The 72089-nt window shown below is 36.6% G+C and overlaps 4 protein-coding genes and 1 long non-coding RNA gene across 6 annotated transcripts; 4 read left to right on the top strand and 1 right to left on the bottom strand.

Moving 5' to 3' along the window:
- Positions 1 to 26034: 26034 nt before the first annotated feature.
- Positions 26035 to 27705, top strand: LOC145597262 (uncharacterized). Its single transcript, XR_014103311.1, has 2 exons — positions 26035 to 26710; positions 27425 to 27705. It is a non-coding gene; the product is annotated as an uncharacterized LOC145597262 (long non-coding RNA).
- A 3454-nt stretch (positions 27706 to 31159) lies between these two features.
- LOC145570395 (uncharacterized) lies at positions 31160 to 31648 on the top strand. Its single transcript, XM_081629463.1, has one exon. It carries the CDS (start codon positions 31160 to 31162, stop codon positions 31646 to 31648), a length of 489 nt encoding a protein of 162 aa, XP_081485589.1.
- A 2521-nt stretch (positions 31649 to 34169) lies between these two features.
- On the bottom strand, positions 34170 to 40770 carry LOC145570389 (uncharacterized). Its single transcript, XM_081629451.1, has 8 exons — positions 40002 to 40770; positions 39009 to 39676; positions 38538 to 38733; positions 38154 to 38450; positions 37444 to 38048; positions 37287 to 37344; positions 36801 to 37193; positions 34170 to 34348 (listed from the first exon to the last, which is right to left on the bottom strand). The coding sequence occupies exons 1-8, from the start codon at positions 40768 to 40770 to the stop codon at positions 34170 to 34172; spliced, it is 3165 nt and encodes a 1054-aa protein (XP_081485577.1).
- A 13160-nt stretch (positions 40771 to 53930) lies between these two features.
- Positions 53931 to 54983, top strand: LOC145570378 (uncharacterized). The gene has a single exon (XM_081629439.1). It carries the CDS (start codon positions 53931 to 53933, stop codon positions 54981 to 54983), a length of 1053 nt encoding a protein of 350 aa, XP_081485565.1.
- A 7416-nt stretch (positions 54984 to 62399) lies between these two features.
- LOC145584349 (cold-responsive protein kinase 1-like) lies at positions 62400 to 64901 on the top strand. 2 transcript variants are annotated; one of them, XR_014100350.1, is made up of 3 exons: positions 62400 to 62507; positions 62611 to 62761; positions 64382 to 64901. XR_014100350.1 is itself a non-coding variant. In XM_081641212.1 (3 exons), the coding sequence occupies exons 1-3, from the start codon at positions 62436 to 62438 to the stop codon at positions 64511 to 64513; spliced, it is 366 nt and encodes a 121-aa protein (XP_081497338.1). In that variant the 5' UTR covers positions 62414 to 62435; the 3' UTR covers positions 64514 to 64901. The 2 variants fall into 2 exon arrangements, 1 of the variants encoding a protein (XP_081497338.1); XM_081641212.1 differs by having other exon boundaries at positions 62414 to 62518.
- The last annotated feature ends 7188 nt before the right edge of the window (positions 64902 to 72089 follow it).

Here is a 72089-nt window from a genome sequence, read left to right as displayed (position 1 = left end):
CTCATCTTATTAACCGTACACCCACACCCTTGCTCTAAAATAAAACTCCTTTAGAAATACTTTTCAATAAACCTCCTTCTTTTGATGCAATTCGTACCTTTGGATGTTTGTGTTTTGCACATAATCAGAAAACTAATGGTTATAAATTTGCAAGTCGGAGTAGAAAATGTGTTTTTGTGGGCTATCCCTTTGGGAAGAAAAGATGGAAAGTGTATGACCTTGAGTCGAAGGTTTTATTTGTTTCTCGTGATGTGAAATTTGTAGAGGGAGTGTTCCCGTTTGATGCCCCGAATGATGTTAATATAGAGTCTACTTCGTATGATAATGGAGAAATACATGAGGATTTTTCAGAGTGTGTGGTTTTTGATGAAGATGTGGTGAATTATAATGATGATGAAGTAGCTTGTGATGATGCTTTGGTGATAGTTGATGATCCGGTGGCTACCGACCATGACCCAGTTGAACCCGTGGCTGCCAAGCCAAGGCAAACCGCAAATGAGCAGCCCGCACCCAGCCTGGCAGACAGCTCCGCAGCCACCCCGCGGCAGCCTGCCATAGATCGCAGAGGGGCTGCAGAGGGGTCTATTTTTCCACCACAAGCAGCCAGCCCCACAGCCACCCCACGGAAGCCTGCCATAGACCGCAGGGGGGCGCGGAGGGGACTGCCTCGTAGTGACAAAATCTCAAAGAGCAGTCCGACACCGACATTGAGGCCTTGGGTAAGGGCCAACGTGAGAAATTTCCATCGATTAAGCTCCGTGATTATGTGACTTACTCCGTTTTTGCTAATAATTCGTCTCCGTCCTCTCCGTCATCCAACTCTCCTTTAGGTACGCCTTATCCTTTAGCACACTATATAAATTGTGACATGTTTTCTGTAAATTATCAAAAATTTCTTGCATCCTTAGTTCAGGGAAAGGACCCAAAATCATTTTAAAAGGCCATGAAATATGAAGGTTGGCGTCGTTCTATGAAGGAAGAAATACGGGCATTGGAAGATAATGGGACTTGGACATTAGAGCATCTTCCTCCCGGAAAGAAGGCTCTAGGTAGTCAATGGGTGTACAAGACGAAGTTTTTGTCTAATGGTGATATTGAACGTCTCAAGTCTCGATTGGTTGTCTTTGGTAATCATCAACAAGAAGGGATTGATGATGGTGAGACTTTTGCTCCGATTGCGAAAATGACTACGGTGCGTGTTTTTCTTGCTATTTCTAAGAATTGAGAACTTCAACAAATGGATGTTCATAATGCCTTTTACATGGAGATTTGGATGAGAAGGTGTACATGAAATTACCTCCTGGTTTTGAGAGCTCGGATCCGAGTTTAGTTTGTCGATTGAGAAAGTCTTTGTATGGATTGAAGCAAGCTCCACGGTGTTGGTTTGCTAAATTAACTGCGGCACTAAAAGGGTATGGTTTTCTACAATCATACTCTGATTACTCTCTTTTTGCATACACTAAAGGCACTATTCAGATTAATGTCTTAGTCTATGTTGATGATCTTATTGTTTCTGGGAACGAATACGCTGCATTGACTGTTTTCAAGGCTTATCTTGGTGATTATTTCAAAATGAAGAACCTTGGTCCTTTGAAATATTTTTTGGGCATTGAGGTTGCTCGTATTAAATCAGGCTTGTTTTTGTGTCAACGAAAATACACCTTGGATATTATTTCTGAAGCAGGGTTATTAGGTGCGAAACCAAGTGGTTTTCCAATTGAGCAAAACCACAAACTTAGCCTTTCTAGTGGAGCATTGCTTGTGAATCCTGAGTCTTATCGCAGATTGGTAGGACGGTTGATTTATCTCTCGGTAACTAGGCCATATTTGGCTTATTCGGTTCACATTCTATCACAGTTTATGCACGAACCTCAGATTGAGCACTCGGAAGCCGCTCTCGGGGTGGTTCGTTATTTGAAGGGTACCCCGGGACAAGGTATTTTGTTGAGTGCAGACAGTGATCTGACTTTGCAGAGATGTTGTGATTCAGATTGGGCGGCGTGTCCTCTTACTCGTCGTTCATTGACCGGTTGGCTCGTGTTTCTTGGTAAATCTCCTATTTCTTGGAAGACCAAGAAACAACCCACAGTTGCTACATCTTCTTCTGAGGCTGAGTATCGTTGTATGTCTTCTACCACACAAGAGTTGAAGTGGTTGAAGGCCTTGCTTTTGAGTATGGGTGTCCAACATCCTAAGGCGATCAAATTGTTTTGTGATAATCAATCTGCTTTACATATTGCTCGAAATCTAGTTTTTCATGAACGTACCAAGCACATTGAGATTGATTGTCATATTGTTCGTGATGCCATTACAGAGGGCTTAATTTCTCCTTCCTATGTCTCTACTAAGGAGCAACTTGCAAATATTTTCACTAAAGCGCTTGGGAAGACTCAATTTGATTATCTTCTTTCCAAGTTGTGCATTTACGATCCGCATGCTCCAACTTGAGGGGGGGTTATTGTGGGATATACTATGAAATATTTTGGGAATATTATAGGATATATTTTGTTACCTAAATCATGCCTAGAATATCTTGTGTATATCTTTTAGGTAGTTTCCTAATTCTATCAAATTAGGGAACAGCTTGTATTATATATTTGCCATGAGAGTAATCAATGAGATCAAGCTTTGATGTTTTATGCAATTTAACAGAGAAAGATATTGTTGTAATGGGACTTATCATTGGTAAACTAGTTTTGCTACTCAGACGACTTTTAAGGGGGTGATAAGGGAATTCTCCAACCCATATAACTATATAAGAACCTAAAACTTGATTTTAAAAATTTGAGGTCATAAGGTGAAATCCTTATAGACACATGTACTGATGTACTAATGTATGTAACTTATAATTGGCCATTAGTTTAGATATATTTTATGGAACATCTTTTATATAAATTTGGGTGCATTCCGCACATAAAGGTAGGTGCATCCAAGTAGAGCTGGAAAAAAGTCGTGTCGTATTTGTGTTCGATCAAGTGTCAATTTCGTATTTTTTACAAAATCTATAAAAAACTATGAATTTGGGATAATTGCATAATTTGACCACTTTATCCAAACGGACCGTGTTCGAGTTCGTTATGTGTCGTGTCGTGCCGTGTTGGCTTTGTTTTTTCTCTCAGTAACTTCGTGTTTGTGTCGTGCTAATTTCGGTCGTGTCGTATCAAAGATTGAATGCCAACTCTACATCAAAGGGTAGGGGTGAAACAAATACAGTTCAAAATCAAAATCAAACCACAAAGCAAACTGCATTATTGATGCAGTTCGGATTTTTATTTTTTTATTTTTAATATGGTTCAGTGCGATTAGGGAAATTTGAAAAATCCGGTTTACCAAACCAAAATTTTGACTTATATACATCTAAATTATAGCTCAATTTTGATTTTCTGTCCTACAAATATAAGACAAAAAAAAAAACCCTAATTTATTCTTCTTCAATTTTATAGGTTTTGAAAAATCAAGCCCAAAAAAATTACAAATCAACGCCGCCCATAACACTAAGATCAAAAATGCAATTTGGTCGCAAATTTTAATGCACCACACATACACTTTTGAACATTTGGTTAAAAAATCTAAACAATTACAATTTTGAACATTTAGTAAAAAAACTGAACATCGCAAATTTTTAACATTTAGCATAAAATTTGAACAATCGCAATGCACCACACCTATACTTTTGAACATTAAGTAAAACAACTGAATAATCACAAGTTTTGAATATTAATAAAAAATTCTGAACGTTGCAAATTTTGAACATTTAGTAAAAAAAATCTGAACAATCGCAAATGCCCCACGCTTATAGTTCTAAACATTTAGAGTGTGTTCTATCCACCTTATTTTTACTGATTTGAACTTATCTGGACTTATTTAAACTAACCTGAACTTATCTAAACTTATTAGACTTTATGTAAACTTATTTTAGTTGTAATTTGTACTTGGATAACCCTTATCAGAACATATAAAACCTGAGCTGAACTTATCAGAACTTAACGGAACTAATTTGAACTTATTAAACCTGAAATAAGTGAAAATAAGATGAACAGAACAAAACCTTTATAAAAAAAAATATGAACAATAGCAAATTTTGAACATGTAGTATATTACGTATAACACTATATAATAAATATCAATTTTTTGAAAGAAACGTCTGACTCATAGTACAATAGTTTTGTAATATAAACTGAACATTTACACAAAAAATGAACATTTCTTTATAAATTATGAACATATAAAATTGCATGTTTACGTTCGGTTTTTGTGACGTGTTCATATTATTATTTTTTTTACTAATGTTCATTATTTGTAAAGTGTACAAAATTTTTTTTACTAAATATTCAAAAATATAGACGTTGCTACACATAATGCCAATTGCAATTTGTTTTTTTTTTTTACTAAATGTTCATGCCGCATATGATGACAATTGCATTTTTTTTTTTTTTTTGACAAAAGATACTATAAAAGAAAAACAGAATTACAACCTAATACTAACTAAAACAAGAACACTTAAAAACCTACACACACTAAGTACCGTTGAAGATCGAAGAGAACCAAACATTGAAAGGGTCTTGCAACAAGCTGCGAAGCCCGGACAACCATAAGAACCGAACCACATCCAAAATATGGACCAAAAGAAGCCAAATGAACCGAAGCAGTCGAGATGGACCAAAAGCGCAGATCACTAACATTGAAGAGAACCCGAGTTGGAACTTAAAGCGAAGGGAACTCGTGATGGAAAATGTTAGGAGACGGAAGAACCCGAAGTATGCACCCTGTAGATAAGGAATGGACTTAAGAAACCATTTCACTCTTAGGGAACGAAAAACATAACTGCATCCTAGGAGTCTGGGAACAAAACCTATATAGTCATGTACCTCAATGACTCTATGAGAAACCGTGCATCCAAATGCAGGTTCTCCTCTTGCAATTTTACCAACGGAGAATGCAAGAAAATGAAAGATTTTGCTTAACCCAAACATTAAAGATGGGTAGCCTCCTTCAAGATATTGATTAAAAGCGATGACTGACCTTGTCATCACCCAAACTAACACAGGGATGATAGCAATTCACTGAATTCTCATATTATCCCACAAACGAGCAACAAAACCTGCAAACCAAACTCCTCCCTTAAAACCACCCTCCTCCTATAAACTCCATATGCAAGGAAACCTATCCAACTGCGCAAATAACTTCCCCCCTGGAGAATTATTTCACTACCAGGATAACACAATCACACCCCGGCAAGACTACTAGTAGGACCACCCACCTAACGTAAAAGGGTTTGCTTAAACTTACAACCCTCTAAACCCACCAACAAGGCTCCAAAGACCACGACAACACTTTGACAACTTCCAAAGCTAGAACTACTTTAAGATACTCTAACTAAAGACTAAATAGAGAAAGAGAATTATTAAGCAACAACAACAACCTAAGCAACAAAACATACATCTTATACAAAAATAACAAAATTAAACTAAAGCAAAGCTAATAACAACTAAAAGAAACAATCAAACAAACTAGCTAAAGAACAGAGGAGAAGCTCGTAAAAGCCTAAAAGACCTCTGATCGGGATTAAATAGGTCGTTGGTACTACTAATCCTAACCAAATTAGAAATTTATAATACCTAAACTACCCTAATACGAGTATAGGGGTAAGTAAAGGGTCGAACCCAAAAGGACTAAGTGTATCAATTTGTACTAACTAGACTACTAGGAAAGCTTGTGAGGTAAAGAAAGGTTCAACTAAACACTACTAAGAGCAAATAACTAAAACTAGGGAAAGTGGAATCCAATTACATCAATGCATTCAACAACATCAAACAATTAGATGAAAATGACCTCAATTAGGACGATTTACACATTTAACTCACTCTCGCGCAATTAAACATGTTAATAATCCTACTAAACTAATTCACTCTCGTGCAACTAGCCTAGAAAAGATATGGAGGAATTTAGGGCTCTCAAACAACTCACTTTCGCACAATTGATTGAAAACACAATTAAAAGCATAGAATCAATTAGCTAGAAAGATTCTAATCCATAAAAGCATCATCCATACACAATAATCAAGAAACAATTTCATACTAACCACAATCAATCATTAAATTAATTAACATAACCTTCATCCATTTCCCTAGAACAAAACCTAAACTAACATGGTGAACAAAAACAAGGAAAACAAGGTAAAATAATAATAAAAGCAAGAATCAACAACTAAACTAATTAATCTACTCAAATAAACAAATAAATAAGCAAAAACAATAATAAATGAAAGCAATAAATGTGAGAGAAAGTTAGGAAGACTCATTGAATTTATGAGAGGAAAAATCCACAAATTTGCTTCTTCAAAATCCCAAAAACTCCATGAAAAATCCAATCTTTCTCTCTCTAAACTACTCCTAAACTAGAGAGAGAAACTCCTAATCTAACCCTAAGAGAGAGAAAATAAAAGAGCTAAACTAATCTAATCTAATCTAGGGTAAATTAATTGTTAAGTGAAAGTTGAGAGAAAATAACCCCAAAAGGGTATTTATATACAAGGCTAAATAAAATAAAATAAATAAAAGAAAACAAAATAAAGAAAATAAAATAAAACAAAAGAAAGAAAAAGGGAAAAAGAAAAAGGGAATAAAAATAAAATGAAATTAAAAGAAAATAAAAAAAACCCCAAAATCCCCAATTCCCTCAGCAACCCGATTTCCTCCTGTTCGAAATTTTGGCTGCTTCAATATTGGGATGCAATCCCCTGCTTCACGCCACACCACACCCCATCATTAATCATCACGCAACCATCATCACCACCATCGCAAGCATCCATTATCATCTAGCATCGAATCGTGGCCCTCCGATTTTCATAAAAATCACGTGAAAAGCTCGTGATTAACCCACAATTGCGCGCCCGCACAAACATCGCACAGAGGTCGCGCAAAGCTTCTGCCTCGACTCTGATTTTGGACTCAATTGTGTGCGCTTTTTGACAGGGTTGCGCGGCCGCGAATTGGGGCTTGAGATGGTATGAGTTGCGCGGCTATGAGGTAAGTAACTTGGTGGTGATTTGGGTGGTTATTGTTGGTTTAATTGGTTGTTGTGGGGGCTGGTTAGAAGTGGTAATTGCTGGCGGTTTGGTGGTGTTGGTTGGGAGGTGACGGTGGTGCAGGGGTGGTTTAATTGGTGCGAATTGGTGAAGTGGTGAATTGGTTGATGATTGTTGTTGTTGCGAGTGAAAACAGGGGAAGGGCGTGGTTCAGGTGGTTGCGGTTTTGAGAGGGCTGAGAGGTGGTGTTGAAGGTGCGATTGGTGGGTTTGGTGAGTGTGTGACGGGGGTTAAAATGGTGGCAGAGGTGGTGGTTGCAGGTGGTTTGCGTGGGTGATGATTAGGGCAGCAGGCTGTTGTTGTTGTTGGTGTTGTTGATGGTTGTTGTCGCTGCTGTTGCTGTTGGTGATGGAGATGGTGTGAGTGGGCAGCTTTGCTGTGAGGGCTGGTGGTGTTGAGGAGCTGGGAGCGGGGGAGTTGTGTGGTGGAGGTTAAGGGATGGTGTGGTGATGGTTAAGCTGGCAGCAGGGGTTGGCTCAAATCATGTGCCTCGGATCTCGGACTTTGAACTCGAACATGACTTTGAAACCCGGAACACCTACAACCAAAAACACGAGGGTGAAATGGAAAATAAAATAAAATAAAATAAATGAAAGAAAAATAAAGTAAAATAAAATAAGATAAATAAAGTAAAATAAAATAAAATAAAATAAAATGCTAAAACTAAAGAAATAATAAAATTAAATGAAATAAAATAAAATAAAATAAAACACGAAAATAAACTAAAAACTATAGAAAATTACAAAAATACTCAAAATAAAGATAAAAGACGAGAATAATAAAATAATAGAAATAAAGGATATAAAAGGTGAAATTATTGGAAAATAAGTCGGAATACGACTCAATAAACACCCTAAAAGTGACATAAAAGTCACTTATCAAACTCCCCCAAGCTTACCTTTTGCTCGTCCTCGAGCAAATTAACATGAAACACGGGAGAAGGAGAATGATTTATTCAAGCAAAGCTAGAACACTAAAGGAGACAAGAATGTACACTAACTCACTTTCGTAGGAATCACGGTCACTTTTAGCAACTAATGACAAGCCCTTTAAACCCCTAGATCGCCCTAGAGGACGAGTGTGCTCTCGTGAGGGTGTCCTAAGAGTTTAACCCACAACTCTAAATAAAAACCAAGGCACGGCAATAAAAAAAAGAAAAGAAAAAGAAACATAAAAAAAAAAAAAAGAAAACACAATTTCATATTTGGACAAGAGATAGGAACAAACACCAATGAATGTGAACCTTTCTAAATAGACAAATGTATGCACGTTCTAAGATGTCAATGGTTGATTGAAACATAACATATGCTAAGCATAGAGAACTAATGAGGACTCAATCCACCCTAGCCCCAACCAATCGGGCCGCGTTCTCTCCACTAGCTTCAAATCAACCCTTAAGCTAGCTTCTCATGATTCCACGAAGGAATCGGAAAAAGATAAAGAAATGAAAAACTTTGAGAAGGTTATCCCGAAATCTCAACTATGCATACTCTCTCCATAGGTTTGAGATCTATCTCCCTCCACCGTTCTTTGACCTAACCCCACTAAAGTCTAAGGGACTTTTATTAGGTTGTAACGTAAGGCTAAGGGTTAAGGCGGGGTAAAATTTTGAAAATTTTGGTGATATTTCCTAAGTGAAGCAAAAGAGTGGCCTACTCTCAAAAACAAACTCAAGAATTCACAAAATATCAAACAAAAATACCAATAATGCCATCTCCCACAAGCTTACTCAACACTAACACACAATATATACAAAAAGAATGAAGGAACGCTCCCCCCCCCCCCCCCCCCAAGCTTGAACGAAGCATTGTCCTCAATGCTTAAACAAGGGAAGAAAACGAAACCAAACTAAAATATATTTGTGTTTTTTGTTTCTTTTTTTTTTTTTTTTATATATATGTGTCCTTGCCTTTTTCTAACCATGGACGGCTTTTTCTTGAAACTTCATTTGATTTTCTTGAATTGCATCTTTCTTCTCGAACTTTTTGCATATTCTTTTCAAGCTCAACTTTCAAATACCGTACTTAAACCAATTCACAAAGTTTTCTTGCTCATGATCAACACTCTCAAAACTCAAACCTCACATGCCTATGCTTCACTAACTAAAAGGGTTGGTAAACATAGGCCATTGGGTTTGTAATGCGGTTTAAACAAGAGCGGGAAACATTAGGCCAAATTGGTTAATAAGTAGGTTGATGCAAAATAGAAAATCAAATTTGTAACAAAATAAAAAGAAGATAAAGAAAAATGAGAAAAGGTGCCCTTTTCCTCCCCTAGAGAGGCCCGGTCACGATCTTGGGAGCTAGAGGTCAAAACAAGGATTAAGACATGCATAGTCAAGGATCCTAAATAGCCGCTCAACAAGGTGATGAAGGCTAGAACAAATGAAGCTCACAAGGGATTATAACCAAACAAATACCAACCAAGGGTTTCAAATCCACTATAGAGAGCAACTCCATCTTACCACATTCCCGTGAACTAAGGCTTCATGGACCCCTAAAAGTTCTTAAACCGGCTACCTTAGCATATAGTATCCTAGAGTCAACCAATGACACTCTCAAACCGTGCATACATTTACCACTTAGGAAGAAAAACATTCAAGAATGCAATTCCAAAACAAAATGTCCAAAATAAGAACAAACAAAACACATTTTGCCAAAATTACCTTGAAAGTAAACAAAAATCTTTTTGGACTTTTCAAAATATAAGAAAAGACATGAAAATGCATATACTCAAGTGCATGGCATAAACGAATCAACATCCCACCAAACATGATAGGATACCCTCCCCCAAGCTTGAATGAGACAATATACTCAAACATAAACCATATAAAACATGGGAGGGGAAAAGAAAGAAATCAACCCAACAAACCAACACATGTCCAACGAGTTACCAACCATTAGAGAAAGAGCTAAGAAAGATGTTACCGGATATTGGTGGGTGTAATTTCCCGCAAATGAACCAATTTAACCTTTCAAAGCCGATTTCCTCTTGAATTGAATCTCGATTTCCATATGCTAGCAAAAATAGGCATCAAACTTCCTTGATTCTTGATCCAAACCAATGCATTAGTGTATATCAAGTCATGTACCTAGCAAAAGGACACACAAACATTTCCATGAGAGAAAATCTAATCTAAAAAGAAAAGAAAATGAAAGCAATAAAAGCCTCGGGTTACTTCCCGAGAAAGGCTTGTTTAACGTCCAAGCGAGACCGCTCTAGTAAATAATATTGCAACGAACGCAAGAGCTTATCAAATGCACTACTACACATCTCATATGATAACAAGTAGGCAAATGACGAGAGGAGGACGTGCAACAAGATTATTGCACGTAAATGAGGAGGAAGATGCAAAAAGAAAGAAGAAAAATCAAAAGAAAAATCAAGAAAATAAGAAGAGGAAGAAGAAGAAAAGTAAGGAAAAGAATAAAAAGGCAAAACCTCCTCAAAATCTTTTTGGGTGGCATAATCACCCATTTCCTCAATGATGGGAGGATGAGAAGGAAAAGTCTCATCAAACAAGAGAGGGTCCTCAATAGGCTCTTTGACAAAAGAAGGGAGGAACATGGGATAGTAGGGGATGTGGTCAAATCTCCTTGAGAAAGGGACATGAGGAAGGGGAGGAGAAACAATGGTCTCACAAAGCCTCACATCATCAACGAGGGCATGAAAATCAATCATAGAATCCTCAAAAGAACACTCATGACTCACATCTCCCTCAAACAAAAACTCTCCAATAGAAACAACCTCATCCTCCTCTCTATCACAACGATGAACAACAACTCCCTCAAGATCCTCAAAGCCTAGAGTCTCTAAACCATGCATGAAAGGATAAAGGTTTCTCTCAAATTCATCCCTTTCCCATGAAGCATTGCCAATGAACTCTTTCAAGAGGCTATGATGATTTGTTACACCTTCAATGAACATACTAGCCATAACCTCAAATGAGTCCAAAGACTCATGGATAGAAGGGTCACAAACATGCAAGGTAGACTCATCAAGATGGGGAAGGGGGTTGGAAACCTCAAAATCGATATTTTCTTCATTCACAACTCTTCCACCATCACTCAAGGGACTTTCAATCTCTCTTGATTGCTCAAACTCATCATCATCATCCTCATGAAATCCCTCATTCAAAATTGAAGATGGCTCACTCACATCCTCACCAAGGGAAGCTCTCAAAGGGGGTAAATAAGGGGAAGGATGGCATTCAAGCTCAAATGGGGAATGAAAAGGATCAAAATCCTCAAAAATCCCCTCATCACAAGAAAATCTCCCCTCAACTTCACGTCCTTGGCCCACATCATTCTCAAAAACACTCTCACACTCCAAATGAGGTGCCTCACATCCATTTACATCAACCAAAGCACTCATCACTTGGGCAAGCCTCACTTCTCTCAATTTTTGTTCCTCTTGAAGCTCTTGGAGTTGTTGGGTGAGATATTGCATTTGAGAAAGAATTTGGGCTTCAATGTTATTGGGTTGAGGTTCATGATCAAAGTCAAATTGCACATCATCAAAATTAGCACAAACCTTATCAAAATGAGCATAAGGGGGAAAGGTGTCAATTTGCATACTTGGATTATCACTAGGCACATAAGAAGTATCAAGAGAATTCATGCAAAAATTAAAAGAATCTTGGCATTGAGAATCAAAGTAAGAAACATGAGATTCTCTATCTAAAGAATCCTTAGCAAGCCATGTGAAGAAATCCCACGCATCATGCATAGACAAATGACAAAATCTACCATTATTCATGTCCTCAACCATTCCCCTAGTATACTCATTCATGCCCCAATAAGCTATACCACAAGCATCATTAAGAGAACACCCATGGTAACTAAGAAAACCATCTAGTCTTTCAAAGTAAGCATAAAAGGGTTCACCATCAAATTGAGGAAAAGATAAGCATGCCATTTTTATACAAATATCAAACAAAGAAAAGCAAACACAAATCAAATTATATACAAGAACCTAGCTAATCTAATCAACACAAACTAATGAACGCCTTAGTCCCCGGCAACGGCGCCAAAATTTGATCGGGATTAAATAGGTCGTTGGTACTACTAACCCTAACCAAATTAGAAATTTATAATACCTAAACTACCCTAATACGAGTATAGGGGTAAGTAAAGGGTCGAAACCAAAAGGACTAAGTGTATCAATTTGTGCTAACTAGACTACTAGGAAAGCTTAAGAGGTAAAGAAAGGTTCAACTAAACACTACTAAGAGCAAATAACTAAAACTAGGGAAAGTGGAATCCAATTACATCAACGCATTCAACAACATCAAACAATTAGATGAAAATGACCTCAATTAGGACGATTTACACATTTAACTCACTCTCGCGCAATTAAACATGTTAATAATCCTACTAAACTAATTCACTCTCGTGCAACTAGCCTAGCAAAGATATGGAGGAATTTAGGGCTCTCAAACAACTCACTTTCGCACAATTGATTGAAAACACAATTAAAAGCATAGAATCAATTAGCTAGAAAGATTCTAATCCATAAAAGCATCATCCATACACAATAATCAAGAAACAATTTCATACTAACCACAATCAATCATTAAATTAATTAACATAACCTTCATCCATTTCCCTAGAACAAAACCTAAACTAACATGGTGAACAAAAACAAGGAAAACAAGGTAAAATAATAATAAAAGCAAGAATCAACAACTAAACTAATTAATCTACTCAAATAAACAAATAAATAAGCAAAAACAATAATAAATGAAAGCAATAAATGTGAGAGAAAGTTAGGAAGACTCATTGAATTTATGAGAGGAAAAATCCACAAATTTGCTTCTTCAAAATCCCAAAAACTCCATGAAAAATCCAATCTTTCTCTCTCTAAACTACTCCTAAACTAGAGAGAGAAACTCCTAATCTAACCCTAAGAGAGAGAAAATAAAAGAGCTAAACTAATCTAATCTAATCTAGGGTAAATTAATTGTTAAGTGAAAGTTGAGAGAAAATAACCCCAAAAGGGTATTTATATACAAGGCTAAATAAAATAAAATAAATAAAAGAAAACAAAATAAAGAAAATAAAATAAAACAAAAGAAAGAAAAAGGGAAAAAGAAAAAGGGAATAAAAATAAAATGAAATTAAAAGAAAATAAAAAAAAACCCCAAAATCCCCAATTCCCTCAGCAACCCGATTTCCTCCTGTTCAAAATTTTGGCTGCTTCAATATTGGGATGCAATCCCCTGCTTCACGCCACACCACACCCCATCATCAATCATCACGCAACCATCATCACCACCATCGCAAGCATCCATTATCATCTAGCATCGAATCGTGGCCCTCCGATTTTCATAAAAATCACGTGAAAAGCTCGTGATTAACCCACAATTGCGCGCCCGCACAGACATTGCACAGAGGTCGTGCAAATCTTCTGCCTCGACTCTGATTTTGGACTCAATTGTGTGCGCTTTCTGACAGGGCTGCGCGGCCGCGAATTGGGGCTTGAGATGGTATGAGTTGCGCGGCTATGAGGTAAGTAACTTGGTGGTGATTTGGGTGGTTATTGTTGGTTTAATTGGTTGTTGTGGGGGCTGGTTAGAAGTGGTAATTGCTGGCGGTTTGGTGGTGTTGGTTGGGAGTTGACGGTGGTGCAGGGGTGGTTTAATTGGTGCGAATTGGTGAAGTGGTGAATTGGTTGATGATTGTTGTTGTTGCGAGTGAAAACAGGGGAAGGGCGTGGTTCAGGTGGTTGCGGTTTTGAGAGGGCTGAGAGGTGGTGTTGAAGGTGCGATTGGTGGTGGTTTGGTGAGTGTGTGACGGGGGTTAAAATGGTGGCAGAGGTGGTGGTTGCAGGTGGTTTGCGTGGGTGATGATTAGGGCAGCAGGCTGCTGTTGCTGTTGGTGTTGTTGATGGTTGTTGTCGCTGTTGTTGCTGTTGGTGATGGAGATGGTGTGAGTGGGCAGCTTTGCTGTGAGGGCTGGTGGTGTTGAGGAGCTGGGAGCAGGGGAGTTGTGTGGTGGAGGTTAAGGGATGGTGTGGTGATGGTTAAGCTGGCAGCAGGGGTTGGCTCAAATCATGTGCCTCAGATCTCGGACTTTGAACTCGAACATGACTTTGAAACCCGGAACACCTACAACCAAAAACACGAGGGTGAAATGGAAAATAAAATAAAATAAATAAAATAAAGAAAAATAAAGTAAAATAAAATAAGATAAATAAAGTAAAATAAAATAAAATGCTAAAACTAAAGAAATAATAAAATTAAATGAAATAAAATAAAATAAAATAAAACACGAAAATAAACTAAAAACTATAGAAAATTACAAAAATACTCAAAATAAAGATAAAAGACGAGAATAATAAAATAATAGAAATAAAGGATATAAAAGGTGAAATTATTCGAAAATAAGTCGGAATACGACTCAATAAACACCCTAAAAGTGACATAAAAGTCACTTATCAACCTCAACGGCAGCAACCCCACCCAACACCACGAACAACCGTCCACAGCAACACAAGAACCCTCACTAAACCGAACATTTGATACGCGAGGAAACCCTAACCTTAACTTCACCTTTATCGTCGGGAATTAATTAATGAAATTTCTTTCGACGGCGGCGTTAAAGCTAGCCTTTGGCTCTTTATTTATGGAAGCAAGCCGCAAAACACTAAAACGCAACCACGACCGACAGAAGAGGACCCCTGATTATACACCAAACGACCCAAATAAAACGAAAATTAAAAGTAAGAACGGAAAAATTAAAGCTGAAAGTGAAAGACACGGCAGGACTAGGCTAGGCGGAGTGCGCCAATTGCCGGCGAGCAAGGGCTGAGAAATAGGAGGGCGGTGGAGGCGGTGGAAGATAAGAATGAGGGTTAGAGAGAGAAAGGGTCGATAGTTTTTTTTTTTTTTGTATGCCGAATTAAAAACGGTGTGGTCTGGTTTTGACTGAATAGTAATATATATAGTGTGGTGCCGTTTGAAAAATCTCAAACCGTATCAATATGATTTGGTTTCGGTTTAGGCTATAAACCATACCATAAATCGAAATAAGGTTGTTTTTTAATTTTTTCATTTGATATATTGTTTATTATTCACTTCAAGATTATAAAATGAACAAAAAAGTATTAAATGAGCAAAAAATGCCCTTAGGTGCACACCTTGCACTCGGGTGTATACTTTTTTTTATATTCTATCACGATTGGACGATTTACCAATTGGTACCACTTTTTCTTTTAAACGTGTGGAAGGATTTTAGTAATATCATTCATTGGTGAATCTTTAACATACATCCGTTAAAACTTAATTATGTGAAACTTTTACAAAAAATGAATGCTAAAATTTATGTGAACATACATCCGTTAAAACTTAATTATGTGAAACTTTTACAAAAAATGAATGCTAAAAATTATGTGCAACTTTCCAAATTATTAACTATGTTTCTTAAAGTTCGACTGACTTACTATGCATGTGGGCAAAATAAAATAACTTTGATCACATTTTATGATTTATACAATAGAAATAAATTAGCATGTGAAATCTTGTTAGATTCACCTTATTATAAATTTTCCAAATAACAACGTTTAATAATTTTTACTTATACATAGCCGAAAATATTCATGGTTAAAGATGTTCCTTAAAGACTGTGCAAATGCAAAGTGAGCCAAACTTTCAAGAATAGATGGTGTATATAAGATTACTAATTACATTATAGTAAAGCAAATATTCAAAGTATCGACCCAAGACATTATCTGGGCCAAATACTAGTTCATCCCTTAAAACAATATATATGCCAAAACCATCTTTGGAAGGAGTATCATTTTTTGTTTTATACCGAGTTAAAAAATGTCTGGTTTGACTTGGACTGAATAGTAACTTTTTTTTTTTTTTTGGAAGTAAAATAAATTGGGGAGCTTAGGTACGTCTTCTCACAAGACCGTGACCTAAACTATCTAGGAGCAAAAAATAAGAAAATTTACTATCCAAAAAAGGATCTATATCCTGATGAGTCGGAGTAGAGTAGCCGAGAGAGGCAACATAGTCTGCTGCCCGATTGCCTTCCCGATAGATATGTCTTGCCTGAAAATTCATAAAAGAATCCAAAATAGCCTTGACATCTGCCATAAGAAGCTGAAGTTTCCAAGGGCAGCTGAAATGACCCTGCAAAATATTAACAATAAGATTATCGCCTTCAATAAAAATATCAGAAATATGAAATTCCTTAGCAAGAAAGAGGCCATTTCGAAGCGCAATGGCTTCGGCAAGGAAGGCCGGACAAGCACCTAAATTTTAAGTTCGACTAGTAATATGATTTCCTAAGTGATCCCGAATGACCACACCTGCAGTTGCAGAATTCTAGTCGGAAGAACCATCAAAATTAAGTTTACAAAAACCGACAGGAGGTGGAGACCATGAGACAATAGGTGGAGTGGGAGGAGGAGGAGGCGGCGGAGGTGACGACCAAATAGTAATATGGTGCGGTACAATTTCAAAATCTCAAACTGAATTAATATGATTAATTTTGGTTTAGACTATAAACCACACCGCAAATTGAACTAAGTTTGTTTTTTTATTTATTCATTTGATAAGCTACATATTTTTTGTTTATTCATTTTAAAATTATAAAATGAAAATTTGTCAAAAATAAGACAACCTTTCAATTAACTCAAAATAAGCCGACATTTATTAGATATCTTCTCAAAATGAGTCAAAACCGGTTAGATTAGAAGGTAACTCGTAGTTAAGGTAAAGAATTACATGTGTCATTATGTCATTGGTCATTCTTTTAAAAAAATAATTAAGATTAATTTTTTTATTAATTATTTTAAAATAAATTCAATTTACAATGAAATAAAAAGAAATTAAAAATTAAAAATCCCACCCTCACCTTTCCGGCGGCCGACGGCCGGCGATGGAAGCTCCCTCCCCCGTCGGCGGTGACTCTGTCCCCTCCCTTCCCCATTTCCGTTCCTAAACCTAACCCTCGAAACCACCCCAATAAACGACACCCAACTCGTTTAGGGTGAGTTCGGGGGTCGGGTTTATGGTTTTGGGGTGGCGTTTCTTGCTCGGTAAGGGTGAGGGGGGTTGATTCATGTGGGGGATGGGGGGGACGGGGCGATAGGGGGAAATAGGGAAATTGGTGGTGTCGGGGTAGAGGAAGCGGGAATGAAAACTGTTAAACTAAAGCAGGATTGGGTGGGGGAAAGGAAGGGGAGTGGGGTCGCCGGCTCCGAGGGATGGAGGTGGTCGAGCGGCGCCGGGATGGTGTGGTCACCGACACTAGGGGATGGTGGTGGTCAGCAGCAGCGGCCACTGACAGTGGTAGGGGGAATGAGGTGGCTGTTTTTTTTTAAAAAAAAAATTCCTAATTTATTTTTTATTTAATGTTTATAATTTTTTTTTTTAATATAATTACAGAAATATAATTATAGTTTAGCTGTTTAACGCTTAATTAAATTTAATGAAGCATTTTTAATTGAAAATTGACTTGTTTTGTAGGTTGTAAGTCACTTGGCCTAAAAGAAAATACTTACTCCCTCCGTGTTTTTTAAGTGTTACACTTCCTTTTTTTTTTTGGCAAAAAGCTACATTAAAATATTATATCTTTTTCATCTCATGGTCCCCACCTAAACCTACTACAACTTTTTTATTTTATATTTCCTTTCACATTCATTACTTTTTAATAAATTATTAACTCCACTATCTTTCTTTTACAATTTTTTAATACTTCAACTATCCCACTTACCTCTTATTTTATTTAAGTCAATTAAATTAACTAAAACTATGTGCCGGTCAAACTGTAACACTTTAAAAAAACACGGAGGGAGTATTAAAGTTTTAAAGATCGACTTATTTTGAGTAAATTGAAAAGTTGACTTATTTTGAGCTAATCACGCAACAAAAACTTTTGTATAAATCCGGTTTACACTAATATTAGTGTACATCGAGCAGTATAGGGGTAACTTTAAGCCAATTTAGGGTAACTTTTTGCCTTTTTTTAGGTAACTTTGAACATAATATGATTTTTTTTTATAAATCGAACAAGTTTTATAAGGGTGATAAAATTACTTTCAATCACTAATAATTGAATTTTAGTCATTTAAAATGTGATTCTTTACCAATAAAACATAGATTATTTTTATTTGTATTGGGTTACTTTCATACATATTAGGGTAACTTTTATTCATTTTAGGGGTAACTTTTAATCACTTTAAGAGAGATTTAAAATGGATGTACAATAATTATTGTACACCCGATTTTTTTAAAAGTTTGTGATCACGCAAAGGTTGACTTATTCTTGACAAATTTTTCATTATAAAATAGGCAAAAAGTATCAAATGAGCAAAAACTTTCTAAAACAGATGGATTATATAAAGTTGTTGTCAACATTATAGTAAAACAAATATTCAAAGTATCAACCAAAGACATTATCTGAGTCAAACACTAGTTCATCGCTTGAAACAATATGCCAAAATCATCTTTGGATGAAGTATCATTCTGATAATGAAGCGTTACATAGGATATTGAAGGACTTGAATACCACTAATTTATGGCAAACAGTTTATATTATGTTCTTTATTGATCTACCGACCTATGGTATCTATAGACGTGGAACCAAATAATTTGCCAGAGAATCGCAAGACAAGTGGTGTCTAATTTAAACATTAATTAAAGGGAAGAATGATACTTCTTGGATGGTTGTAAATTGGTCGTGCATCGCTAGGAAAGGCAAAGAGGATCCACAACTTTTAACATTGATATTTTTGCATTATTATATTCCTATTAACCTCACCTCTTCCTTCCCATACACTCTCTTCAACCACGGTCATGTCACGTCGACATTGCTATTGTAGATTTGTAGTATTATTGTACCATAGTCAATAGTGTGTGCATTGCCAGGTTAGGTTATCTCTTATCCGTTAGTAATTTTGGATGGAAAGTTTATACTACCTCCGTTAAATGTTATGTGTAATTTTGGGGTATTATTTGTGAGATATAAAATATCAGGGTCGTCCCAAGAAACATATACGTAGTAGTATAGTTGTATTGCCAATATGTCAAATTCTATGCAGTTTAATATATTTGCAACAAAATAGTCTAATTCAAGGGTTTGGGGCCTTATCAGGTTTTGGGCCCTAAGCAACAACTCACCCTGCACACCATAAGGGTCGGCTATGTAAAATATTCCAAAGTTGCACATAACATTTAACGAAGGTATTATGATTTTTGAAAGATTATGAGTTTACATACATTAAATTAGTTTTTTATTTATATAATTTAAGTATGTAATTGCGGTTATAAAGTTTTAAGTAAAGGGTATTTTGGTCAATTTGTTGAAAAAGGTTTTACATATGAAAAATAATTTGTTGTACATAATGTTAGCATTCATTTATAGTATACTAGGTTAATCCCGTACGATGCACGGTTTAAATAATTAAAAACTTACCTATATGTGTGTAATATAAATATTTTAAGCAATACATAACAAATTGTGATCGATCCCATTAGTTAGAAAAATTAAGCTAAAAAAATATTCTAATTAACTTCATAGTTATAATAAATTTTTTACAAGGTTAGCAATCGTTTTTGATTCATTATAGAAAATTTGAAGAATTAATAAAAAAGGGAAAAATAATCCAAACTCTACTATCACTAATAAATTGTGTAATTAGTCATTTTAGCCATAAAAGTTAAGAGAATGATGTCACAAATAGTTTAGGAGGGAAAAAATTTTATAAGATGGTGACACATGTACAGTGGTGATGTCAGCGGTAATTACTTTAGTATTAGTAGTTATAGATTTTGAAATAGTAGTTAACGGAGAAAGTAATTTAACATGTTTAGCGCTAGCTTTTGAGTAACTTTTAAATACTCCCTCCGTCCCTAATTTTTTGCCCCATTTGACGTTTCGCTGTCACCAACAAGCGTTTTAAAACGGTTATATCTTTATTTTCACATGTGTAAAAATTATAGGGAAATTATCACTAATACACTCCAACTTCTGGCTTTTATCTTTGGTACACCTCATTAAATTTTCATTATCAGCGGTAGACCCATAATTAACAACTAATTACTACAGTAACTACACCGTTAATCAAACGTTAATTAAAGGTTAATTTTAGGTTAATCTAATTAAAATGAAATGACTAATTTGCCCCCCTACCCCAATCGCTCCCTCCAAACTCCAACTACCTAAATAGAAACACCCTAACTCAGAAGATCGTTCATCTTCTTCTTCCTTCTCAATCTCTCCCCTGTTTATGCTGCTGTGAGGTTCCATAATTGACGGGCGATTTTGAACAAAATTCTAGCATATTTTGCACTTCATTGTTGATCGCTTAAGGTAAGTGTTCATCTGAGCCTTTGATTTTCTGAATTTCGTTTAGTTTTGGTGGTATATGAATTTTTTGTTTAAATGGTTGAATTATGGTTTCCATGTACAATTGTTAGAGAATTATGGTTTAAATAATGCACAATATGCCTGTGATTATTATTTGCTGCTTTATTGTTGTATTTTTTTGTACAAATAATTCGAATTGGGTGTGTTTGAGTAGGTATATGTATGTTTGTGTGTGATAGGTAACCCTAGGTCAGATTATTTGTTATGTATTGTTGCATGACATGTTAAATTGATACTGGGATTGAAATGTGGTGTTTTGACCTAATTTTGCAGAATGGATGACAAGGTTTTGTTTAGATTTAAGTATAAGGTTCATATTATTGATATTAAATTTGATACTGATCTTTGCAATCTCATGGATTTAAGAATTGAGTTTGAAGATAGGCTAAAGAAAAAAGTTGTAGTAATAGTGAACGCTATCTTTGCATATGCATATAGAGGGAAGCATTGTCCAATTGATGATGGTGGTAGTGTACAGAGGATGTTTAGGACATTTCCTGGGGCTAAAATATTTGAAATTTTAGTTGGAACTAATCCTTTGAAATCTAGTTACATAAATGACCTAGAGTCTGAGTTTAAGAGAAGAAATATAGTTGGTGAACTAGCTAATAATCAAGCACCTCATTTGGATGAACCAGAAATACCTCCACCTGTGAATGAACCAGACTCACCTCCACTAATCATTCAACACATAATTCGACCTAGCAATGAAGAACCTCTGAATGAACCAGAGCCTGACCAGCCTCTGAATGAACCACATCCTCACCAACCTTCGAATGCACCAATGACCAAACTCAAATCTAAGAGGAGATTGATAAAGAAATATCAGTCCACCAATGATGCTGATGCTACTGACCCATCTTTAAATGACATTGCTACTGACCCTTTAGTAGATGAGATGGTCCCTACATAGTTTAACTATGATCCAGATGTTACTACTACAGATTTGCAAAATGAACTTGAGGATATTGGTGTAGACATGTCTAGTAAGGAATATACTAAGGGTAGGAAGGCATTTGAGAAGGCAGAGGAAAAAAGTGCAGCAGGTAAGAGAAAGGGCAAGGGTAGGGGGAAGGGTGAAACTTCAGCTATAGGTACGGGAAAGAGTGAGGAAAAAGGTAAGGGCAAGGGTAAGGGCAAGGGAAAATCCAAAGAGTCAGTATCAGTTGGGCATGGGAGTGACAAGTTACCACCTAGATTCTCCAATTTCACCACACACTTTGTTCAAAGAGTTACCTTTGAGAAGAAGTCCTAGATTTTCACCTGCCCAAATCACAACTAAGCATATCACTCCCCTACCTAGATCAAGTCTAAACAACCAACCATCACATATAATCACTGACCCTACCCTATTTGCTAGAAAAATTCCTAAAACTACTCAATTTAGGAAGGGTATATATGGAGTGGTCAGAAAGGAACAGTGCCTAAATAGGGTACAAAAGTTAGGGGAGAGTAGTGCACCTAGTGCTAAAAGGAATGTTTCTTTTGGTTTGGGTGGTGTTGGTGGTGATCCAGATGGTTTTGGTGATGATTCTAAACATGAATAAGGATATGATGATTCTATTGATGAGGATTATGTTGTTAGTGAGGATTCTGGTGATTCTGTAGACTTAGATGGAGAAATATTACCTGATGGTGATGTCCTTGAAGATGAGTTGATTGAATTAAACAGTGTTCCCCCCATAGAAGACAACTGAGAACCTAACTTTTAGTCAGCTTTTATTGATGACTCTATGATGATAATTACCTAGACAAGCTTTATAAGCATGGAGAGATGTATGAAGAAGTCAAATTTGGGAAGATAGTGCTTAGACCTTGGATGATATTCATTAACAAGGATCATTTGAGAGAGACCTTGAAAGACTATGCAGTTCAAGAAGGATTTGCAATAGCTGTGGTTGATGTAGACAATAAGAGGTACACTGTCACATGCTTGGCACAATGCTATGAATGGAGGATGCATGCTAGTAAGCTGTCTGAGGGAAAGGCTTGGGCTATTAAGAAGATTGGGCCAAATGTGCATAACTGTAGGGGGTTAGAAATGTATAATCCAATCTGTACAATAAGATGCGCTTCTCCTAAAGTGAAAGAAGACATAAGGGAAAATCTAGATATTTCAGGGAAGGCTCTTAATGAGCTTCTTTTTTAGAGGTTTGGCATTTACTTGAAGCAAGCAACTTTGTATAGGTTGAAGAGATATGTTGCTCATGAGATATTTAGAGGAAATGATGAGTACGTCATATAGACACTTGCCTAGATATGCTGAAGTTGTTATGAGCACCAACTTAGAATCTAAAGCTTTTGTGGCATGGCATCAAAGTGAGAGCATTCCAAGGGTTAACTTGTTCACAAGCATATTCATATCCTTTGCTGGACAGTGGCTAGGCTTCCTAGCAGGCTGTAGGCCATTGATTGGAGTTGATGGTTCTCATCTAAAGGGAAATTACGGTGGAATTTTGTTGTCTGCTGTAGCATTAGATCTAAATAATAAGATCTATCCACTTACATATGCAATTGTGAGCAGTGAAGACAAAGAGAGTTGGAGTTATTTTTTTTCGCACATTCACAACATAGTGAAAGATTCGGATAGAAAAGATTGGACAATAATATCTCACAGGCAGAAGGTGAGATTACGTACTTTTCCTTTTTCATGTTTGTTTTCCTAACTTTAATTGCATTTTATGGCACACATTGATAAAGTTGTATGTTTTAGGGGGTTGATGTGGCATTGAAAGATGTTTGGCCTGAAGCTAAGAGAAGGTACTGTTGTAGACATCTATCTAGAAAATACAAGAAAGCTTTCCCAAGTCCACTAATGTATATACTTTTCTGGAGAGCTTACAATGCAACAAACAAATTTACATTCAAAAAGGCAATGGAAAGACTTCAAAAGGATGGAGGGGTAGATGTTATGACATGGTTTGCAGATCTAGGAAACTAATCAAAGTGGAGTAAGCACAAGTTTGATCCCAATGTGTGCAACGACTCCAACACTTCAAACTTTGTTGAGAGTTTTAACTCAACACTTGGAGCTGACAGATGCAGGCCAGTACTGACCTTACTAGAAGGTAATGACCTCCACCTTATGACTTGCTTTTTAGACATCAGTAAAGCCACTACAACATGTAGAGCTTTTCAGTCTAGCCCAGGAGAATATGAGATTCATAAGGGCAAATCACAGTTCCCACTCAGCCTTAACACTAAGATTTTCTCATGTGGAGCGTGCTAGTTGTCTAGCATACCTTGCAGACATGCTATAAAGGCAATGACTCATGCAAAAGTTGACCCTCACAAGTATGTAAGTTCCTGGTATTCTGCACAGACCTACAAAAAGGTGTATAGCCATTGCATTGCTCCTATACCAGACCTTAGTTAGTGGCCTGAATCTGCTACTGAGAACCCTGTTGATGTTCATCCACCAAAGATGAAAAGGGGGGTTGGTAGACCTACAGAAGCATGAAAAGGGAAGCAGGAGAAGAGCAACCAAGCAAAAGGGCAAGGACTGTGAGATGCTCAAGCTGTGGTTGTTTTAGACATAACAAAGCCACTTACAAAGGAGAGCTTACTGAAAAAGTGTTAAGGGCCGGAGAAGCACTTGTGATCCAAAACCCAAGGGTTAGAGATCAGACAAATGCTGTAAAAGAAGCCAGAGCAAAGTCAAAGGGTGAAGGGTCAGGTTCAACTGAGCTCACAAGTTCACAACACTCAAGTCAGCCACGGGACTTGTCAAAATCCCAGTTTTGAGTATGATGCTCACAAGTTCTATTGTAGTTGCTTTTTTGTCTAATTTAAGTATGTACTTGGAAGTTTACTGATGTTTTGAATAGAATTTGGATAGGTTTTTTTTTGGTGAAAAAAGTCTAGTTATTTTTGAACAAAAATTGGATATTTTTACATTAAGTGTAGGAATTACTTTTGATGTTTGAAACAATATGTTTGGGTTGTAGTCCTGTTGCTATAACAGTTAATATATATATGACTTCTGTCTATGTTACTTCTTTTACCCTTATTGTACTACCATCTTTCTGTTATTAAGCATTAACTGTTAATAATTAAAGAAACAACGGAAATAACTTAAAGCAAACACCTTTATTTATCAATCCAAATTACATATCATAACTAAGTTCTCATTGCAACTCAAACTGCTACTACTTTAAAACAACTAATAAGACTAAATACATAACAATAGCAATTTATACAACCATATGAACAAAATTAGCAAAGTCATCTGTCTTGTTCATTAACTCATTAAATTCTACCCTAAGTAGTTGAATACATGATGCTTCTGACATGTCACCAAGTCTGCCACCAACATCCCTCACAATGTGTGCATCACTAACACACAAGAAAAAGTCACAGAGCCTACAATTGTAATAGGGACTCCCAGCATTTGCAATTGAGTTTGAGAACCTGATGTCAGCAGCTATTAGAGGATCATAGTTGCAGGTAATGCTTTTAACCCACAAGCCTCTAATGTTTCTGTTGCTTGAAATGTATCTTGTCGCAGAAGAGGAAGCCATTGAAGAAAAACTGAGCAAGCAAAAATAAAAAAAACAAAATTAAAATAAAAAAAAAATAAAAAAAAAAACAGGAAAGAGAAAGAGGTTGCAAAATAAAGTTTGAAGAAAAGACCTTGTATTTATAAGAGCAAATGTGGTGGAAGTTTTATTATTTATTTATTTATTTATTTTTTAAATAAGGAGGAAAAGGTTGGAAGGCTTTGAGGTCTTTTCCTCTTTTTATCAATAGAAACGTGTTGATCAAGAGTACTTAACGTTTGATTAAAGATGTAGTTACTGTAGTAACTAGTTGTTAATTATGAGTGTATCGTTGATAATGAAAATTTAATGAGGTGTATCAAAGATAAAAGCCAAAAGTTAGAGTGTACTAGTGATAACTTCCCAAAATTATAAAACTAAATATCAATAAAATGTACAATGAGACGCATCCAACAAGATCTCACATGACTATATTATCACTTATAGATTAAGAGTACTTTATGGTTAAAGTTTATAAAAGTTGACCAAATTTTTGCTATGGGGCAAAAATTTAAGGAAAGAGGGAGTAGCTTTTAATACAACATAAAATTGGTTATTAAGTAAAGAGAAACTTTAAATAGCTATAATTGACAAATTTTCCTTCAAATTAAGTAAAATTGATTATTCAATATTATTAACATTAATTTTATAGCAAGTTGGTGTTAATAATAGTAAGGCCATGTTTGATTCACCTTAATTTTGCTGAATTGAAATTATTTTTACTAAACTGAACTTATGTTTAATGAACTGAACTTAATTTTACTGAACTGAAATTATTTTTACTGAACTGAAATTATTTTTACTGATTTCTATTATAATTCTTCTTTAAGAAAACTAAATTTTACTGAACTGAACTTAATTTTACTGAACTGAAATTAATTTTGCGGAACTGAACTTATTTTTACTGAAATGAAATTATTTATACTTAATATTATTTTTTTAAGGTGAAGAGAATAGGGCCTAAAACAACATATAATTGGTGCTAATGAGAGTAATTTTTTGACAGGATTTGCGCAAGGGTGAAAAGTAGAGTACGCGGCATACACGTAGCCCATGTGAAGTAAATTACGATATCAACGCGGATAATCTATCTAACATTATCTATTTACACATCTCGTACTAAAATAATTATTATATCATCCTATCCAAAGTTTACAAGTTGCATAAGAATAAAAAGATATTAAAATTTATTAATATAATAAATGAAAAGAGATATTATTTTCAACTAAAAAAAAGAAAGAGAATTCGTTTTATGAGCCTATAAATACTTACCACCCCAAGATGTAATAATTCATTCATATAAACCATATAATACATACATCATCAAACATCATCCAAATCACAAAGAAAAAATGGCAGGTTTCATTGAAAAGATAGGAGAGAAACTTCATATGGGAGGTGACAAGAAAGATGAGCATCATAAGAAAGATGATGGTCATCATAGCAAAGATGGTGAACATAAAGAAGGAGGAATGATGTCTAAGATCCTTGGTCATGGTGATGATCATAAGAAACATGATGGTGATCATCATAAAGATCATGATAAACATGATGGTAAGGATCATAAAAAAGATGATGGTCATGGTGAGAAGAAGAAAAAGTAGGATAAGAAGAAGAAGGAACATGGTCATGATCATGATGGTAGCAGCAGCAGCGGCAGCGACAGCGATTAGATCATCGCCATCATCATCCGCTCGTCTAAGGTAGTTTTTTATTTATTTATTTTATTAAATCTAAGGTGTTATAATCTGAAGATAGAACTTAAAAGTAATTTTTATGTCCGTGTTAGTTGACTTTTAATTATGGGCATAATATATTTGATAATTAATTTGTAATTAAGCATGGATTTGTCTGTTGAAAAAAAAAATGACTATTTACTCGTAACGGAGAGAGTATTATATATTACTCGCAACAAAAAAGTATTATTTATTAGACATAAAATATTCCTTTGTTGCGAGTAATATGTAATGAAGGGAGTATTTATTTTTAAAGGTATTTCGTAATTGTTTTGTTATCACACCAATAGATCTAATCAAATACATATGAATTAAATATATATGGAGCAGAGATTCGGAGTAGTTGACATTTGTAATTTAAAGCACTTTGTTATAAGTCCATACTACTCCAGGCCATCCAGCTATCCAATCTCATTTGATACTACCTCCGTTTCAATGTAATGGTTGAACTTTAAATTTCTCATTTTGACGATTGTTTGTGATCCATGAAAAAATTTAGTTAGCTAAGTGAGATCTTGTTATATTAGACTCAATTTGCATATTTAGTTATCAAATAATATTATATCTTCTACTAGTACATACTAATAAGTGAATAATTTTTTACATTGACAAGTATAAAATTAAAAGCGTAACTATATGAACATATGGTATTAATTCTAATAAAATCTCAATGTTTTGCAGATCCTAAGTATGAGAGAATAAATGAAAGGAGCTAGTAGAAGCCGTAATTACATTGTTTACACAGAAATGGAGAAATTACTTACGAGTTACCTCGTTTTAGCTATCCATTTCTTAACATTGTTTGTAGGAAACTTCTTTTTTTTTTTTTTTTTTTTTTTTAAATTGTGGATTTTATCCATGAATATGTGTAAAAGCTCTTTCTTTTTAAAAGAAAAGGGTTTGTTCTTGTAATCTCTTATCTATTATTATAATGATATAAATATAATCTCATGTTTGCTTTATTTGAGATTGGTTCGTGAATTTACCGACGATTTCTTTGTTTAGATTATGCAAAAAAATTAATATATCGCACCGACTATATCGCACATCGCGGAGATCACAAATTAAATTGCTTGGGTTTTTCTGGGGACGGGAGGGTAAGGGTTACACATACAATTGTTGTATGTGGTCTCTACATACAACTCTAATTTATCATATTTTTATTGATTAAAATAATAGGCACAAGTTCCATTAAATTCAATTTATATTTGACTCCTTATTTTCTCCCATTTTATGTTGATGTGTCAAATTTCTAATAGTGTTGTATGTAGGGACACATACAATAGTTGTATGTGTATCAACTCTCGAGAAGGGAGGGAGGGAGTCGCCACAATTGATTATCCCATTGACTTAATAATATTATACAACCTGAATGATCTATCTGGACTTGATTACTAATTCCTTATCCCAATGACTTAATAATATGATACTCCGTACAACCTAAACCAATCTATCTTAACTTGATTATTAATTTCTTATCCCAATGACTTAATAATACTCCCTCTGTTTCACAATGATGTTCTTGTTTAAAATTTTTAACGTTTTTAAAAAAAGAGATAATATTCTAAATTTCTCTTAAATTTATAATATTAAAAATAGTCATGTGGAATCTAGTTTGATTCGTCTTGGTGAGTAGATTAAAGATATTTACGGTCGAAGATGGGTAAAAATTTGCATCAATTTACAAAACAGTAATATCATTGTGAAACAAAGGGAGCATTCATACAACCTGAACCGACCTATCTCGACTTGATTAATAATTCCATGGACGTGAACTTTTTCTTACTTTGGTTTTTTAAAGTGTTACAATTAATGAACATATAATTTTTGGAGGTTTAGGCGTTCAACTCATATTTAATCATCTGATCTAATTCGATTATTTGATCCGAACTATATATCAAATCAAATATTTCAAATCTTTATTCATAATTGTACATTTATAATTTTTATAGTTTATGAAATACTCCCTCCGTTTTTAAATACTTGCTCCATTTCTCTTGGACACGCACGCCGATGCTAATTTTTGATCATTAATATCTTTAATTATCCATTAGTATAAATTCTAACAATTGAAAATTAATAATCTATTCATTGAGATGATTCCAACAAGTACCCACAAAACTATATTTTTTCTTATGTATAAATCACAAACATTAGTCAAAGTAGGACAAATAAATAGTACTCCCTCCGTCCCAGAAAGAACGACCCATTTGGGTTGATTACGCGGGTATTAAGGAAGTTAAGTAAAAAGAAGTAAAAGTATATTGGAAAGATAAATTTACATGGGGTTTGTAAAAAATAGAGAGAGAAAGTAATAAAATAACATGGAAAATCTAATTTTTATATGGGGAAGCTAATTTTGCACAAATATTGTAGCAAATTGGTGAGTGTTTTAATGCAAATGGGTCATTCTTTTTGGGACAAAGTTTTGGCCAAATGGGTCGTTCTTTTTGGGACGGAGGGAGTACAAAAAATAGAAATGGAGCAAGTATTTAAAATTAAAGGGAGTATATTTAACGATTAATAAACACAAATAAAAAGATATGACATAATCTGATTTATTCTATTCAGCAAATGCTCAGAATAATTAATGCATTGCTCTTCTTTTGATCATTTCAAAATAATACACACTATTAGAAACCACCATTATTAAATAACCTTATCATAGTTATCATGTCCCACTACTTTTCCTCACTTACAAAAATCTGTTTTTTATCATTTCAAAATAATACACACTATTAGAAACCACCATTATTAAATAACCTTATCATAGTTATCATGTCCCACTACTTTTCCTCACTTACAAAAATCTGTTTTTTTTTTTTTTTTTTTTTTATCTGTTTTTTTTTTTTTTTTTTTTTTTTCATGTCCCACTACTTTTCCTCACTTACAAAATTTTTTTTTTTTTTTTTTATTATTTTTTTTTTTTTTCAAATGTTTTGATCAGTTCATATACATTTATCAATACAAAATTTTAACAAATCATATTTTTATTTTACAATAAGTATAAATTAAATTATAAACATTGATATTTAGGAATTTACACATTGAGATGATTGTAACAATTACTCACATGACTATGCTTAATCTTATACAAAGTCAATATTTCATACGGCAACAATATTTCCTTCCCTGCTATAGTGCTATTACTCTCTGTGGGGGGGGGGGGGGGGGGGGGCGGGGATACCGATATCTTGTACAGTGCCAATATTTACTCGTTTGCAGCCTAAGCGGGTTTGGATTTATAGTGATAAAACCCATATCGGTAACGTCACATAACGACATTGATATCGGCACCTCTTAAAACTGAGCACGTGGCGTTGGTTAATCAACACTGGGGTAAAGTGGTTTGCATGACATTAAAACCACATGGCAGTTGAATCTGTATAAATAGGTAGGATTCTCCAAATCAAAAGGTAGCATTTATTACACACACACACACACTCTCTCTCTCTCTCCCTCTCTCTCTCTCTCTCTCTTCGTATCGTCTCTTCTTTTCTCTCAAACACTTTCTAACTCTATCATTGGAGTGGTTAAACCCGGATTCACCTTGGGGCTAGTTAGCTAATCCTCTCTTCCTATGTAGGTGCTTAGCCAGACGATAGGGTCTTCACGGATCTCGTATATATACGGGTAATCGGATGTGTACAAGAACATTTGGCGCTAGAAGGAGGGGACAGTGATTACTTCTATCGCCTAAGGACGTTACCTAGAGAAACCATGGCCGGTAACAAAAAAACACCTGGAAGTAACGATGGGGCAAGCAGGATAATTAATCCTGGGATTGGAGTGCAACTAGAGGTTGAGATAGAGGATGAAACTCGCACCTTGGAAGGAAATCATTTTAATATGTCGAAAACCCAAAACGGCATGTTGGTGCAGTGGCAGATCCCATGACCGAGTTTACCCCGGAGGATTTGGAGATAGCGGGCAGGGTGATGTCGGCTTTGAGCAAGAAGAGGAAAGAAGCTGAGGCTGGAACTACCAGGGCTGCAAGAGGGGTACCCATTGTAAATCTTGATAGTCAACTTAACCAAGCGATGAGCTTGCTGAGGCACCCGTATAGAGAAGTGTCGCCGCCAAGGACACATCTAACCGTCTAGGAGACAAAGGCACAATCCTCTAGTTGTGTCGTTAACACTAGAAATTAGCAAGAGAGAAGCTCGCAGAATGTAGGGCTAGGGGTGATCCGAACAACTGTTCAGCTAAGGGCCTCGCCGTTTGCGTAGGAAATCTTAGATTAGCCTATGGAAAAGGTTAAAATTCTGACATGCATATATGATGAAAGAGGTGATCCAAGCAGGTTCATAACATCTTATAAGGGGCACATGATTTTTGTATACCGATTCGGATGCGGTTTGGTGCAAGGTCTTTCCGACCACCCTAACCGGAGCAATAGCAGACTGGTTTAACAACATGGGAAGTGGTACAGTGGATAACTTTGAGAAGCTAATAGAGATGTTTGTGGGGAAATATATCAGTAACAGCGTTCGACAGAGAACTTCCGGGGAGTTAATGGCCATAAGGCAGAATGCAGATAAGTCTCTAAGGGACTATATTAGGAGATTCAATAATGAAGCAAACACAATTACAAAGTTACAACATGAAATAGCCATTATGGCATTAATGAATGGCCTGAATGATTCTGAGTTTAAGCGGCACTTAACAAGAAAAAACTTTCCGACACTAGCAGCAGCTTTTAACAAGGCTCGTCACTACATAAAAAGCGAAGAGCAAATGAAAACAAGCAGCTGGGTCGCTTTAACAGACAGAGTGCAGTATTCGTCTAAGGAAGCGGCCTTAGAAACTGGAAGGCCGAAAAAACCGGCCCCAATGAGGGGAGGAGGAAATCGGCAGGAGGTTAGGGATGCAATACAACACATACACTCCGCTAAATACACCTAGAGCTGCTATATACTCAGTGAACCAGAAGAGGGTGGGATGGGTGAGACCCATGCCCATGAAGGCCAAAGGAAGAGATGCCAAGAAGTATTACATGTTCCATCGAGATGTCGGGCATTATACTAAAGAATGCACGCAGTTGAAAGACAACATTGAGGAGCTGATAGGGAAGGATCATTTGACTCAATACCGGCTGCATACGAGGGGAAATCAACCACCACCGTATCGGCAGTTGGAATGTCAGCATCTAGAGGCAAGGCCTGAAAAGCAGCAAGTACAGATAAGCTGGAAGCAAGGGAGATGGTGGACAACCACCATTGTCAATAGGAAAGAAAATTGATGTGATAACCGGTGAGCCGATTCACGGAGGAACAATAAGCGAAGCACGAAAGCATTTGTCGGAGCACCGCCATATAGTGAATGCACTAGATGCCGACAACCGCCCCCGATTGGCAGAAATACCTGATGTGATGTTTACAAGAGATATTTCTAGGGGAATTGTATTTCCACATGATGATCCCTTAGTGTTGACAACGACAATTAACGAGGCCGACATCACGCGAGTCTTGGTGGACGGAGGCAGTTCGGAAAATGTCATGTTTATGAAGGAATTCAAAGAAATGATGATAGGCAGGCAGTAGCTGACGCATGTGTCTTATCCGGTGATCAGGTTTAATGGATCGAATGTGAGGCCGGAGGGCATCATTGTTTTTCCAGTCAGATTTGGAGATGGCGCGACTACAAGGGATGTAATGGCAGAGTTCTTGGTGGTGGATGCACCGTCGGCATACAATGCAATCCTTGGGAGGCCGATAATACATGATGTGCAGGCAGTGGTGTCAACTTATCATCTCATCATTGCGTATGTATCGAATCCGGGGAAAGTGGAGAAGGTGCATGGGGGTAGGTAATGGCAAAGTCTTGTTATGTGACCACTTTGAAGAATCCGGTGTGAGAAAGGCTAGTTGTGAATAGCCCGAAAAGGGACAGAGAATCATAGGTGCGATATTTTTCAATGGAAAACTTTTATACGAGGTCGGTACCAGTACTAAGGCCGGCACCAGGAGGAGAAACAGTGCAAGTTGAACTTCGGCCAGGTGATCCTAGTCGGACATTGAAAGTAGGTGCCGACATGGATTCGTAAATGAGTTGTAATTTTAGCAACTTGCTGCGGGAGAACATAAATGTGTTTGCTTTTTCGGCAGATGAAATGACGGGAATACACCCCGATGTGATGGAGCACAGGCTGAATGTTGATAGAAAATTCAGGCCTGACAGACAGAAGAAGCGGAACTTCTTAACAGAAAAGATTGAGGCAATACAAGCCGAGATCAGTAAGCTCTGAGCGGCAAGTTTCATAGAGCCATGTACATACCCTGAATGGTTAGCTAATTTTGTAATGGTGAGAAAGCCGATAGGAAAATGGCAAATGTGCGTAGATTTCACAGATCTGTATAAGGCCTGCCCCAAGGATTGTTATCCTTTTCCCCAGATATATAGGCTGGTAGACTCCACGTCAGGCCATGCAATGCTCAATTTCTTAGACACATTTTCAAGATATCATTAGGTCAGTCTTCAAGAATCAAACAGAGCAAAAACGATGTTCATAGCGGATGCCGGGGTTTATTGTTACAAAGCCATGGAGTTTAGGTTAAAGAACGCATGGGCGACTTACTAAAAGTTGGTTGATAAAATCTCTGAGAAGCAGAAAGGGCAAAATGTAGAGTTGTATGTGGTTGATACGGTTGTGAAAAGCAAGGTGAAGGAAGATCACATAGCTGACTTGAAAGAGACCTTTAATACTTTATGTTAGTACCAGATGAAGCTAAACCCGGACAAATGTGTATTCGGAGTCCGGTCAAGAAAGTTCTTGGGGTTTATGGTGAGTGAGAGAGGTATTGATGCAAAACCTGACAAGGTGAATGCAATCCTTGAAATGAAGCAACCAAAAACAATTCGTGATATACAGAGGCTGACAGGCAGAATGGCAGGATTGACTCGGTTTATAAGCAAATTAGCTGACAAAGAACTCCCATTCTTTGTAGTCTTGCGACTGAACAAAACTTTTTAGTGGGGAAAAGACTAAAGTGAAGCTTTGGAGGTGGTAAGAGAGCACCTAAGAAAACTTCCGACAGTTGCTAGGCAGAATGGGGTGAGCAGTTACAATTGTACATATCGGCTTCACCGAAAACAGTGGCTGCAGCGTTGCTGGTAGAAAGGAAGAAGCAGCAGATGCCGATATATTTTGTTAGTCATGTATTAAATGCAGTTGAGCGCATATATCTAGTGGTAGAGAAAATGGCACTTGTTGTAGTGATCGCGACAAGAAAATTGTGCCCTTATTTTGATGCTCATTCGATATAGATACCAACCAACCACCCGCTTGCTGGAGAGGTCATTGTAAAAATTGGATACATCAAGCCGACTGTTAAAATGGGCGGTTGAATTGTCGGAGTATGAGTTACTATAAGTCCAGGGTGTCGATTTAGGCGCAGACCTAATCGGACTTCATTGTGGAGACTTCCTACAATGATGAAGAGGAGCTGTTGGGAACTTGGCAAGTGTCAATAGATGGATCGGCGACATCAACTGGATCAGGGGTCGGTGTAGTGATAACAACACCAGATGGTGGTATATTTGAGTATGCTCTGAAATTCAAATTCAAGGCTACCAACAACGAAGCAGAGTATAAAGCGGCCATAGCTGGAATTCAGTTATCCATAGCAGCAGAAGCTAAGTGACGAGGGGTGGAACTAGGTCGTTGAAACTCTCGGTCAAACTAAATTTATAAACACTTAACCAACCTAAATACTAGTAAAGAGGCAAGTCAAGGATCAAACCCAAAGAAACGGTAATGTTCAAGCGCTCTCAATTATGCGCTTAAGCTAGGTCAAAGTCTAAGGATTAAAGGTAAACACTAACCAACTACCATACAAAGAAACTAAACAAATAAAGCACTAGGAACGGGAATCAACAAGTAATCATGACAATTGTAGAAACTCGGAAATACATGCAAGTCAATGGTTATGAAGACTAATGGTAAGCTCAATCAAAAGAGTCAACAAGCTATCTCCTAGAGGTCAAACTAGCGCCAACTACGAGAGACTCTAACTAGAAGCATCACTAATCAAGCTCAATTGATAATTGCAATTCCTAAATCAATGGTCCGTATCATTAGAAACTACAATGCAATCTAGCATAATTCTCAAGGCCTAATCAAATTACACACATGCAAACTTCCGTTAATCACTTTAATCTCAACAATTAATCAACACAATCCCCAAATTAAGCACAATTAAACAATCATACAAGTTTCACCCAATCCCCAGCCAAACAACTACTCTAACATTATCATCTATCAACAATAAACTAAAGGAATCAAGAATCAACAAAATATGGAGAACAATTACACTAATCAAAGATCAAACATCAAAATCAAATCAAACAAACATGAACTAACTAATCAAAGCAATAAATGAGATAGAATTTAGAAATGCTCATTGATAATAGAGAATATCTCCAACACAATTTTCACCATTCAATCTTCAATCTCTCAATCACCATTGAAATTCCTCACTTTCTCTCTCTAAAATCTACTCCTAAACTAACCCTAAAACTAGAGAGAGAAGCTCTCAACTAAGCTAAAATTATGATCAAAATCTAAAATAAAACTTTTTGCAAAAATTGGGTTCAAAAGGGTATTTATAAGAGGCGCAAAATGAAGATCAGCGAAGCCGGAACCCGTAGAGGAGCGCCCGCGCATCAACGGTGCGCGCCCGCGCTCTTCTGGGTTTCTTCAAATCTTCTCGCGGCTTCGTGCGTTCGCTAAGGTCTTCTAGTGAACGCGCAATATGATGATGATGAACACTAAAGTGGCAGTCCCAAAAAGCACTTGACAGTGGGTTCAACACCCTATCTTCATGAGAGCACGACTTGAGAGCGCAAGAGCTAGAACTTGGAGAATCCACTTCCTTGCCTCTTGAGCTTTCCAATTGCCATGAGCTTGCTCCAAAAGCATCTTCCACCTTAGTAAATCACCAATATCAAGACTCAGACCTCATACAATACCTATAACTACGAAAATAGAGCAAATAAAGGAGAAAAGAGTAGAAAAACCAACAAAATGCACAAAAGCTACAAAATAAGAGAGGAAAGGTAAAACCAAGACCAAATGCATAAAACTAGGCATTTATTGAGCATGAAAGCTATGAAAAGGGAAACAAAACAACCTAAATGTTCATCAAATGAGTGCCATTTATGACACCTATCTCTAGGCGTTTGATTTTGAAAATTGATTCCCAGTTGGTGTCAAGCCAATTCAGTGGAGACTATGAAGCACGAGAGCCGGCAATGATAAAGTATCTTGAAAAGATAAATCAGCTAACGACATAGCTACATCATTTCGAGGTGCAATTGGTCCCGAGAGCACAGAATGCACAAGCTGATGCCTTGGTTGTAATACCCCTCATGATTGCTTTAAAAGGATTTGATATACTACTCATATCAACAAGGTGCATCTTCCTTTTAGGGAGCTCATAATCTATAATACTCCATCGTTAAGCGTGCTTGGCTGGGAGTAGTCTTGGGATGGGTGACCTCCTAGGAAGTTTTCTCGGGGCGAGCGAATTGATTATTTCACAAAATGGATAGAGCTAGAACCAGTTGCAAAGATATCGGCATCTGAAGTGAAGAAGTTCATTTGGAAAAATATCTGATACTGTGGGCAAGCTGAACAACAACCAGAAAGCAACAGGGGAATCCCCTTTCAATTTTTTATTTGGAACAGAAGCTATGGTACCAGCTGAGGTTGGGTTGCCGACATTCAGGATTTAACACTATTTTGAGGAGCAAAATGATTACTCCTAAGGAAGTAACTTGATTTCATACTAGAACTACGAGAAAAGGCTGCAATCACTACAAGAAAATTGTTTATTGGCAACAAGTGTTTGCAACAAGAAAACAATTTGTAGCTAAAAATCAGCTTCCGCTACGTGAAATTTTAGTCCGTGGCTAAAGATTGTTGCAGAAAAAAAAATAATTTCATTTCTCCTCCAAAATTTTCGTGTGGCGGGATTTGGCGAAAAAAAGGAGTTGTTAAGTTTTTGGACACAAGATGTTTTTTTTTTGACAAGACGAGCTAGAAAAAAGAAACAACCAGCCAAAAAGGACCAAAACAAAAACTGACGACGTCGACCTTGCACAGCCAACCAATGTGCCGGAGAAACCCACTTTCGAGGAACCTTATGGATGTCACATGTTGAAAATCTGAGAATGAAATCTTTGATATCTTGAATCAACCAAAGGCATGAAATATCCCGGCCCCCTTTATTATGAAGGAGAGAAAACAGTGTCGAACAGTCTGTGTAAATCACCAGACGCCTAAAACCACGACGATCAGCAGCCTTTAGGGCCCAAAGACAAGCCTGTAATTCCGAATGAAGAGCAGAAGAGAAATGAAAAGCCCTGGAACCACCACCAAGAACAACCTCTGAATTTGGATCCCGAAAAATCCAACCTGCTCCAGCCGAATTATCACTAGCACTATAAGCTCCATAAAAAATTAGACAAATGTTGATAGAAGAGCTGGAAAGACCCTAACCACTGCAGGAATAAGACAAGGACGTAGATCGGGAGCACGCACCAGCAGTTGGAAGAATAAGTGAATCCCTAAAGCCTTGAACTGCACTACTCCGAGAAACCTAGTCTTGCATAATATGAAGAACAAATCCAGGAGAAATAACTGCGTGTCTGAAAACCTTGTGATTACGAGCAATCCAAATGGCCCACATGAAACAAACCAAGTGCATTAACATTCCCCAACACCTAGAGTTCTGTAAAGACAACACCTGCTCAACCAGCCAATCAGCAAAACTCTGAGTGTTATTCATAGTGAAAGTCTGGACCAATGGAGTCGTTAACCTAAGATTGGACACGAAAGAGCAATCACGAAACAAATGATCAACTGTCTCCTGATTTTCAAGACAGAAAACGCAAGTTGAATCCACCGGAATTCCCCGAGCTTGCAAAGTGTCAAATAGAGGTAAAGCATTATGAAGAATCTTCCAGCAAAAGAATTGTAACTTTGGTAAAATAGGCAGATTCCAGAAAACCTTCCACCAAGAAGGAGGAAAGGACAACACACCCCTCAGGGGAGTTAATCTGCAAAGCAGCATAGCATAAGCAGATTTAGTAGTAAAATTTTCATCTCTTGAGTATTTCCAGTAAACAAAGTCATCCATTGGCCTACTTGGACGTTCCATAGCCAAAATTCTAGACGTCACAGATGAATCAAAAAGCCGATGGATAAGAGTCGAATCCCACGCGTGAGAACGCGGATCAATAATAGCAGAAACATGAGACGGATCAGACGTCCCACAATCTTGACGAAAAGAAATAAGTTCCCCTGGAACCCAAGAGTCCTCCAGAATACGAACCTAAGTACCTGAACCCACCTTCCAGGCGATACCCTAAGCCAATACAGACAGCCCCTGCAACAATCCGCGGCAACCCCAGGATGAACCAGGAATTGACCTAGTATGAAAAGAACGAAGAGCAGGATACTTCGAAAATAAAAGCCTGGAAGCAAGGAGCTGTGGATTATGATGAAAACGCCAGCACTGCCGGGCCAAAAGAGCAGAGTTCAATGAATCCAAGCGTCGAATCCCAAGACCTCCCAATCCTTTGGGAAGATGCAAAAGGGACTTCGGACGCAAAGCCAAGCCCTTTGAACGAGAATCAGATTTCCACCAGAAACGAGCCAACAAATTGTGCACTTTAGAACAGATCGAAGAAGGAATCTTGAATACTGAGAGAATGTGATTAAAAGAGGCAATCATAACAGAATTAATAATAACCAGTTTTGCTGCAGAGGAAAGACCGAGAGAAGCTTAACTAGCCAATCGCTGAACCACCTTATCAATAAGATACCCAAAATCCGAAACCTTCCTTCTTCCTAGCTCAACTGGTAAACCTAAATAGGAACCTAGAGAAGGTTTATGCTGAAGTTTTAAAATCCTTGCAAGAAAATCCCGATAATCCACTGGAGTATTGGGGCTGAATTTCACAAAAGATTTCTGAAGATTAATCACCTGTCCAGACATAGAGCAGAAATCTGCTAATAAGGCCATAAGATTATCGCAAGCCTCTGGAGTAACCCGCAGAAACAATAAGGAATCGTCAGCGAAAAACAGGTGAGAAATCGAAGGAGCGCCCCGAGAAATGGTTACACCTTGAAAAAGAGATGCTTGCTCTTCCTTTCTTAACATTGTAGAGAGAAATTCCATGCATAACACAAACAAATAGGAAGATAGAGGATCACCCTGACGAAGGCCGCAGTGAGGCCGAAAAGCCTTGAGAGGATTACCATTAACAAGAACTTGATATGAAACCGTGGTAACGCATTGACGAATAATATGAATCCAGTAAGGGGAAACCCATAAGCTTGAAGCAAGGGAAACAGAAAATCCCAATTTACTCTGTCATAGGCTTTGTTCATATCCAATTTAATAGCTGCATAGAACCTCTTTCGAGCCTTCGTTTTATTCATATAATTCAGGACCTCATGGGCTATTAACGCATTGTCCGAAAGGAGACGACCCGGAACGAAAGCGTTCTGAAAATCGGTGACCAGACTAGGTAAAACTAGTCGAAGCCGACCAGTGATACATTTCGCCACACATTTGTAGATCACGTTACATAAACCTATAGGTCGAAACTGAGAAATCATTTCTGGATCTTCCACCTTAGGAAGCAGAACTAAAAACGTTCGATTCCAATCTTTCAACATATAACCATGAACAAAGAAATACTGAACAACTGCAATCACAGAAGGCCTTATCGTGTCCCAGAACCTTTTGAAAAAAGCAGACGAAAACCCGTCAGGACCAGGAGATTTGCCGTCATCAATACTAAAAATAGCAGTCTTAATGTCCTCAGAAGAAAAAGGCTGCATAAGGAGATTCTGATGATCCGAAGACAGAGAAGGCATATGAAGGTTGTCCCACCATTCTTCATCAAAAGAAGAGGCCTGGCCTGAAACCGAATAAAGATCTTTATAAAAATTATGGGCTAATGAAGCAATCTGATAAGAGTCTCGATGCCAGACCCCTGAGGAATCCCGAAGACCTAAAATTTTGTTTTTCCTTTTTCGAGATTGCACAGGAAAAAAGAAGACGAGAATGAGAATCCCCCAATGCATCCCATTTTAGCTTTGCCCGTTGCTGCCAAAAGGTGTAAGCGGCTTGCGCTTCAGCTACCTTTTCATTTTTGATTGAAATAAACAAGCATCTATCCGCCCGAGAAAGCAGAGACTGAGAAGCCAGATGAACATCATAAACTTACTGCTTCCAATTAATACCCCAAGTTTTCTTATGATAAATGCACCAAGCTAAAAGGCAATCCCGAGAAACCAAAAGTTTACGAGATAACGTAAACATCGGTGAACCAGGAAAAAACTGCGAGAAAATGGACACAATAATACTGTGTACCTCAAGAGCGGACAAACACCAATTCTCGATTCGATAAGGACGTTTAACAAAGTTTGGATCTAGATTATCTATTAAGATAATTGCAGCATGATCCGAGAACAAAATAGGTTGGTAAATAAGATGGGTATCTAGGTAGGTGGTAAACCAAGAGGATGAACCATAAGCTCGATCTAAACGTTCAAAAATGGGATCAGGATCAGACCTATTATTAGTCCAAGTATACTTAGGACCTGTGAAAGGAACATCAATCAAATATAAACCCAATCTCCAATTCATGAAGTAAAATTGGCCTGGAATCGAAAAATTACCACCTAACTTATCCGAATGAAACTCCACTTGATTAAAATCTCCAATAATCACAACATTCGGAATAGACTCCAAAATATTACTAATTAAATGCCAAACCTCTAACCGATTAGCCACATGGGGCGAACCATACACAAACATCACAAATTTTATTTCATCTCCTTGCACCAATTTACAGAGATATACATTTTGAGATTGAAAAACAGGAACTAAGCCTAGAGGAGCAAACCAACATATAAACATACCACCACTAAGGCCTATAGCGTCTATGCCACAACAACCCAAAAAAGGAAAAGACGCTAATTTTTGTACAATATTATCTACAGAAAGCATTGTTTCCAAAAGACACACCAAGTCTAAACCATGAGAGCGGACTAGGGAGGTAATATAAGGAATTTTAGGGGAGTCCGCTTGTCCTAAGCCCATAAAATTCCAAACCGCTACTTTCATCCGGAGTGTGGTGACCCTTCACGGGAGGTCACCGATCCCTCAGAAGAAACATGAGAAGTGGAACCAAAATCTGCCCTGCGTTTTTTATAAGGAAGAAAGCAAGGGAGGCATGTCGAATCCGAAGACTGAAGCTGCTGGTCATCTTGTATAGGAGGCGCCGTAGGTGTGAGCATCCCTCCAGCGCGCTTTCGAGGACCTCTCTGTTTAACCCATTCCCACATCTTTTCACCATTCTTTCTCAATTTCAAAGAAGAGTAGGACTTAAGTTTACTCCCCATCCTGCGCAAGGGAGAACAAGATGGAGTCTTGGTGGAGGAGCAACGATAATGTCCAAAGTCGACGGAGATTGAGGCGGCGAACACTCCATGGGAACCACCGAATCCGAGATAGAGGAATCAAGATCCGGGTTTGCCAAAACAATTTCGGTCGACGCTGGAGCCTCAGGTAATTCTGGAGTTGGAGGAAATTCAAACGCTCTAGAAGAAACATCCGCACCATACCCGAAAAATTCCGAGCTTTCTATCGTGAATGAAGAAGACAGAGATGGCGAAGGTGAAGCAGCCATGGTGGTGCCTTCCTAGTTGCTCGGCCCAGCTCCGAATGGGTCTTCAAACATTGGGCTAGACGGGCCCATGGGCGGAGGAGAAAAAGACGGAATGTTGGACTGAGAAACTAGCACGACTTGATCCGAGTCTAAGCCGTGAATTGAAGCTTGAAAATATGGGTCCTGGGTGAAATTAGGCTAGCCCAAATTCGAACCATCGAGAAGCCTAGTTTGACAAAACCCATTAGCTGAAGGAGAACTTATTTCTGAAGAAACAATTCGTGAACGCAAGGCCCAACCCATGTTATGCTGACCCAAGTTGTTATGACGTGAGGTGGTCTGGGCTGAGCCCAAATTAGGAGAGCTTGATAATCCTTGAACATCAGAAGAGTCCAAGAAGTACTGCCAACCGTCACGTGAGTTTGAGTGATAAGGATCCCCACCGAAATCACCTGATCCCATATGCATTCCCTGATGACAGCACCCTCCATCTAACATTGCATGCGGGACACGTGGTGTCGATGTGTCAACATAATCTTGTGTGACAAGCCGCTCCCTCATGGTGCGGTTGTTCTCCAAATTTTCCCGGTGAACTTCAAACTCGCGGCTGCGAAAAACACCAGGAGTTGACGGAGGGGATAATCCAGGAAAGGAGTCTGCCAACGCATGGTTATGAGTAGTAGATCCAGATCGAGTATCATCCGAGGCTAAAGGAATACCCATACCATCGCTGTCATAATCGGAAGGACGAGAGTCCGCAGAATTTTCCAATGGGTCCTCTTCATCATAACCACCAAAATATAATTCTGTGGTCCAATTTGAACGAACTGGACGAATACCACGAAGAGCATTTGAATATAAATTGGAATCGGTAGGACCATAAAGCACACGAGCGCCGCTTTCGTGGAGGTGACGATAGCGAGCTTCTAGATGGTAGTTAATTGATGATTGTTCCGATGCACAAAATCTCCTACTATGCCCGACAAATCCACACTTTTTGCAGAAACGGAAAATACCCTCATATTTAAATCGAACCCACGTGACTTGATTATTAATAGTAGGAAAATAGCAACCAGGAATCAAGGGCAATGATAAGTCAACTAAAATTTTAACACGAGGGTAAGGAACGGGAAACTGACCATTAGAATCATCCACCATAGTCACCTCGCCAACATGAGAAAGAACGGTAGAAGCTATCTCCGGCGTGGAATACCTTACTGGAAGACCCTCCATCTTGACCCACAAATCAACTAGGTGCAAGTTAAGATTAAGAGGTACTGAATGACCACGGAGTCGTTGTAGCACAAACAAACCACCACGAAAATGAACCCATCCTCTTGAGTCGAGCTCCTCCGCATCCTCTTGCGTACCGCAAAAGAAAATAAAGTCGCTGCCGTAAGGGAATACTCTAACAGGAGCTCTTAAGTGCCAATATCTTGAAACTAAACGTTGAATTAAGACCGGGGTGAAATCAGTTCTATCATCCCAACATCTACCAATTATACTACAATTCCAATCCAGTTTAAGATCATCATCTAGAGGGGGAGGGGGAATAAAATCCTCACCTATATAGTGAGGATAAACAAAGGTTGTAGGGATGAAGTGAGGCATTACTCTAAGGGAAAGATAATTCCTATGAAAGGAAAACTAAGAACACTTCACGAAAAGGAGTTTGTGAAAGAACAGTGAAAAGGGAGTTAACTTTGTGTGAGGGTTTCTCACTCTAAAACTTTCTCTCTCTAGAGTTTTTGAAACGAATTTTTTGCTTGACACAAGATTGTTGTTGTGAAAAAATAAATAAGTTATCACAACAAGTTTGATTGTTGCTTTATATAAAATTAACAATGACTACAAAAGAAGTCATTGTATAAGATATTATTATTTTATTTAAAAAAAAAAATATTAACTCACTTCACGCACTCCAAAGTTCCTCACTTTGACACTTTCTATTAGTTGCTACCCAGCTACCCTCCAACTCAAGAACTCCAGAACACTCTCAAAACAAAACTACTTCCCTACTACTTATCTAAAATCCCCATTTAATAACTCCAGTAAATCAATGGTTTTTATGGTGATATAGGGTTTGGGAAGCGCGCGTCGGCATTAGTTGGTCAGATAAGTGGTGATTTGCTTAATTATTGAATGTTCTCAGCGATATTTTTCAACCAGTACAGTTTAAAATCTTGCAATTTTTATAATTGAACATTGAAGGTACTTTAAATTACATATATATTTTGCTTTCCTGAGATAATTTTTTGATTTCGTGTTAAAATTTTGTATCTAGGGTTTTTTTGCTATGATTTTTGGTAGATCTACTTGGCTACTTGCATGTCGAATGGTTTTATTTCATTTAAATGTAATTGTGTTTGTTCTCTGTACTTTGATTTTGTTTGGGTTAAATAAATTCATTATTGATATATGTTTAATTTGCTTCCCACTTTTCTTACCCGTAATAATAGGGGCAAAAATCAGATTTTTGCTTCTTACTTTTTAATTATCAGGTTATCATAGTGGTCTTGATTCATTCGAGAATTGGTTTAGAGTTGATAGTGTCAAAACTGTCAATAGTTTCATCTAAGCTTCTAAAGAGCCAGAACACATGATTCCTATGGCAGAAGCTATAGTAGCGTCTATTTATGAATAATGTGTAAGCATCATATTCTTGAATTAGTTCTCTATATAATTGTGCATGCAAATAGCATAATTAGACTGAAAAATTAAAAAAGCTAGAAGTATAGGGCTGAAGTCAATAGTATCAATAAACTTATAAACTTATCTAAGCTTCAGAACACATGACTGCAAGTAATAAAACTATAAAAGTCACAAAGACATTGGTTTTAGTTAAATTTCGATGCATAATATCGAGGAATTTTAAAGGGAGGAATGTTAGGCATTTAGAAATGCATAACAAAGGGTATTCATGTAATTATGCATATGTACAAACGAATAAATATTCTGATATCATTGGATGATCAAATGGTACCATTGAATATACAGTGATACTATATGTGCACATAATGGTATTATATATGCATTCAGTTGTACTAAATTTATACGTAAATAGTACCACTGATGATTCAATGGTACTATATAAACTTTCAGTTAAACAATCAGCATGTGGTCCCCCATCACGTGATACAATCCGACCAAAAAATAGGTGTGGTCCACCTACTTGCCTTTCTCTTCCTATCTCTCTCCTCTTTTCTCTCTCTACCATGTGTTTTTATAATATTTTAATCAATGTTATGCATTAGTAAATGCATAACTTTCCTCCATTTCTAGTTCCTCCATAATATCCAAGAAACCAGTTAAATTGTTAGATTTCCAGGCAATCAACAAGCGCAAAAGTGACAATGCATGACTACCTTTTAGAATACCACAAACATATTGAAGCCATGTCTCTCCCTCTCAGATTGTTAGCCTCTCAATCACATCTGAACACACACATACATATATCAGCATCATGGTACCAAAAAGTTAGCAAAGATATGAAGAGGCTCTACGTAATTGAAAGAAATCTTGAAACATATTCTTAAATTTACAGAAAGCGGTTACAATTTGAGAGTTCAATTTACTCAAAAAGATGAAAAGTTAGGCCGAACTTTTTAGGTTACAGGAAAATAAAAATTCAAGCGAAATGTCAAATTAAACAAAAAAAAAATCCAATAAGGAAGTATGAGATTAAAACCTATAAATTAATGACAAAGAAATTAAAGAAGTAGAACAAGATAGATTAAAAATGAACACAAATTTCAATTGAAATTATTGTAATAGGAGAGAAAAAAGTTTCAGTCGGGCACCATTAGGAAGGTGGACAAGCAAAATCAAAACAATCCTAAATTGATTATACTAACAAGTACGTGAACAATTAAATTAACGATAAACCCAGATTGTGAAATTGATATTCAATTATACTCCGTAACAAATTCAAAATTAAAAAATATCTCACCCCATAAACTACTTCAATGGAGAAGAGAAAGCTCGATAGGTTCTTCAACGGATAACTAATAGTTTGCTTCAATTGAGGATAGAGGTAGAGGGGAAGGAGAAAAGGGCGCAATTATGAGTTATGACTTATGAGGAAGACAGAGGAAAAGCATTACTGAATCACATTAGGGAAAACGAATAAAGAGATAAACTGACAAAAGATTAATAGGGGTACATAGGTAAATAAACATTTTTGGGGTTATATATGTCCTAACACTGTTCATAAGAGTATTTTCCCACTTTTTATAAGGTAGGGATTATGATTAATTTAATTTGTAACTATATTTCTAATCTGGTTTAAAAAGAATCAGGGAGTTTTTACCCTTGACTAGCATATTTTGAGGAATTTATACATAATTAGATGCATTTTGGTGTTATGAGTGGATAGTTGTGAATTTAGATGAGTAATATTAATATTGGATGGAAGTATAATGCTTGTCAAGTCCTAAGTTGTTGGCAGAATGCATGCATTTTGTTAAAAATTTAGATGGCTAAGCTAGTAGACTATTGGAAGGTCGGGATTGGAGTAAAGGTTTATTGTATTTGTATTGCTTTTTGATCTCTAGACTTTCTCTCTCTAGGATTTTAAGCCATCGGGGACTAACTCGATCACTCTAGTGATTAGAGCCCCGGGAGCTTGCTCTTGGTGGTGAGCAAGTCTGCTGCTTTATGTTCTTACATTAGTTTGGAACATATTGTGTCTTTTGATTTATACTTTGCTTAGTTTTTTCCTTGCTAAAGTGTTTCTGTTCTTGCCTTCTCAATGTTGAATGAAGTCCCTTCGGGGTATTCATCAGTATATGAATTTTACTTCTCTCAACATTGATGCTATGGAGGAGGATAGTCTGGTATGTGAAGCACAAGTAGAAGATGGTGTTAACTCGAAGGTTGCAAGAAATTCTGACAACATGGAGGTGGAAAACCAAGATGAAAACTTTATGCACAAAGAGAAGGTGGTTTCTCATGTCCAAACTAAGCCTAATGGAACTTTTAGGGAGGCTGTGGTAAGATCGTCCCAATGGTTCACCGAGGCTAGGAAAATAGTCATGAACTCCCAGGAATGGGAGGAAGAGGAAGACTGCAGCCCGGACAATGCACTAGTTGTTAAATTTCCTACAGAAAAATTACATGAGCTAATAAAACCCTGGTCGCTCACACTTATGGGGAAATGTCTTGGGCTGAAGATAAGAGTTGAGTTTATGGCTCAACAAGTACAAAGAATGTGGAACCCAAAGGGCAGGGTTAGAGACCATTAAAATGGAAAATGGAGCCTTTCTGTTCAGATTTACTTTGAAAGATGACTTAGAGAAAGCACTCTTTGGTGGACCATGGTTCATATTAGATCATTACCTTATGTTATCTAACTGGAAGCCGAATTTTCGACCCTCGACGAATCCTTTTCAATATATCTCTGTCTGGATGAGATTCCCAGAGCTTCCGGTCGAATATTATGAAAAGGAGGCCCTCTACAGCATAGCACAAGTGGCCGGGAAGCCAATTAGGGTGGATTACTCTACAGATAAAATGAATAGATGTCAATATGCAAGGGTTTGCATAGAGATTAATCTAGATAAACCCTTAATCTCAAAAGTTTGGGTGGGAGATTCATGGCAACGTATAGAGTATGAAAAAATTCATAGCTTGTGCTTTGCGTGTGGTAGGATAGGCCATGCAAAAGAAAACTGTAGGGAAGGAGTAGCCTTACAGAAAGCAGAAGCTAGTAAGGAGCATCCTGCTAGCACATCTGAAACAAGCCATGCAACAAAAGATATTCAGAATAAGATAGTAGGCCTACAAGAGCAACAACAAAATCTTAATGCAGCGAAGGGGCAAAAGGAGAAAAAGGACAAGGCAGGGGAATTAAAATATATGGAGGAATATGGGCCTTGGATTATTGCTACAGGCAGAAAGAAAATCATTAAAAAATTGGAGGGTAAGCAGAATATTAGAAGGAGAGAGGTCCACCAAAAAATAAAGCTGAAAAGAAAGGAACGCCTAGGGAACAAGCTAGCTGCCAACAACAGAATAAAAACACACAATGGAATTTATTGCCATTGGTGGGGGAAGAGAGTGAAAATAATAAAGAGAAAAACATTCCTAGAAATAAAACACTGCAGAATAAATTTAGACAGGGAGATAATACCTATAGCAGCATTAATATGTTGGGAATGAAGGCTATTACAAATCTTGTAGTCCCGAGGTCGAATTCCCAGGATAAAAAGAGCAAGGCAATGGCCTCTCTACATGCAATTCATTTTGATCATCCAGCTACCTCTCCTTCTTCTCCTACTTTAAGTAATCCCCTTCCGTCCAATCATGGAATCTTGCAGCAACCCAATCAACAATCCATCGCCGAGATCTGTCAACAGCAAGCTCCGACAGGAAATTGCAGATCTTCAATTATCCCATGTTCAGAGATCGAGGGCTTCGGAACTTCTTCCCCAAAACCCGATTGCTCCAACAATTCACCCATCACAACTTCGACCTCTCCTAATCAGACCCCTATCTCCGTCGCCGCTGAGCATTCCTCATCTCCAATTACCACAAAATTCTCCTACCCACCACCCATTCCCTACTTTTCCTACCCCCCGATGGCCAGTGTTAGCGGAAAGGCCAGTTCCCTTGGAGGAATTAGCCCGACTAAATCTAGCTCTGAAAATTCTGATGGCCTCCCATGTCTTCCAGCCTCAACTAGAGTCCGAAAAAATGCCGCTTCGCTTTCAAATCCCCCTGGAAAACCCCACTCTTTACCCCTAAAATTAGAAAGAATAAGAGTAAATCTTTCATTAGTTCAAAACTTGCTAATAGTATTTGTATTGAAGAAGGAAATGATAGGGTTAAATTTATTTCTGGATTACATTCCGACAGGAAATTTGATCCCGGAAATCAGCCTCATGATGTCACCTGTACTACTGAACGAAGTAGAGACAATGGAGAAGAAAGAAATATGGAAGGAATGGGAACAATTTGTGGAGCCGATGTTTAACTCTATTCCGATTCCCTTGAGTCATTTTCCCATTCCTCCCTTTCCAATTAATAATATGAAGATAATTGTGTGGAACGTTCGAGGAACAACTTGTAAGGAATTTCTTTCTCATGCGTTGACTATTGTTCAAATTCATCAGCTTTTGATTTTATTTTACTAGAAACAAAGGCCAAAGATAGTAGGGCTCAGGAAGTGTGCAAAAAGTTGGGCTTTAATAGTAGTACAACTATTGGAGCTAAGGGGCTAAAAGGTGGAATTTGGCTTTTGTGGAAAAAGCCAGCTAGCTTAATTTCTTTTGCGGCAGGATCGGAGTTTCACTTACACTCCCTTTTTAAATTCTCTCCTTCTGATCCAGAAATTCTCCTCACTAGTATTCATGCTCCCTCTGCTTCCAGTGGTAAAAATCGTCTTTGGAAGAATTCAAGAATGATCCTCCTCCGTCGGAAACGCCTTGGCTAGTGGTTGGTGACATGAATGAGGTTCTTAACCAACATGAAAAAATTGGAGGACGTCCAGTGACAAACTCACAAGGTGCTTGCTTCTCCGAGTGGGTGGATGGTGTAGGTCTCATTTATATGGGGTTTAACGGTCCAGCTTTTACTTGGAACAATGGAAGAGATGGGGAGGATAACATCAAGGAAAGGCTTGATAGAGCCCTTACTAATGCTGCTTGGCTCAACTCTTATCCACATACGCAAGTATTCCATCTCTCGAGAACTTATTTGGATCATTGCTCAATTTTAATTTCAAATAATATTGATATTAGTAGGGGTAATTATCCGTTTAGATGCAAAGAATCTTGGCTGGAAAACCCTAATTTTCTTGAGTTCTTCACTAGAACCTGGTCGAAAGGGGGGGGGGGTGATTTTATTTCCAGCAAAAAAAATTTCGTACAGGAAGTTAGAGTTTGGGATAAACTTTTGTTCCAAAGCAACTTGCAGAACAAAAAACGCTTATATGCTAGAATTCTAGGAGTGCAAAAAGCTTTATGTGTTAAATATTCTCCTTTCCTTATTAACTTGGAAAAAGGTCTTCTTAGACAACTGGATATTTCCCTTAAATTGGAAAGAATAAAATGGGCACAAAAAGCGGGTATAGATTGGAGAAATTTTGGAGATTGGAATACTAAATACTTCCATATTCTTGCTAAAATTAAATATAGTAGGGGAAAATTTTTGTCTTTTAAAGATGATCAGGGTAATTAGGAGAGTGATCGGGAACGCCTGGAAAATTTTTGCATCTCGTATTTTCGAAACATCTTCACCTCTACTCAGTCATCCCAACCTAGAAACATTAATTTCATTCCTAAAGCTGTAATAGACTAATGTAATCATGAACATATCTCTGGCTCCTGTTACCCTTTTGGAAATAAAATATGCCTTAAAGTCCATGATGCCTATGAAAAGCCCAGGGCCGGACGGTATTTAACCTATTTTCATCCAAAAACATTAGGAGGTTGTAGGAAGTGCCTTTTTTTTCCATTGTCTTGGATAGCTTTAATAAAGGAGTCATTCACCCTGAAAATTAATGAATCCTTCATTGCCCTTATCCCAAAAGTTGATAAGCCCTCCTCAATAAGTGATTTTAGACCCATTGGTCTTTGTAATTCGATCTACAAATTAATTACAAAGGTCATTGCTAATAGAATTAAACCTCTTTTTAATAACCTCATCAACCCGGTTCAATCGAGTTTCATTTAAGGTAGGTCGATAGAGGAGAATGTTCTTGTCATTAAAGAGGTAGCTCACTTGTTTAAGAGGAAAAGCAAAAAGAAAATCATGGCTTTTAAAATTGATCTAACGAAAGCTTATGATAGTCTTGTGTGGGGTTTCATTAGGGAAACTCTTATGGGTTTTAATTTTCCGGAAAATTTTATTAAACTCATTTTGAGTTGTATTACCACTCCTTCCTTTTCCATTTTATGGAATGGAGAGAAGACGGAGAGCTTCACCCCTTCTAGAGGCATAAGACAAGGAGACCCTTTATCTTCTTATATTTTTGTGCTTTGTTTAGAAAGGATTTCTTTGATTATTCAGGAAAATGTGGGTAAGGGGGATTGGTGTCCTATTAAAATTGATCATGATATTCATATATCTCATCTTTTTTACACTGATGATGTTTTTCTCTATGCTAATGCTTCCCTTGATAATCTGGAAGTCATTAAGGACACTCTTGCTGATTTTGGTACTCTCTCGGGTTTGTTCATTAGCCCCTCCAAGTCTAAAATCATTTTTCTCCTAAAATGTGTCTTTCACTCAAAATGTGCATTATTAATGCATCAAACATTATGGGGGCTCCTTCTTTTGGTAAATATTTAGGGGTTACCATTATCCCTAATAGATTAAAAAAAGCGGATTATAATGGCCTCCTTGTAAAAACCAAAAATAGAATAACAGGGTGGCAATCCAAGCTCTTGAATATGGCCGGAAGGTGTACCCTTATCAAAGCAGTCCTTAACTCCTACCCTCTTTATGTCATGCAAACTTTCCTCCTTCCTTGCTCTATTCTTGGGGAGCTTGAAAAAAGTTGTAGAAAATTCTTGTGGAACAAGGTGGATAGGTCACATTACTTAACTAGAACTAGTTGGGAGAAAATTTGTCTTCCTTTGGGTTTGGGTGGTCTTGGCATCCGTAATCTTAAAAATTGGAATTTGGCTTTTATGGCTAAGTTGGGGTTGAAGATTCTTCATGAACCGGAAAAGTTGTGGGTAAAAATTCTTGAAGCTAAATACTTTAAATGCTCCTCTTTTCTTAATAGTTATGCCCCTCCTAGTGCTTCCCCTTTATGGAAAGATATCCAAAAGGGAAGGACTTGCTTATGAAAGGCATTTCCTATAGAGTAGGGGATGGAGAAGACATTTGTTTGTGGTTTCACCATTGGGTGGGAGATGCCCCCCTTTACTTGGCCATTGATGGAGATGTTCCCAATTATTGTGCTCATTAGAGAGTTAGTAATGTGATTAGAAACGGCAAGTGGGATTTGCAAAGAGTTAGACATTTATAATCTTTAATTGAAAACATTCCCCTTCCCACTATTGCCTCGGTGAAAGATACAATCTGCTGGTACCCTACGTCTAAAGGCCAATTCACCATTGGCAGTGCTTACTCTCTAGCATCAAATTTTACTTCTCATCCCTCTTTCCCTCGTATCAAATGGAAAAAACTTTGGCACATAAAAATCCCCTACAAATACAAAATGCTCTTGTGGAATGCATCCCATGCTATTCTTCCAATTGCCACCTCTTTAGCCACCAAAATTGACAACTTTGATCCCATTTGTACTAGATGTGAGTTGGACTGGGAGAACCACCTTCATCTCTTTAGAGATTGCATAAACTCTAGAGTGTTTTGGGATAGAATTTTTGGAGGTAATAGGCTGGAAGATGACTTCTGTATTTTCACCTTATTTAGTTTGAATTGGGATGAGTGGATCAATTACAACCTGGGAAGATGTGAGAACTAGAAAATTATTTTCAGTATTGCTATGTGGCACCTGTGGAGAGCTAGAAACAATTCGGTTTTCCAGCTTGCTATGTTGCATCCTATTTCTATGTTTAACAGGTTCATGTGCGACTTGGTGGCCAATGTTAATGTGTTTCAGGGTAAAGGTAAGGAACCTGCTGCTGCTATTAGCGCTCTGAAATGGAGTAAACTAAGGGAGGGTTATATCAAAGTCAACACAGATGCATCTTGGAAAACAACTAATATCAATGGGGTGGGATGTGTTGCTAGAGGTGATGATGGAAGATGGATCTTTGGGAGATCATGGAAGATTAAGGCCAGAAATGCCAGTGAGGCTGAACTAATTGCAGTTCGTAATGGTCTTGCTGCAGCTATTGGAGATCAATTCAAGAAAATAATCGTTGAAACTGATGCTGTTGCTCTTAAGGAAATAATTGAAGATGTTGAGAAGTATAGAACAAATGAAATAGCAGTCATTCATAAGGACATCGAGGAGATGATCAAGATGGATTGCGAGGTTGAGTTCAGCTTCATCCCAAGGGAAGCTAACTCCGTAGCTCACTACTTAGCCAAGATTGCAACTGATATAGAGGGGCAGGAAGCAATTCATAACAGCATCCCTCTCTGCGCAAGAGGTACCTATGAGGAAGATCTTTTCGACAGAAATTTCTAATCTCCCCTGCATTATGGATGTCTTTCCTTTGATAGGATTTGGAGAGGAGAATTTTCACTTTTTTGTTAATTTTAGCAGCAACTTTCTTTCTTTCTGGTTAATTATTTCTCCAGATTTAGATGTGAGTTTTGGGCTTCTTAGCCATGTATTCGGATTGTTTATTTATTAATTAATATATCTCCAATTCCTTTAAAAAAAGTATTGCTTTTTGATGGATTAATTCATAAGGATATATGCTAAAACTACAAGAGTTGTAACCTGTAAGTGCATTTCCTAGATTATCATGGTTTTTATTCTGCCTTTTGTTGTCTACACCTTAAAATTTCTATCTTTTGTTGTTTACATCTAAATGTTTCTTATTTCTTTTGTCTTCTTGATTAATTAAGTATGTATGTATGGTTCTATGGCTTATTTTCTAAATTTGGTCATCAAGTTGTGCTTAGATGATGTTTAATTTATACTAGTTTATACATAAATATATAATGTACCATTTCACATAATAATACACTATATATTAAGAATGTCTTTTAAAAGAAAATGGGGCACATTTTAAGGGATAAAGGGAGCGTGTGTTAGCTCCTAGCCTATAATCACAAAATAACCCGCTAGTAAGAAACATACTAAATTGAGTATAGTGAGAGGGGAGGGGGTTGGGAGGGGCTCCTATGAATATGACATATAAATTGATTTTTAAAAAAAATTTGTGAAAAAGGACTTTTAAGTGGTCGACTTTTTCAAAAAGGACCTTTTAAGTGAAAACTTGTGAAAAATGACCTTTTAAATTGTATTTTGGTTGTATGGGGTACTTAGGTGAGCTTACATGGTGGTCAGAGCTTCGGGGTTGACTATCACGTATAGGTCACATAAATAAAAAATTTCCCTAAATTTCCCTCATTTCTCGACCTAACCCTTTCATATAGTATTCTCACGGAGGTCGGGAAACGGGAAAAATTTGGGGATTTAAAAAAAAAAAAAAGTCATGTGACTAACATGTGATAGTCAACACCGGAGCTTCAACGTTGACCACCTCGCAAGCTCACCCAAGTATCCATACAAACAAAATACATCTTAAAAGGTCCTTTTTCACAAGTTTTCACTTTAAAGGTCCTTTTTCAAAGAGTCAACCATTTAAAAGGTCCTTTTTCACAATTTTCTCTTTTAAAAAACAATTAAGTGAGAACATAAAAAATCTAATGTTTAGAAAAAATAAAATAATACTACTTGTTTATACTTAGAATATTCATGTATTGTTCTTTTCATACTAAAAATAATATTCAAATGCCCTTTTTTTAGGTCAGTATAACTTTTTTTTTTTTTTTGGAGTGTATAAAAGTTAGTAATTTTTTACATGGTTTAACCAACATATGTTAGGTGGTAAATTTAAATTAGGAGATGACACTAGATAAAGAATGGATGAAACTAACTTACCGTGGTTCAACAGGATATCTAAAAAGAATAGATGGCTTTATAGACTTTTCATTTACTAATACTAATGCTAATGAGCGTTGCAGAAATGGCACTGCAATTAAATGTCCATGTTGTAGATGCGCTAACGTGCATTTCAAAACTAGAACTGAAGTTCGAGTTGATTTGCTAAAAAATGGCTTTTTTCCATGCTACACTGTATGGGATAAACATGGTGAAAGACATGGTGACATGACTTTTGAAAGTGAGAATACTTTTGATGATGATGATGATATGATCGACATGTTACAAGTAGGATGTGGGGTGGTTGGAATGGGATTGCTTGAGGATAGTAATATTAACGAAGCTCAAGAACCCTCTAAAGAAGTAGCTAAATTCTACCGCTTATTAGAGGACTATAAAGAGCCTTTGGTTATAGATGGGAAAAAAGTGTCAAAGTTAGTTTACATAATGAAATTGTTACATCTTAAGTGCTTGAACCATTGGGTATATACCTCTTTTACTCAATTACTGAAATTTCAAAATGAAACATTAGGTTTTGACTTGCCTAATTCATATGATGTATGTCGCAAAATTATTAGTGAACTAGGCCTAGATTATGTCAAAATTGATGCATGTCCAAATAATTGCATAATATATTGGCGTGAAAATAGTGAGGCTCAAGAGTGTCCAAAATGTAAAACTTCTAGGTGGAAGACGAAGGGGAAAAATGTACCAAATAAGGTGTTACGTTATTTTCCGGTTAAACCTGGATTGCAAAGGTTATTTATGTCATCAAAGATTGCAAAAGAAATGTGTTGGCACAAAGAGGAAAGAACTAATGATGATACTATGAGACATCCAGCAGATTCTCCAACATGGAAGTCATTTGATGAGGAATACAAGTCATTTGCAGTTGACCCTAGAAGTGTTAGGCTTGGTTTAGCTGCTGATGGTTTCCAACCTTTCAACAATTTTGGAGGAACTTCTCATAGTATTTGGCTAGTTGTTCTGGTTCCTTATAATTTATTCCATTGTTGATGAAGATAAAGTGCGCATACCTGTGGCATATTATACACTGAGAGCTCCCGATGAATATTGTTCAAACATCTCTCGGTGTGTGAAAGATAATGGAAACAAAGTTTCATGCATGAAAAGTCACGATCATCATGTTTTTTTTGGAGCAATTACTTCCAATAGCTGTTCGTGGACTCCTTCTAAAACACATTTGTGAGCCATTAATTGAACTAAGCTTGTTCTTTAAGAACTTGTGCTCAAAAAATTTGACAATGAAAGAACTTGATAAGCTTGAAAACAAAATTCCCTACACCATGTGCAAATTAGAAATGATTTTCCCACCTTCTTTCTTTTCTGTCATGCTACACTTAGTTGTTCATCTGGTGGCAGAAGCTAAGATTGGTGGTCCAGTGAGATATCGGCGGATGTATCCAATAGAGAGGTATGTGTATAAGGCAATTTTGATTTTTTTTCATAATAATATATTTTATTTTCCTGTTACATATTTTATTTTCATATATCAGGTACCTACGTACATTAAAATCTTATGTTCGCAGTAAAGCACGACCAGAAGGTTCGATTACAAGAGGCCAGGTTACTTGGATGATGAATGTTTAACATTTTGCTCTAGATACATGGATGACATAACCACAAAATTTAATCGCTAGTCTCGAAATGAATATAAGGATGGCGATAGTCAGGAGACTAGTAGAAGGGATATGGAATTATTTATCCCACGTGGTCGTCCTTTAGGAAAGCCAACGAACGCCTCATCATCTTATTGTAGTGGAGTTTTAATAACTCCACTTTTATACCCTTAATAATTGTGATGACCTCATGGAACTTGTTAAGTAAGTAAATAATAAAATAGTTTTTTTAAGAAATTTAACATTTTTCATCTAGATATTTTAAGGGTTGGTTTCCCCCCCCCCCCCTAACTTCAGGTAGCATAGAGAGTTACTTGCTGCTGAAAATCTAACTCCTAGAAGTATAGAGAAAAGACATAATAGGTGGAGCATATTAGCAATATTATATTTCATTAGCAATATTATGGTTCATCAATAATGGTATAATGATTTCATTTTGTTAATAGGTGGAGCATATGTATAAGGAAGAATTGGTTGATGAAGAATTATATTACTTAGTTTGTGGTCCTTTACGCACTGTAAGGCGTTATAGTGGCTACATTGTGAACGGGTTTAGGCTCCACACTCTTGATCGCCAATAAAATAGAAAAACCCAAAATAGTGGGGTTATGGTTCGCGGAGATGATTTCATGGATTAGGAGTATTATGGTGTTCTAAGAGACATTTACGAGCTTCAATATACAAAAAGAGTGTTTTTTCGACACTGTTGCCTTGACACTAAGTAAAGGGCGTCAACAGGTAAATTTATCATCCCATGTGTTTACGACGCTTTTAGGTGACGAAAGCAATTTTTGTCGCTATAAGGCGTCGAGAATACAAGCACATGTACGTGAATGTAATGAGTGCCTCGTGACTCAGCCCACATTTTCAATTTTAGGGAAAAGAAATTAAACCAACAAGTAAAAAAAATCTAACTACTAGAGTTCTCAACCCTAAATTTTCATCTCTCCTTTTTGAGATTCATGGATTGTAAATCAAGATCTTAATTCTTTCCCTGCTATTCCCCAAATTATTGCTTGGTAAAATTTCTCTATTCAGTTTGAACTGTACTCAATTTTGTCATTCTCTATGCCGTCGTTATTTCTAAGGTACATATTTCATTTTAGAATTCGAATTTTACTTTTGATTTGAAGTCTAATTAATTCTTTTCAGCAATTTTTTTAGCATTATCACAAAATTATGATCTGGTATTGTTTGATTTTTGAATAACAAAAAGTATAGGGTTTTATTATATTTATATACTCCCTCCGTTTCATATTACTTGCAACAATTACTAAATATGGGTGTTTCACATTACTCGCAACAAGTTATTTTTTTTCCTTTTTAAGAAGTTTTTAAGGGTGAATTGTCTATATTGCCCTTACTTATTTTGATTAATTTGTTTTAACATAAATTAAACAAATTTACTTAAACCTAAATATAATAAATTAACTCTAACCATTCCCACCAAAAGAATCCCCCTGCTACTTATTTCATCAGAGATCATTCATCTCCCCAACTAACTCATTCATTGCTTCTCATTCAATTCGTCTTAATTATGCTGCCCATTTTGAACAATTTGTGAAGAATTCTCCAGAATTCCTTTATAAACCCTAGAACTACCTTTACAGTTTGTCTTCTCTCTCCTCTACACTCTTTCATCTCTCCCTAATTCTCTCTCTTAAACCCTAAAATTTTCCCAAATGAGTTCCCCTCCAAACGAGAACGATTCTCTTGCCTAGAAGAAGGAGGATACTGACCCTCCCTTCTCACTGTACACAGCGCGTCGAGGAACTGGATTCATGAAACCAGTTCGACGCTGCTCTCTGGTGTTCACCAGGTATCTTCGAGGGAAAATTATGGCTAAAATTGGCCCCAATACTGGAAGTGAGGACGAAGATGATGCTGTGCAGGTAGATCCACCAAAACCTAAGGTTGTTGAGGCTGAACCTGCTTCAGTTGTAAGGGCTGCTGGTCCTTTAGCTTTGACAGAAGAGGCAACTGAGGACCCAGATCTGGTGGTGGAGGCTAGGAGTGACCCTGTTGTTGCTGTCGCTAAGGTCCTTGAGTCCCCTGACCCCGTAGCCGTTGTTTTTTCGAACTCCTTGAAGGCTACTGCTGCTTCTAGGTCTTCTAGAGGCAAGAAAAGGGTTCGATCCGTGTTCACGAAGGACTGCAGCGACTGGGACCCTGAGTATATGGCTTATTTGAGGGAGAAGTACCCTCATGACTTCCCTCCCAGTAACTGACCTTGCAGCGTAACGACTCCTATCTAAATATTCTTTATTTTTAACTAATTAACCTATGTTTCTCTGAAAATGGCTTTGGTTTGATAGATATGTTAAAAAATCTTGTTGACTCTATGAGTATGTTGTATCTAGCTGTATTTTGGGTTACTGTTGCTTGTGTTATGCTCTATGTTGGTTCAATTTGCTGCCTTTGATGTTGGTGTTGGTGCTTGTACATTAATTGTCCTGCTGTTGTTGTTGTCCTCTGTGTTGGTAGTGACTTTGATATTCTTTTAGTTGTTGTTGTTGGTGTTGTCTGCTCTGATTGACTCGTTTTGGTGTTGTGGTGGTATAGTATCATGTTGAATTTAAGTTGGGTTTTCCAGTTATGTCAATGAATACGTAGTGGATACATGTTGGTTGGCCTGTCATGGATTATTGAGTACCTCAGCCCTTGTGTTTTGGTTGCCTATTCTTGGTGCAATGAGTCCCTCCTAAAACATGGATCATAACAATATTGTTCTGTCCAAATGATGAAGGGACTCATTTGATAGCACTTCCTATCAAGGGATGGCTCCAACTCCTTAGTTTAAAGGTTTTTGTTGAGGTACCCTTGGTAGGGAGGTTGCCATGTTTAAAACACTCCTATCTGATGGACATGCCTCCCTACTTAGTTTGTTATTGGTACATGTTTTTGTGTTAATAAGGTTGTGTTAATAGGGTTGTGTTAAGACAGATACAAGCATATGTGTTAATAGGGTTGTTTCATATTCAAAATATGGACAATTTACATCAGTCCTATGTCATATACTCTACACTACAATGACTGCCTTAGTAATTTTCCTATCCTATTTACCAAAAGACACATAACCAATACAAAAACAAGGAAAAAAAATAAGTTGAAGTGTTACTTGTTATGTGTAGCAGTCAATGGAGTTGTGTAGGTGGTACTTGTTGCATCTTTAAAACCAAAATTATCTGTTATGCTTCACTACTTAATAAAAAAATTGCATCTTCATCTTCATCTTGAACTTCAAAATGTTGTGCACATCATACTTGGAATATTAATCTGCATCCACTTCCATTTCAATTGTTTGTTCCTCAATTTCTGTTGTAGGATTGAAAAGAGTGTTGCGGTAGTTCACAGTTTGTGTGATGAGGTCCCTGTCTACTTGTAGTGTTTCATGGAGAGTCCATTCTCTGCCTTGTCTTTGTTTTTCCATATGCGGGGGGTTGAAATTATTGCCCCCCCCCCCCCCCTTTTCTAATATCTTTATCATGCATGACTGAAGAGTGATCTATGGGTACTTGTTGAGTGTTGGATCAAACACATCAAATGCCTCTGCAACCTTTTCCAAAAGTCCACCCAAATTCTTTGGGAATGATTGATACTATTTTGACTGTATTACCCTGAAAAGACCAAGATCTAGCACATTTAGGTCAGGGGATTGGGCAGGTTGAAACACAAATTGGATATTAAATCCATTTGCTTGTGTTGCAGCTAAAATTCCTCATCCCTGGGAATCTGATGAGGCCTAGCATTGTCCCACTGTATGATTATGTTCTTAGATAATTGTGCTGGCCATTATGCATGTATTGTTGGAATGATGTGCTGCAATATCATTTCCCTTATAGCTTATCTGTTGACACTTTGAATTGCTTTTGTTTCCATTGTTCTTGCATCTCTGTTTTTGCTTTTCTTCTTGGCCATCTCATACTTAACAAATGGGAACAAACCATAATTCCCTGAGTGAATTAGTGTACCATTCTCATCATAAAGTGGCTTACCAATCATTCCCATAAACATGGCCTTTATCTTGAACCTCTTTGACTGTTGTGCTCTATATGGTGTTTCTTCATTTGGTGTTAGGTAGAATGTCCTAGTCTCTAGATTCATATAAAACCACTTCTCATCAATGTGGATGTAATGCTGCAAATCCCTAAAACTAGGGTCACCCTCACTAGGCAGGGGGTTCACATGATTAAGGACCCATTTCAGCCTTGCCACTTTGTGGTTATCACTTAGTGTAGGGTGATTTGTTGCTGTCACTGCCCCGAGTCTTCCTTTTTTTTAACCTATGTATTACAACATGTGGAACCTTCAATGCTGCAGCATAACTCCTATTTGTGGTTCTCTTGTACATTGGGACATACATCAGCCACACATCTGAGTATTGTTTAGGCTTGGGTCATGTCTTCCCTAACTTCTTGCTCCTTACATCGACTAAATTGCCTAACTAAATCTGTTTTTTATTTCTTTGAACCACCTACTTGTGGTTGATCTGTGTACTTGGTGCTTGATTGCTAATGATGTTAGCATGCCTATTGGAAGTGAGTCCCCTTCCATATTGAGCAATATGTCATCTACTATCTGCCTTTTTTCTTCAATGTTGAGTTCTCTGCTCTTCCTGCCATTCAATGCATTCTCATGTTCTTCTTTTGATTTTGACTGTGATTCCCTAACATCACTGCCTTCAATGTTCTGTTGCTGATTAGATTCGTTTGAATCTGACCCTGATATTGTGCTGCTGTTTTGTGATGCCATATTTATGTCTTGCTCCATCAACAGTTGGTTGATATAAAAAAAATCATCAAAGATTTCTTCCATGAGTCCCTTTTTTTTTCAAATCTAGTGGTAGGTGATGAAGTGGAGGTGCCTTGATTTTTTTTTAGAAGCTTTTAGTGGAGCCTAATTCTGTATAAAGAACAGCTGCTGCAACTAACTCAACATTTAGGAATTAGGATTAATTAAGGTTGATGATGGTTTTTGTACTTTTGGAAACAATTTGTGTTGGATTTATGTTATTAATGCTGGATTTCATATACCCCCCCCCCCCTAATTTCCAAACATTTGATATGAATGAATAGGGGTGAATGAGTTAGAAATGTACCTTTTATAAGAGGCTTTTGGTTGAAAATTTGGCAAGTTTCAAATATTGTGAAATTTGAAAGGAGGTTGAAAATTTTCATGAAAAGTTTGGAGGGAAAATTTTTACACCCTTTAGTTTGCCTCCTAAATTGAATCAGCCACCAAAAAAAAAAAGGGAGGGAAAAGAAGACCCACTACAAAAATAATCACATGTTCCCACTACTTTAATTGGGACCACTACCTTTCCCTCCACTTTTTCTCTCTTTAATTAGAAACCCCTTCCTTTGATTAATCCTCCTCCAATCTTTTGCCTAGGAGTCCGCACTCCCTCCGTTTGTTGCGAGTAATATGAAACGAAGGTAGTATATTGTTATGCTTCATTTTGCAATACTTTTGATCCGAGTAAATATTCAATTATAAGAAATAGTATAGTCAGATTTCATGTGCGAATTTAAAATAAGTTTATAATCGATTGAATTGGAAATTTATAAGTAAATTTCTAATGAGAACTTGAGATTTTAAGAAGCGGTAGTAAATTAAGCAAAAAGAAACCGGAATGAAAGCTTCTTGTTTCTTTTGACTGTATTTAATGGTGTTTGATTAACTTTTGTTTATTTTTTGGTTAGTTTTATTCAAATTCAATTCATCTTTGGTTGTTGAAAAGCAAATGTTACTTTTAATTTTGTCATATCTAATATGATTTTTCAATTGAATTATTAATTCGTCCTCTATATCTATGCATCAATAAATACAGTGTTATAATTCTTTTGGTTTGCTTTCATCCATTCTTTTCTCAATTTTTAAACTTTTGTTCTTCACGTACATAATTGAGGGGTTTCTTTTCCCTGACATTTTTTTTAGAATTTTGATTCAACATGAAATTAGTAGTACTAAATTGTATAATCAGGTATAATTGTGCTTTTTTTTATTATGTACTAATAAGTTGATTTTGTGATGGAAATCAGAACCTCTACAAATTTTAAAAACAAATCAACTTGTTGTTAAAATTATGAGTGCTAAACATCCATTTTAGTGTATGAAGTTTCTATGGGGTGCAATTATGAATTATACTACTGATTACATGGCAATTTACTACTACATACACTTTGGTACTTATTTCTCACGTAATTTGTGACTCTGGGAGTTTGCATTGGATTTCATAAAAGTGATGCCAAGATTTGATATAGTTGATGTAATGTTAGAGCCCTTAGCGGTGTTGTCAAAGTCAACTTGCTTGGTCAATGGGTATATCTCTTTGCATACTCTTTTTGTTGATTAGCTTAAGGCAGTTTTTTATTGGATATTTTAAGGCATACCTCAAAGATGAATCAATCGTGGCAGTCAAAGTACTTTCAGTTGAACTCAAGTCACTGCAAGGAGAACAAGAATTTATCACTGAAATCACAGCATTATCTAACATCAAACATGAAAATCTTATCACTCTTAAAGGATGCTGCAGTTCTGTTGCCAACAGATTTTTGATCTATGACTTCATGGATAAGAATAGCATGGCACTGGCCTTCTAGGTAATAAAAGAGTCCGCTTGTTCTCTAAATTTGATAACCAATTATTTCTAATTCGTGACCATTGAAAATAAAGGAGGATAAGAAAGCAGAAGAAAGTTTAGTTGGAGAATGAGGAGGGACATTTCGTTAGGAATAGCACGAGGCCTTGCCTTTCTCCACGAGGAAATTGAGCCTCACATTGACACCGTTGCATTAAATCTGTCAACATACTTTTGGATAAGAATTTCATGCCAAAGATTGCAGATTTCGGTTTGGCAAAGCTATTTATGGAAAATACATCTCATGTGAGCACTCGCTTGGTAAGCACATTGTAAGTGAAATCCTGAACAATTTATTTCTTCCATTTTATGTCTGCTTGTTGTTTATACTGATTATCTTTCTTGCTATGTCAAAATTTGAAAGGGGATATCTTGCTCCAGAATATGCAGTTTCTGGTCACTTTACGAGGAAGTCAGACATATATAGTTATGGGATACTGCTATTGCATATTATTAGCGGACACAAAGTTGTAGAATTCAACTTAGAACAAGGAGATGCATACTTAGTTGATAAGGTAATGTATTATTAATGTCTAACTTTCCATCAAATGAAACTGAAACAAACACTACTATAAAATGAGTCATTTGATGCTCTGAACTATTAATTATACTATGGTGTAATTTGATTTTTTTATCATTCCTATACCCTTTAGTACCATATTTTGCTTCTGGGGCATTTGAATGCTCTATGTGATGATTGATTTATTAGGTTATGTTGTTGACATTATTGCAGTTCCTCAAATTTGATTGATTTATCAGGTTATGCTCTTGACAGCTCTCACGCCTCTTAGCATTATATATATCCATACTAAAAACTCTGTACAATTTTTCTATATTTTTTAATTGATTGACTTATTGAATAAGTTCTTTATCCCCTTTGGCAAGATTACTTGACTACAATGCTGGTACAACAATGTTGTTGGTCCCAGTTTACTATTCAGATAATCATTGAGATTGCTAGTGAGAATGAGGCAAAGTAGTGTTTTTATCCTGTGAAGTTCAGAAATTACATGGGCTGTGTAAAACTTAAATGGTATCAATTTGGTATTGGGAGCAAATAAAATTGTTTATTGTATGAAATTTTCACATCTGAAGTCTGTAAGAATGTTTAATTGGATGTCATTATCATGCATTGCCTATTCTTATCCTCCTTTGTATTTACTTATAAAACCAGTTGATAATTATGTTGATGGTGGGGGGTGCGGGGAGGCGGTCAATGTCAATGAAATCAACAAATGAGTTATTGAGTTCATAATTAGCAAAGGAGAGGAAGAAAGACTTGTCACTTGATGAATTTTGGTAGGCTAATAAGGCCACTGTTCTTTGTGGTGAGATGCTGGCACCAACAGTGCTTCAGCTTGAAGAAGTGATGTTTGTCTGGAGAGATGAGAAAATGCATGATTACAACTACTGGGATGATCATGTAAAATCTAATGAAATGCTTGCCAAATTAGCTGATCGTGCTAAAGTTGTTAATACTCTCAAAGACCTTGCATATAAAGTGATGCTCAATTTGTAATTTCTTCCTATTTGATAAGAGAATGATCTGTGTTTTTGTTTACTGGAGGTTCTTATCTGGAGCTTGGCCACTTTTCTTCTACATCAATTTTGTGATTGAATTGTTTTCCTCATGCATTTCTGAGTTGTATAAAAGATTTCTTCATGATATAGCTTAAACATGTATACATGTGTATTCCTATGATTTGAGCAAATATATTATGTTGGACTGGTTAAGAATTGCAGAAAATGGTTTAGTGGTATGGCGCTGCTTGTTGGCATATTTGCATAACTATAAAGTTATGCAGTTACTAAAATTGTTAAGTTTAATATCACACTGTGATTTCAGTTGCAATCACCAACATAATGACTTTGGTTCTCTCTCTGAATTGTCTGTACTGAACCAAGTGGTGAAAGAACGTGAAATAGTATCTTTGTGAAAATGATGGCAGATTTACCTACTTTAGTAAGCTGACTGATTGATATTTTGAGGTAGTATGATTCTATCTTGTTGTTCCCATCTCAGTTATAATTTTATACCTGGAACATGATCTCGTGATTTCCTATTCATGTATATTTGCTGGATTGACTTGACCACTATGCTTCACTCATCTACTTGATTTGTCTTATGTATTCAGATTGAAGATGCAAAACTTATAAAGGAGCTGGCAGAAACAGATGTTGTAAATTATGGACTCATAAAGCAAGCGTATAATGCATCAGTTGATATTAGCAAGTTCTTAGATCAATATGAGATGTCCAAGCTGTAGGTGTTTTAAGTATACTAATATTCATTGCTAAAGTCGTTTTTTAAGTACACTTTCATTTCACTTTTGCTCTGTCTCATTACTCAACTTTCTTGCTTGTTTATTTTCTCGCCCATTATTAATGAGGTGGCACTACAAGAATATGTCCACCTTTGAGCAGAATTCAGTTAATGATGACGTTGAGGTTGCCAGGGGGTTCGTGAATATGGTGCGTGAAAGTAATGAGTATGTTGGAAGGGTTGCTACCAGACCCAGTCAAATCTTCCCACCAGTCAGTTTGTGGAGCTGCCCAAGTCAGGGAAGGGTCAAGGTGAATTGTGATGCCCATTTGGGTGTTAAAATCGGGCTGGGGGCTGTGATTAGAAATGATCAATGGACTGTTGTTGCTGCTACAGTGGCTGCTACAGTGAGGCAGGAGGGTGCTGGTGGGATGTAAGGTGTGCGGAAGCTGCTGCCTGTCAATATGGTCTGCTTGTGGAGAAGAGGTAGGGATACTCTGATGTTCAGCTTGAAAGTGATGCTTTGAATGTGGTGAATGCTTTCCAAAACAAGGCCAAAGGATTTTCCCTTGTGTTTCTCCTATATGATAATTTGTAGGCTTTCCTCTAGTTTTAGTTCGTTTTTAATTTCTCATGTAAAGCGGTCGAGTAATACTCTAGCTCATAATGTCGCTAGATGGGAGACTAGAGGTTATGACGAATTTGTATCTTTGGGTCCTTTTCTTCAAAGTTTATTGACTTTGGCGGAAATTGATCTTCTTTAATATATTTTTCCCGCGGCTTTGCCCTAAAAAAATATGCCACGTTTTATTTTTGTTTTTATTTATTGTTTTGATGTTTTCTTTTATAAATTTGGTAATTAACAACGTACTCTTATTATTGTTGATTATTGTTTTTTTTTTATCTAGTTATATAGAATACTTGTTTATTTTAATATTAATGTTATTAATTTAATTTATGATAAATTTAAATAAATATAATTTATGTATGATGGTAATAATTTAATAAAAGGAAAAAAAAGGAAAAAAAACTTTAAAAAAAAATTCTAGACGCTTTTTGCTGACACGCATAAACGCAAGACGACAAAAAACGTCACTAAATCTTAGTATGTGGACATGTAAAAGCGTCGCTAAAAACTACACAAATTTGGGATAATGCGCGAAATAAGTATTTGCTGACACTTCGTATATAAGTTAGGACACATAAAAGCGTCGATATTCTCGACGCTTTTTTGTGTCCCTCAAAATTTTCGACTCACGTATTCTCGACGCTTTTTAGCAGCGTCGAGAATTATTTTTGCGACACTTTTTATCGTCGAAAAAAGGTTTAAAAAGCGTCCAAAAAACACGCTTTTTGTAGTTGTGAATATCCCGGTGGAAATCATGTGTTCGTTTTTAAGTGTGATTGGTATGATGTTCAACATAAGGGTAGAGGGTATAAAGTGGATGAATTTGATATAACCAGTGTCTGTAGTGACTTATCTTTATCAACTCAAGAACCCTTTGTATTAGAATCACAAGTGGAACACGTGTTTTATGTTCTAGAACCTAGGAAAAATAAGTGGCTAGCTGCTATAAAGACAGAGCCTCGAGATTTATACAATTTTCCTGAAATGGAGACCGATGAAGCTGCACTTGCTCAAGTTATTGATGAAGAAGCTGTGCAGCAAGTGGAGATTAGGACTTCAAATGTCCAAACTTCATATGGAAATGCAGAGAATCAGTATTTGGCTACGAAAAATTTTACGGTGGAAAGTGATCCTCGAGTCGTAAAATGGGTAACCAAAGAAATGGAGAGGATTAAGCAACAAAAGCATGGGAAACAAAAAAAAAAAGAAGAAAAATAATGATATGGATTGTTTTATTGTTGACGATGATGTTGAAGTTCAAACATCTATCTTTATGTCACCTCTGTTTTCTTAGATAGTTATTTAGTTTCCTGTGTTAGGTTGCAAAATTTATCATGAATCAACTTTCATATCTAACTTGAACTGTTATTTTCAAAAGCTAATTTATGAAACTAGTTTTTTTGTTTCAAACATAGGTAATTATGAAATACAAACTACTTTCAATTTTTTGAAATTCACAACAAGTTTATCCATCTAAGGAATTTATCTCATGAAATTTAATTTATTAGGGGGAACTAAGCGTGTATATGCTAGCAAATTTATGAGGAGACTTGATGTTGTGTTAACTACTAACCAGGCAGCGGATCCTACTCCTCATGAAGATAATGGTGTAGGTGAAAATCAACCTAAAAAGTTGAGAACTAAGTACATGCATGAAAGACAAGTGTTGGATGAAGCCCAATATAATGATCCTAATAGCAGCCAAGGTAAGAATGATACTATGATTTTTCTAAATTGCTTGTTTATGCAACTTTGTAGCTTATTGTATTTTATTGTTCGGTGGTATTATTGTAGCCTCTGCTACAAGTGTTATTAAAAAGAGAGGCAAGTACAGAAGTTTAGCTCTTGAAAAGAAAACCAAGGGCGGTCAATTTAAGTTGGATATAGAAATACCCCATTATGTTCTCCAAGCTGTTGGAGAAAATGCCTGCTCACTGGTAAACTTTTGTGGATATTTTGTTAGAACAACAACTTTAATGGATGCAGGAGATTGGTCTAAAGTTTTTTCTAAACATGGTTCTTCAATGTGGTTGCAAGTCAAGGTAGACTTTAACATTTTTCATACATTCTAATAATATTTACATTAGTTTTCCTCATTTTAAAAATAGAACAAGTTTAACATTAAAGACTCCTCTACCCAGCTACCTCGACTTCAAGCTTTTATAACTGATGCAATGTGTAGACACCTACTTTTGGCCTCTTGTCCCGAAAGGAAGTGCGATGATGTTACAAAAATCCGTTCTTCATGTTAGATCAAAGTTGAAGTGTTTATGGCCTACAAAAAGCATTATGAAGTAAGTTAAAAACCATATTTGAGAAAAAATTATTATAGAGCCTTGTATGATTACTAATTAGGCCTAAAACATGTTCATACATGTTTAAACTTGATTAATAACGGACCCAAATGCGTAAAATGCAGTGATTGGATCCAATAGAACCTACATTGTTGAAAAACCAAGCCAAACAGGTAAAACAACCATAAAATTCCCATGCAACGCCTGTACAGATGAATATACTTTTCAAAGAGATTTCCAACGGTATATTATAAGCCCAATTCCGAGCCAAAACGAAGAAGTTATGATCAAAACACTAAACCGGGCCCTAAAACCGACACCCTTGCACTCCAACGGCCATAACTTTTGATACATAACATATTTTAACCTAATTTTAATGGAATTAGAAAGTAGACATTCAGAGATTTCCAATTATATCTCACACGCCTTAATCCGACCCCGCAATCAAAAGTTATGGAAGTTTTAAAAACGCGCTTTTGTATAAGGCAAACCGCAAACCAGCGCAACTCAATTAGTTGCGCGCGACTCAGAATGTTGGGTGCGCCACCTGACGGCGCGGCTCTAAAACCCTAAACCTAGATCCCTATGCCTTTAAATAGGGGTCTTCTTTCAGCATTACGAGGACCGGAAAAATCAGAATTAAAAACCCTATTGTTCTCAAAACCCTAATCTCTCTACTTCTCTTACTAGCATACTACTTTTCCCTCTTTCTTCCCAACTACTCTTCAACCCTAATCCATCCATTGAAGCTCTTGAAGGTATGAAGAAGAAAGAAAGTCCATAAACACATTAAGCGGAGATTTAACATAAAAGAAGAACGGTTAGTTTCCTGAGCACTTAGATAAATCACTTTTCCTTTATTGTTTAAATAACTTTAATTGAATAAATAGTGTTGTTTGATCACTTTAAACAAACTTTTAATTAATTAATTCACATAGTATTATTTTGTTAATCAAGACTAGAATTTGATAATTAATATCACTTAAGATAAGGCAAATATTGTTTATTTTGTTCTTTTCACGAATATTGATTAAACAAAGAATAACGACTTTTGTAATGTAATTCCTACGTGATTAATGCTTGTAAATAAAATCAACTAAATAAGTCTTTAGGTAACACGTTGCATATATTGTTTGGTAATAAAATTGTGAAAAATTAAGAGCTAGTAGAGGTCGTACTAGGGCTAAGATAGCGATTCCCCTCTAAAGGGAACATTATCTTAGTACCCTCGCTCCCGAACTCATTTCTGGTTTATGTAGACCAATTTGGGCATGGGTAAACTTATGATTCGTGCTAATTATTCCATGAACTCCACATGGAAGAAAAGCATGAACGAGGTTTATGAGTTTTCCTAAAACTCATTGGCGACTCCTACTTGTTTCTTACAAAAAAGCGTGATGAGAGTATCATTTTTAATTCAAGGTCTCCCAAACAGTCAGGAATTCAAATTCTAATACACCCTAACAAGTGTAAAGTCCTAGGATTTTAAATGGCCATGGGCATCTAAGGAAGGACCCCCTTACGATGGGATCACCCTCCTTACACAATGCAACGCTTATATCGATTTTGGAAGGCTCGTTTGCATGCTTATTACAAGGAATGTGGAGATACGCATGAGGAGAGACTTGAAAATCCTCCCACTGATTTTCCACTTTCAAGCTGGATAACATCCTGTGTGACATTTAATTCTGATAAGTTTAAGGTAAACACTCTCTTCCTATTTATATAATAATCATGCTTATGTTGTCATACCTTCAAATTAATACTATTGATGATCTTATATCTTAAATCTATAAAAGAAGCATACAAAACAGTAAGAATCGAAGGTCTGATAAATGGATCAAACACTCAACAGGGAAATTATCTTTCCCCGAGACAGAGTATATCCTGGTAAGATTACAATGTGTACCTATTGTGAAATATTTTTTATAATGACGTTAACACATCTTACTAATGTTTGGACTAAGAAGAACGATGGGGTTTTACCTCCTGCCGATGTAGCTTGGCTAACCCAACACACAACAACAGATGATGGAGGTGTTTTACGATGGACTAATACATGTGAGAAAATCCTTTAAAAACCTTGTGTATTGTTCAAAGGACAACGATAATACTTATGTATGAATTACTTCATTATTTTTGTAGGCGCAACTCCATCAACTCAGTGCAAGATAAAGATAAAGAACCTGAAGGAGATCAAATACGCCCCCAGACACAGGAAGAAATGTTGGTTCAGGTACTTGGGGCAAAATTTGGGTACATTCGAGGCAAAGGTAATGGGTATAGAGGTTCAACTAAAGCAAGACTTCAAGAAGAACAACAAATGATAATTCTTAAACAACAAGACCAGATAACTCATTTACAAACTGAGCTTGATGCTAGTAAGATGTTAATGGATGAATACAAAGAAGAACAGAAGCGTATAATGGCAGAAATGGGGAAGCGATTCATGCAAATGATAAATAGCAACATGAATAGGTATGATACTTTCTGATTCGGCTTTCCTCGCATATATATGAATTTTAACACCTGTGAGCATGTTATGTTCTTTGCTTGTACAACTAATTAATTTATCCCTCCTGATTTTGCCCCTATAAGCTGCACACCTTTGTGCACTGTGAACCATCATAAATTAGCCCATCTTTGCTTGTACATAATCATTGATTAATGCTGCTAACTGATGAAAAATTATAAATAAAGTCCGAAGCAAGTTGTAGACACTCATTTGTGTCTCCCCAAAACCAAACCCGGTGATGAGTACCTTTCGCGTCGAATCATAATTGAATGAAGTGAAAGTGTGGAAAGTCTAGTGTTGCGGATAGTTTTAATTTCTTTTCTCTTCTCTTTGTTTGTTGAAAACTTATTTTAATAAAATAGCCAATCCAGTTTAGTTGGTCCATGATATGGGTCCAATAGTAGTGTAGTTGGATGGGGCTTGACAAGACCTTTCCAACGATATATTATAAGCCCAATTCCGATGAATATTGAGGAAGTTATGGCCAATTTACTAAAATGGGCCCGGTTTGAGCCTTATATACGGCCCAATGATCTAGAGGATGGCCTAATATAATTTATCATTCCTAATGCAAATAGGAATGGTTTTAGTCTTCTAGATTCTTCTAGAAGGTTCTTTTCATTCCTAATTCAATAAGCATTGATAAATTGACTTTTGTTGACTTTCAGAGTTTTAATTAAAATCAAAGAGCATTTTTGAGGAAAAATACAATTTTATCCTCCTGTACGGCAATTTTTATCTGATTTTAAGAAAACACGTAATTTTCCAGATCAGCGCCAAACGCCAGCTGTAGCGCCTGGCGCTACGCTTGGCGCCTGGCGCTGATGTTGGCGCCGGTTCAGTTTTGCGTGCGCCAGACTCTGCTTTGGATATTTTAACTTTTTGGTTGATTTCTCTATAAATAACGTATTAAAAACTCCGTTTTCGTTAACCAGTTTTCATCAATTATCTTCAATTCTTATTCTCTCTTACATCAACTCTCATCAAGATTCTCTTGATTACTCTCTCTCTCTCTTTCTAAACTAGCTTTTCTCAAATACAAAATTCCGCATTCATTAGATCTAGATACATCGAGCCATATTTGAAGTTGCCTTCGCCCTAGACGTGAAAGGTTTAATTTCTGAGGGTTTGGTCCCAAATCTCTATTTCAATTATTTAATTTAATTGTTTGTTTATTATTTTCCTTGAAGTTACTAACGTGTGTATTTTGTTATTAGAAAGAGGTACGAGGCATCAAAGTAAGTACTTTAATGGTTTTTATTGATCTTATGATATAGAGTTCATGCTTAGATTGTTATTATATTCCTAGTATCATGTCTAGGGTAATTTTAATATCAAGTATGATGAAAGTATGATGCCTTTTATGTTCTTCCTAATATTGATGATTGTTAGTATCATGTTAGGGTTAAAGCTTTGATTTTTATTGCTTAGTGACATGCTAGGGTTTATTATTAATCTTGTTAGTATCATGCCTAGGATCTTGCTATGCTTTAACATGATTATTATTATGATTAATATGATTATTGTTATAATTTTATGATTATGATTTTATGATTATAATATTTATTATAATTGTTATTGTGATGATTATTATTTTAATTATTATTCATGATTATCATGATTATTATGATTATGATTATTATTTTTATTATTTTATTTATTATGTTGCTTGATATTTATTGTTATTGCTTGATCACGCCTTTTATGCATGTTTAAAGGGAATTGGTACTTGTAATCACGCTTAATAAGATAATTAATAATCTTGTTAGGGTTAATTTGATTATAATTCAAGTGATCGCCAATAATAGATTTATTTGTGCATTAAATTCAACCAACATAGATAAACAGGTTTAGGGTTAATCCTATTGATTGTATGTTAGTCAGAAAGCGCACATGAATACGATCAGAATAAAGTAGAGGCCTATTATTAGGGTAGGCTCAATCTCTTTTAGGTTGGATTTGTACCTTCGTCCTGAACCCTTATTTGGTTCAAGACCTTATGGAGTTGACGATCTCTTGGATCGTTAAGGGGTGTAACCTTCACCTCGTGAACGGTTTACAAGTTCCTAAAAAACTTGTTGACGACTCTTTTGCTCTATCTTCTTCCCTTTTGGACGCCACCGTACTTTAGTGTATGATCACA

The sequence above is a fragment of the Chenopodium album genome, chromosome 2 (genome assembly GCF_948465745.1).
Source record: "Chenopodium album chromosome 2, dcCheAlbu1.1, whole genome shotgun sequence".
NCBI lineage: Eukaryota > Viridiplantae > Streptophyta > Magnoliopsida > Caryophyllales > Amaranthaceae > Chenopodium > Chenopodium album.
Note: the sequence above shows the minus strand (reverse complement) of the source record. Positions and strands in the feature narration are given on the sequence as shown.

What these genes read in the sequence shown, in the direction of transcription:
- LOC145570389 (XM_081629451.1), bottom strand. Translation starts at nt 40,770, where the DNA reads ATGCTTTCTGTAGATAATATTGTACAAAAATTAGCGTCTTTTCCTTTT. An exon ending in ACTTATTCTTCCAACTGCTG is followed by an intron (nt 37,194 to 37,286) that starts GTGCGTGCTCCC and finishes TTTTTTATGGAG; the next exon opens with CTTATAGTGCTAGTGATAAT. An exon ending in GTTTTGGTCCTTTTTGGCTG is followed by an intron (nt 34,349 to 36,800) that starts GTTGTTTCTTTT and finishes ACTGAATTCCAG; the next exon opens with CTATGGCCGCTTTATACTCT.
- LOC145570395 (XM_081629463.1), top strand. Translation starts at nt 31,160, where the DNA reads ATGGGAAGTGGTACAGTGGATAACTTTGAGAAGCTAATAGAGATGTTT.
- LOC145570378 (XM_081629439.1), top strand. Translation starts at nt 53,931, where the DNA reads ATGACACTAGATAAAGAATGGATGAAACTAACTTACCGTGGTTCAACA.
- LOC145584349 (XM_081641212.1), top strand. Translation starts at nt 62,436, where the DNA reads ATGCCAAAGATTGCAGATTTCGGTTTGGCAAAGCTATTTATGGAAAAT. An exon ending in ACTCGCTTGGTAAGCACATT is followed by an intron (nt 62,519 to 62,610) that starts GTAAGTGAAATC and finishes AAAATTTGAAAG; the next exon opens with GGGATATCTTGCTCCAGAAT. An exon ending in ATGCATACTTAGTTGATAAG is followed by an intron (nt 62,762 to 64,381) that starts GTAATGTATTAT and finishes TTATGTATTCAG; the next exon opens with ATTGAAGATGCAAAACTTAT.